The sequence below is a fragment of the Ranitomeya imitator genome, chromosome 4 (genome assembly GCF_032444005.1).
Source record: "Ranitomeya imitator isolate aRanImi1 chromosome 4, aRanImi1.pri, whole genome shotgun sequence".
NCBI classification, from domain to species: domain Eukaryota; kingdom Metazoa; phylum Chordata; class Amphibia; order Anura; family Dendrobatidae; genus Ranitomeya; species Ranitomeya imitator.
Genome location: NC_091285.1, coordinates 221,286,709 through 221,358,797, shown reverse-complemented (window position 1 = coordinate 221,358,797; position 72,089 = coordinate 221,286,709). Strand labels below are relative to the sequence as shown.

The 72,089-nt window shown below is 45.1% G+C and overlaps 1 protein-coding gene across 1 annotated transcript; it reads left to right on the top strand.

Annotated features, from left to right (window-relative positions):
- The first annotated feature begins 46,150 nt into the window (after nt 1-46,150).
- Nucleotides 46,151-49,440, top strand: LOC138674045 (uncharacterized). Its single transcript, XM_069762011.1, has 2 exons — nt 46,151-47,006; nt 49,311-49,440. Exons 1-2 carry the CDS (start codon nt 46,266-46,268, stop codon nt 49,323-49,325), a joined length of 756 nt encoding a protein of 251 aa, XP_069618112.1. The 5' UTR covers nt 46,151-46,265; the 3' UTR covers nt 49,326-49,440.
- The last annotated feature ends 22,649 nt before the right edge of the window (nt 49,441-72,089 follow it).

The window sequence follows — 72,089 nt, the reverse complement described above, 5'->3', positions numbered from 1 at the left end:
AAGGTTTGCACATGGCTTTCAGACACTTAGACACAAGTCTTAAAATGTCAATTTAAAGCCATAATGATGCTAGGTGGAGTTTTACCCTTATAAACCACTAGTATGGATTACCTAATAAAATCTATAGGAGCTCATGGCATATAACATCATTCAATGTAACCTGATCAACAACGACAACAACAATAGTATGTACAGCAATCGAGCATCTAAACATATGAAACAAAGATTGCACCTAGCACAACAATCATCTGAAAGCCTCACTGTACTACAATCAAACAATGTAGGTTGTCCTTTGAGGTCTTCAAAGACTAGCAAATAATGATATCGTGAAAGGAACTGTAAGTCAAACCTGAAGTTTCAGAGAATGGCACTTTATGTAAGACAAAAGTCAGGAGCCATCAAAGTACAATCACGTGCAACGTGAAACAACCTACAAATAAAATGTGTAACTTTAGCTTGTGTGCTTCATATCAAGCATACTGCTGACTGAGAACTCAAACACATAAAAGGATATTAGGAATTTGTCCAGAAAAATACTGTAAAACCTGCCTAGACCACTTTACAGTTTAGTCTATACACACGCATGTTTTGTCAGCAGATAATATTGCTTTCATGGGGATCCCCAGACATGCTAAGATGTATGGGCTTTGACAAAAATGAGATCATCCAATCTCCAGTCATAAAAAGCAATTGACCATATCAGATATTTGTAGTCTTATAGTTTTTGCAATTTATAAGTCGATGTTATCGATTTTATAAAATAGCTTTTATTTATTTTCTGTTATAAGAATAGCACCAACATATACCTATATTATATTTTTCCCTGTTCCCAAAAGCGCTCACGATCTAATTTCCTGTCTTAATCACTTCTGCATAGTCTAGATCAGTGTTCCCCAACTCTGATCCTCAAGAGCCACCAACAGGTCATATTTTCAGTATTTCCTTAGTATTGCACAGGTGATAATTGCATCACCTGTGCAATACTAAGGAAATCCAAAAAACATGACCTGTTGGTGGCTCTTGAGGACCGGAGTTGGGGAACACTGGTCTTGACTATAGAGCCAATGACCTATCATTTATGGTAATTTTATAGAAATTCTCTTTTGTCTTCTTTCTTAGGCCGCTTTCACACTTCCTTCTTTCTTTTTCCGTCACAATGCGTCATTTTGTGAAAAAAAAATCAGATCCAGCAAATGTTTCTGCTGGATCCATTTTTTTCTCATAGACTTGTATTAATGACGGATTGTGACGGATGGCCTACCGTTTCGTGTGCTGGATCCATCGTAAAATTGCTGTTCGTCAGGCGGAGAAACAGTTTTGTGTATGCCGGAAAATCGATCTGTCAAATGCCGGAATCCAGTGACGGATGCCGTCTTTTGAAACTGAGCATGCGCGGAAGAATTTCCCATCAGGGAAATTCTCTCTCGCTCTCTCTCTCTATTTACTCTTGACACTGGCTATGCAGCATCGATAGTAAAAAGATATAATGTTAAAAATAATAATAATAAAAAAAATCTTGATATTCTTATATTTTCCGTGGCCCCAGCAACCTTTCCGATGCTCGCGAGACCACTACATCATCACAGGTCATTGTCTCGCAGGGCTTTACTGGGAATGGGAGCTGCCAGCAGCATCGCGAGCATTGGGAAGGCTGCGGGGGGACCCCGGAAGGCTGCGGGGGACGCCGGAAGGTAAAAATATCAGTATTTTTTATTTTTTTAAATTATTTTTAGCATGGGTTGTGTTGTGTATGCGTTTTCGCGGCGAAGATGCATACGCAACGTGTGCATATAGCCTCGATGGATCTATCAAAAAAATGGACCCAGTGCATGCATTTTTTACAATCTGCATAGGATCTGTCTTTTCAACATTTTGATGGATTGTGACTGATTGTAAAACACGGAAGTGTGAAAGAGGTCTTAGAGAAGAAATGTGAAAACCTAGAGGTGTTCTGCATGTTTTTATAGCAAACTTTATTTTTTTAGTTACCTGGCACCAATATCAATAGACTGCTTTAAAGGGTGAACAACTGTGAAATAGCGTAATATGGAACAGCATAGAAGACACTGCTAGCACATATCACAAAGAAATGTATGGCAGTGCGTACTGGCCTACTCTTTGACTCTCTTTCAGCAGTTGCACACTACCATTACCTGAACTCCAGTATTGCTGTAAATTGTCAGTTACACTTTGCATTTTGTGACCAAAGAACACAAAAGCCATCCAACTATGTCAAGGTATACATAAATATGGATGGTTCCTATCACTTATGTTCTACCTCTCCATGTGCCAAAACAAGCCTCAACTGAATGGAGAGTGAAAGAAAACCAGGCGTAGCTAGTACTTAAAATTTATACTACAAAAATGATGAAAGAATAGGGCCTGCGCACCTTTAGTATTACAGTAATGTTCAGATGCACAAATACACTATACGCCGACACACTGTGATTAATGAATACATGAACTCCAGTATTGCTGTAAATGCTTAAAAATGCAAGGTACTTAGCGTTTTTTGATCAAAAGCTATCCAACCTTGTCAAAGTGTGTCTAAATACAGTTAGTCCCTATCAAATGCGACTTTTTTTGACAAATGAGGTAGGATATTACTGATAGGAACCATCCATATTTAGGTACACCTTGACATGGTTGGATGGCTTTTGCGCTCCTTGATCAAAAAACTCTAAGTACCTTTCGTTTTTAAGCATTTACAGCAATAATGGGGTTCATGTTTTCATTAATCGCAGTGTGCTGTATATGTTTGCATATATAATCATATATCAGGTCTCTTGGTATCCATGTTGTGTTACTATGTAATGTCTTTATTGTCTGTACAAGTCTCCTCTGTAATGTAAAGTGCTGTGGAGTATGTTGGCGCTACGGAAATAAAACTATTATTATTATTATATTGGCTTCAGAGTTTATTTGTGTACTATTACATTAATTTAATGTTAAAGGTATAAGGATCCTATATTTTTTAAGTTTCTTTTAATAGTATGATTTCAGCATGTGTCAGGTTAATAAATGCTTATTGATATATACAGCATGGAAGCCCTAAAGGAGTATATAACCAATACAGGGTGTATATAAGCCCTAGGGAAGTCAGTATGAGTTCATTTAGGTCACTAAATCTGGAGAGACTCAGTGCAGATCATATCAGTGTAAAATCCTGATTGCATAAAATATATACTTTGTGTTTAATAACCACATCCTTGCACACATTTTATGACAATGGTGTTTACTTTGGCGGCACAAATTGTATGGCACTAGACATTTAATTTCCCAGATTGTTCCTTAAATGAACTTTGTGACAATCCATTTAATTATTCACTAATTGTTGTCAGCAGGGTGGAAATATAACGTGCTTAACGTACATCTTTGGCCACAAGTAAATCATTTTCCTTGCTTTAGTGACACTTAAGCGTATGGCACAGTGTTATACATGGAATTCACAAATTACAGATAACAATCGAAATCTATGTAAAGAGAAAACTTAATCACACTGAATAAAACTTGAATCTAAGCATGAAATCTAATGCTAAATACAGTGTAAAGACATTGGAAACATGTAAATTTATTCAGTGAAATTCTAACAGTCTATACTGTAATGAAGCCATTTTTGTACAGTCAGTCACATAACATTCTCGATGGTACTGGCAGATGACAACATCTTGGATAAGTATATATCTCTTAAATTTTTAGCAGACAGAAAATATTTGCATGAAATAGCAGCAAGTAAAAGGCTATTTAACACTTTATACATCCCAAAATATATTTTTCATAATCACAACTTATCACTAATCCACAGGATAGGTTACATGAGTTGGATTGCTGTGGTTCCCATTGTCCCCTCTTGTGAAAGATGGAGTTTAATTGCCACTCCATTTAAAGGGGTTGTCTCAGACAACAGCATGTCATCAGTGTGTGTGCCACGCATTTTGCCTGTGCATTGCAAAAAACCCTGACTTGTCTGTGGGGTTTTCACATGAACACACAGTCCATGTGAAAAATGAAATGTGCGCATCATCATTGAATACAATGGGTGTAACACGTTCCACCCCAGTGTGTCTGGGATGCAGTTACTGACAGCGCTGCCATCCAATCTGGTACAAGGGCGTGCTGAAGCTATCAGTACTTTGATTGACAGCTCAACCATTCTATCTGGTTCTGGGGTGTGCTGAACTGTCAGTGTGTTGATTGATAGCTCAACTATCCAATCTGTGAGGCATCGGGTATCTCCAAGTGTACATTATTACATGTTTTTCTATGTAGCTGAACACTCCAGTCCCAAGTGCCGGCGGCAGTGATGGGTATTGATGAGAGAGACTCACGTGAGTTTCTCCATAACACTCACAAGTGTAACCCCAGCCTTACTCTCCTTTACTGAATGATCTTCTAAAGAGATTTATGGCCAAATGGTAGTGGCTTTTTAATAAATGAACATGCCTAAAGATGTGCCAAATTCCACCAATATTTTGGTGGAAAAACAGTCCTAAAGTAAGCCAATTGAGAGGAATAAAATTGAACTAGGCAGTTTAAAGATGCCATAAATTTATCATTCAGCAGTAGTGTTGAGCGATACCGTCCGATACTTGAAAGTATCGGTATCGGATAGTATCGGCCGATACCCGAAAAGTATCGGATATCGCCGATACCGATATCCGATACCAATACAAGTCAATGGGACACCAAGTATCGGAAGGTATCCTGATGGTTCCCAGGGTCTGAAGGAGAGGAAACTCTCCTTCAGGCCCTGAGATCCATATTAATGTGTAAAATAAAGAATTAAAATAAAAAATATTGATATATTCACCTCTCCGGCGGCCCCTGGACATCACCGCGGGTAACCGGCAGGCTTCTTTGTTTAAAATGAGCGCGCTTAGGACCTGAGGAATGACGTCGTGGCTTCTGATTGGTCGCGTGCCGCCCATGTGACCGCCACGCGACCAATCAGAAGCCGCGACGTCTTTCCTCAGGTCCTAAATTCCTAGAATGAGGAGTTTAGTGCCTGAGAATGACGTCGCAGCTTCTGATTGGTCGCGTGGCGGTCACATGGGCAGCACGCAACCAATCAGAAGCCACGACGTCATTTCTCAGGTCCTAAACGCGCTCATTTTAAACAAAGAAGCCTGCCGGTTACCCGCGGTGATGTCCAGGGGCCGCCGGAGAGGTGAATATATCAATATTTTTTATTTTAATTCTTTATTTTACACCTCACTATGGATCCGATACCGATACCCGATACCACAAAAGTATCGAATCTCGGTATCGGAATTCCGATGCCGCAAGTATCGGCTGATACCCGATACTTGCGGTATCGGAATGCTCAACACTATTCAGCAGTAAACACTTAGAAAAAATTGCCACATCTAGTCATATTCTAAGCTGTCTACTGTTGAGACAGAAATCTTCCCCCTTATAATGGACATATGACAACTGGGTCTCCAGGGGATTTAGGCTGGATCCTGTGATGTAAATTTACAAAACCACAGGTCAGTGGGGACACTGGACACCCATATTCAGAGCATTGGCACAGAAGGCTGCAAGGCACTGGATGGCAGACAAGCGAGACATAAAATGCCACAATTTCAGATCCAAAGTGGCAGATGAATAGGAAAATTGCAGATTTAAAGCAGCATATAGATGTACGTAGCAGAATCCACAGCAGATTATAGCTTAACTAGCTTTTGAAACTGTTCTACACCTGGGTGGTGATCATTTTTATTGATACATTTTCGGGCCAGTTTCTTTAACCCCTTCATGACCCAGCCTATTTTGACCTTAATGACCTGTCTGTTTTTTGCAATTCTGACCAGTGTCCCTTTATGAGGTAATAACTCAGGAACACTTCAACGGATCGTAACGGTTCTGAGATAGTTTTTTCGTGACATATTGCCCTTCATGTTAGAGGTAAACTTAGGTCAATAATTTTTGCGTTTATTTGTGAAAAAAATGGAAATTTGGCAAAAATGTTGAAAATTTAGCTATTTTCAAATTTTGAATTTTTATTCTGTTAAACCAGAGAGTTATGTAACACAAAATAGTTAATAAATAACATTACCCACATATCTACTTTACATCAGCATAATTTTGGAAACAACATTTTTTTTTGCTAGGAAGATATAAGGGCTAAAATTTGACCAGCGATTTTTCATTTTTACAACAAAATTTACAAAACCATTTTTTTTAGGGACCACCTCACATTTGAGAGGGGTCTGTATGGCTGAAAATACACAAAAGTGACAAGATTCTAAAAACTGCACCCCTCAAGGTACTGAAAACCACATTCAAGAAGTTTATTAACCCTTCAGGTACTTCACAGCAGCAGAAGCAACATGGAAGGAAAAAATGAACATTTAATTTTTTAGTCACAAAAATGATGTTTTAGCAACAATTTTTGAACAATTTGTCCTGAGTACGCCGATACCTCTTTTGTGGGGGGGAACCACTGTCTGGGCGCACAACAGTGCTCTGAAGGGAAGGAGCGCCATTTGACTTTTTCAATGAAAAATTGGCTCCAATCTTTAGCGGACACCATGTCGCGTTTGGAGAGACTGTCCTGAGGAAGTGGTGTGATCACCACGAAACGCGTAGAAATAAAGTCTAATCTCTATTACATCTATTTGGACTTCTCTGGTACATTATCCTGACAGGCGAGCAGCGCAGTCTGATGCCCCATTCTCTTCATCTAGCCAATGATCATCACATCCGGGCTTGCAGCAGCGGCCAATGCTAAGTGCAGTGGTTGTGTCTTACACAACCATAATAGGTGAGTGAATTTATATTATCTCTCACGAATATTCCCTTATCTTGGATAAGACCCTATGTGCGCTCTATATTCCTTCTAGCAACTCTTTAAACTATTAATTTCATTTTCGCACTTTATTCTTTAATTTTTTATCCCTTTCTGACATCTGATGTACTATCCAGTCCATGTGCCCTGGGCCCATCTGACTATGGACGGGATACTACGTCATAGCCGATCGGTCACGCACACGGGTGATGTGCCGCTGATCGGGGCCGGGTGCCAGCTGATTCTCACAGCTGACACCCGAAACTAACTGCCAGAGCGGTCACAGACCACTCCCAGCACTTTAAACCCGCAACACTGCTGACAGCCCCTCTGCCTTTGGATCGAAGAGCCCGTGGCAAGCCGTGGGGTCCTGATCGCTGCCATGGAGCCCCGATGTCATCATGATGACATCCGGGTCTCCAGAGCTGAGAGACTCGATGTCATGCGCAGTGCATGTCAGGAAGTCTCTAAGGTTAGTGTACAGAAGCTGCAGCACTGACAGCTTCTATAGCATGCAGATATACATGCTATGGAAGCAATCAGCCTCCACAAAATGTTTGTCCCATAGTGGGACAAAGTGCAAAACATAGAATGAAATTAAAAAAAATTAAAAAATAATTGTAAAAATATTTTTAAAAATAATAAAAAATAGTAATAAAAATCAATATTTTTTCTATCACTAAATAAATATTTAAATAAAAAAAAATCTTAACAATAAAAGTACACATATTTGGTATCCACACGTCCGTAATGACCCGCCCAATAAAGCTGGCCTACTATTTAACCCCTTTAGTGAACACCATAAAAAAACAAGGCAAAAAAAATGCTTTATCCTCATACCACTGAACAAAAAGGGGAATAACTGACTAAAAAGACGGATATAAATAATCATGGTACCGCTGAAAATGTTAGCTTTTCCCACAAAAAGCAAGCCCCGACACAGCTCTATAAGCTCAAAATAAAAATGTTATAGCTCTCAGAATAAAGCGACACAAAATAGTTATTTTTTATATAAAATAATTCTTATTGTATAAAAGTGCCAAAACATTAAAAAATTATATAAATGAGGTATCGCTGTAATTGTACTAACCCCAAGAATAAAACTGTTTTATCAATTTTACCACATGTAGAACAGTATAAACGCTCCCCCAAAATAAAAGAAATTCTTGATTGGGTGGTTTGTGTTCATTCTTGCTCCCAAAAAATCTGAATAAAAAGCGATCAAAACATGTGCTCGATGATGGTACTAATAAAAATGCTAATTCTTCGCGCAAAAAACAAGACCTCAAATGACTCTGTGGGCCAAAATATTATTATAAAAAATTATAGCTCTCAAAATACGGTGATGCAAAAACTGTTTTTAGTAATAAAAAGCGTCTATAGCGTGTGACAGCAGCCAAACAGAAAAACCCGCTATAAGGTCTCTTTCACATATCCTGATATTTCCTGTACCGGAGATGTCGGTGACCATGTGTGTAATACTTGTGGCACACGTATGGCATGCAAATACCGCATCAGTACCACATGGATGGGCGCCAGGGAAGAAGCGTTACAGTAAGCGCTGTTCCCCGGCACTGGGTGCTGGACACGGCTCTCATCATTCTCCTCTGCTCTGCCGGCGATCGGCACAAGCAGGGGAGAATGATGAGAGCCGTGTTCAGCAGCTAGCGCCGGGGAACAGCGTTGCTGTAATGCTTCTTCCCCAGCACCGATGCGTGTCACATGGATGACATCCATGTGTGTTATGCATATGCTGGATGTTTTGTGGCCCATGCTGACATTAAGAAATGGACATAGCGTGCTTTGCCCACGGACACACGGTCCATGGAAACACACTGACATGTGCACAGACCCATTCACTTGAATAGGCAAATAGCGCTCCATTACTCCCGAGTCTCTCTGCATGGCTGCCCAATGGTAATGTCAAAATGATCACTGCACATCTAGATGAATTCATTGAGAGGTATAATTCATAAAATGGGGTCACTAATGGGTGGCTCTGCTGTTTTGGCACCTCATGGGCTGTCCCAGTGGGTCATGGCACCTGTATACCATAACAGTAAAATCTGGTACTCCTTCCCTTCTGACCACTGCTATGTGCCCAAACAGTGGTTTATCCCCACATATGGGGTATCAGCGTACTCAGGAGAAATTGCACAATAACTCTTGGTGTCAAATTTCTTCTGGTACCCTTCGGAAAATAAAAATTAGGGGCAAAAAGTTAAATTTTGTTGAAAAAATATGATTTTTTATTTTTACTGCTCTACGTTATAAACTTCTGCGACGCACTTGGAGGTTCAAAGTGCTCACCATACATCTAGATAAGTTCCCTGGGGGTCTAGTTTCCAAAATCGGGTCACTTGTGGGGTGTCTCCACTGTTTAGGCACATCAGGGGCTCTCCAAATGCGACATGATGCCTGCAGACCATTCCATCAAAGTCTGCATTCCAAAACATCACTACTTCTCTTCCGAGCCCCAACATGTGCCCATACAGTAGTTTTCTCCCACATATAGGGTATCAACTTACTCAGGATAAATTGGACAACAACTTTTGGGGTCCAATTTCTCCTGTTACCCTTGGGAAAATAAAAAATTGGGGACTAATATATCATGTTTGTGGAGAATATGATTCTTTTATTTTCATGCCCGGACTTTAGTGAAACACCTGGGATTCAAAGTTCTCACCACACATCTAGATAAGTTCCCTGGGGAAGTGTAGTATCCAAAATGGGGTCACTTGTGATGTGTTTCCACTGATTAGGCACATCAGGGGCTCTCCAAACATCACATGGCGTCCGATCTCAATTCCAGCCAATTTTCCGTTGAAAAAATCAAATGGCACTCTTTCCCTTCCAAGCTCTGCCATGCGCCCAAACAGTGGTTTACCCCCACATACGGGGTATCAAAGTACTCAGGACAAATTGCACAATAACTTTTTGTGTCATGTTTCCCTTGGAAAAATGTAAATTGGGGGTGAAAAGATCATTTAAAAAAATATATATTTTTTTAATTTTACCGCTCTACGTTATAAGCTTTTGTGAAGCCATTGGGGGTTAAAAGTGCTCACCAAACATAATAATAATCTTTATTTTTATGTAGTGCTAACATATTCCGCAGCGCTTTACAGTTTTTTGCACACATTATCATCACTGTCCCCGATGGGGCTCACAATCTAGAATCCCTATCAGTATGTCTTTGGAATGTGGGAGGAAACCGGAGTACCCGGAGGAAACCCACGCAAACACGGAGAGAACATACAAACTCTTTGCAGATGTTGTCCTGGGTGGGATTAGAATCCAGGACCCCAGCGCTGCAAGGCTGCTGTGCTAACCACTGCGCCACCGTGCTGCCCCAAACATCTAAATAAGTTCCTTGGGGGTCTAGTTTCCGAAATGTTTAAGCACATCAGGGGCTCTCCTAACGCAATATGGCATTTGATCTCACTTCCAGACAATTTTGCATTGAAAAAGTCAAACGGCGCTCCTTCCCTTCCAAGCTCTGTTGTGTACGTAAACAGTGGTCCCCCCCCCCACATATGGGGTATCAGCGTACTCAGAACAAATTGCACAAACAATAACTTTTAGGGTCCAATTTCTCCTGTTACCCTTGAATAAATAAAACAAAAATGGATCTGAAGTAATTTTTTGTGAAAAAAGTTAAATATTCATTTTTTTAAACATTCCAAAAATTCCTGTGAAGCACCAGAAAGGTTACTAAACTTCTTGAATGTGGTTTTGCACACCTTGAGGGGTGCAGTTTTTAGAATGGTGTCACTTTTGGGTATATTCTATCATATAGACCCCTCAAAGTGACTTCAAATGGGATGTGTTCTCTAAACAAATGATGTTGTAAAAATGAAAAATCACTGGTCAACTTAACCCTTATAACTCCCTAACGAAAAAAAAAATTTGGTTCCAAAATTGTGCTGATATAAAGGAGACATATGGGAAATGTTACTTATTACATATTTTGTGTGACATATCTATGTGATTTAAGGGCATGAAAATTCAAAGTTGGAAAATTGCGAAATTTTCACATTTTTCTCCAAATTTCCATTTTTTTCACACATAATTGCAAGTCATATCAAAGAATTTTTTTCCACTATCATGAAGTACAGTATGTCACGAGAAAACATTGTCAGAGTCACCAGGATCCATTGAAGCATTCCAGAGTTATAATTTCATAAATGGACAGTGGTCAGAATTGTGAAAATGTATCTGGTTATTAACATGCAAACCACCCTTGGGGTAAAAGGGTCAATTTTTATTAATAAATGAAGAGCTTTTTATATATATAAAAAACTATTTTGATCGATGATTCATGTCTGTTTCTCTTATCTCTTTCATCTGACACACTAGCTCAACAGTTGGAGACAATTTGTGGGGATTTCCATCTTCGTCTTAATCTGTGCAGGTTCTTGTCCAGGACTACCATTTTTTTATTTCTTCATTTCGTTCTCTTTTTTTCTTCTATTTTCCTCATGACAAAGCTGTAAAATAGTAAAATATTGTTAATGGTGTTCAATTATCATGTGGATTTAAATGTGTATTTGGCTGGTTTCACATTTGCGTTTTTTGGCGCTGTGTTTTAGCACAAAGAAAGCAAGTGTTTTTTTCCTATATTTAACATTAAAAACGCATGCGTTTTTTTAATGCGTTTTGCTGCATTTGACGACACATGCGTCGTTTCTCTGCTTGCGTTTTGTTGCAGAAATGCAGCATGTAGTAATTTCTAGAGGCTTTTTTTGCCACAAAAAACGCATGCGTTTTTTTGCTGCAAAAAAACGTATTGCTGTCTATGTAAACGCATGCGTTTTTAAGCACATGCATTTGGTTGCGTTTTTAAACGCATGCATTTCCATAGAAAAAAACAAGTCTACACACTGATAAGCCACCCCCCACCATCAAGGTGATAAAGGGATCCAAACCCTAACCCTAATCCTAACCCTAACCCTAACCCCCCACCATCAAGGTGATAAAGGGATCCTAACCCTAACCCTAACCCTAGGGATCCAAACCCTAACCCTAACCCCCCTACATCAAGGTGGTAAAGGGATCCTAACCCTAACCCCCCACCATCAAGGTGATAAAGGGATCCTAACCCTAACCCCCCACCATCAAGGTGATAAAGGGATCCTAACCCTAACCCTAACCCTAACCCTAGGGATCCAAACCCTAACCCTAACCCCCCACCATCAAGGTGATAAAGGGATCCTAACCCTAACCCTAATCCTAACCCTAACCCCCCACCATCAAGGTGATAAAGGGATCCTAACCCTAACCCTATCCCTAACCCTATGGATCCAAACCCTAACCCTAACCCTAACCCTAGCTATTTCTAGTTGGTTTTCTAGTTGGTTTTGATGATTGGCAGCTGTCACACACTTCTCATCATGTGTTTCAAAAATGCAAATGCAGGAAAAAACGCATGTAAACGCGTCAAAATGCCGCATTTTTTTAGCGAAAACGCAGCGTTTGCACGTGTTTACATGCGTTTTTTCACCACCTGCGTTTGCGTTTTTAACGCTGTGTTTTTAAATGCAAATGTGAAACTAGCCTTATACTGTTTTTCTGCAAACATGTCATGTGCTGCAACACGTGGTGGCCCTCTGAACTCTGACACTGTTTGTCATGTGGCTCTATTGGCGCCAATATTCAAATTCTGATCTTTTTAAACAGCAACTCTCCTTTGTTTCCTGAATACATGTGGTAATTTCCTGAGGAACAAGTAATTATATACTTCAAAACGCGTAGAATAAACCATCCTTCATTTATTATGTCTGGATTGATGTCTTATTCTGCAGCGCAGTTAATATCCACAAGATTTCTTTCACTTTGGTTTTAAAAAAAAATATTTTCACACAACGCAAAAGAGACATCAGTTTCCACAGAGTAGAAACAGCATAATAGGCCTCTGACACAACTTCTACAACAGGAAACCCACCAGCTGGACATCCAACTTGGAGTCTCCACATTTCTAAAAATATTTGTCACACACAACTAAAGTGGCATCAATTGCCACAGAGTAGAAATATTATAATAGGCCTCTGACACACCTTCCACCACAGGCAACCCAAAAAGATGGAGACCCAACTTGGTGTCCCAAAATTTCAAAAAATAATTGTCACATACCATCCATAACTTGTTCATTTTAATGAAAGTTATGTGGTTTACTCTTTGAGGGGACTGCTGGATGTGCTTATATGTCAGGACAACACCTGCATTGCTGAAGACACGTTCTGAGAGAATGCTGGCTGCCAGGCATTACAAAACCTCCAAGTTGTGACAGGTGAGAACAGGCCACTCTTCTATTTATAAAGCTCAAAATGTAAAAGGCTCCAAACCACTTCTGATGGCATTGATATTGATCTCCAGATACTCCTGCACTATTCTCTCCAGTCGTTCACAAGGTGACAGACTTGTACTCTGTTTTGCCTGTGCACCTGCTGGTCTAAAAAGTGTCTAAAACGACTCACCGAAATTTCAGCATGTGAGCATCCCTTTCCAGGGAGGCGGGGAGGGCTTCTGGCTATATTTACTCTTGTACTGTGGACCTGACAGTGTGGCAACCCAGTCAGCACTATTTCTAACTCTAAGAATACACGCATCATGTTAAAGATGGTGCAGCAAGAAGGCGCTCTTGTGTCAGGCACTTCCATGAGGTCCAAGTCCATGCTATGTTGGTAGCGGGGAAACACTCAAGGTTGCTTCCTCTGTCCCCTCACCCCAACCACGTACAATAAAGTATCATTATCTCTTTATCTCCTGATTGTTGCCCGTGCATTACCTCAGTCATCTTAATTTGTTCTTTGGCACCTGCACCTTCACTAACAATTTATCTGGTACCATGAGTCCCCCTTAATCACTGTAAGCCACCCTCCCATGGCACCTGCCTATGCAACAACAGTTCGGAAATGTGAGATATTGTTATCCCTTCTTCCCTTCTGCATCCTCCTCTACTTCCAACTCTTGCTCTTGAACCATCACCTCTTTATACAGACTGCTGAAAGTGTGCTCCAGCATGTAGATGACCAAAATAGTGATGCTGATTATGGCATCATCAACGCTAACCAGTTTAGTAGCCATTTCAAAACTGTGCAGAAGGGTGCAAAGGTCCTTCTCCTGTGCCCATTCTGCAAGCGTGATTTGCACAATGTTCGGACGGCATTGGCCCAGGCTGTGCAAAAGGACATATGACCAAAGCTCATGTGCTTAACATCTTAGTAGCCATTTTAAAACTGTGCAGAAAGGTGCAGAGGACCTTCACTTGTGCCTACTCTGCAAGCATGATTTGCACCAAATTCGGCCTGCGTTGGCCAAGAATATGCAAAAGCACATACGACCAGGGCTCGTCGCTGCTGCCACAGCCGCTGCAACATATGTAGAGTGGAATCAAATGGTTAACAGGTAGGCCGAAGGATCTCTCTAGTGATGCAAGTCAATGACCTGCGGGGTATGATCATCGGAAGTGAGCACACAGCAACCATGCCTTCTGCAGCTTCGTATCCAGGCCGGGATAGTAGCAGAGAAATTGCTGTACCATCAGGTTGAGGACGAGAGCCATGCAAGACAAGTGCGTAAGGTTGCTTTGGGATAGGGTTGCCACCAGGTTCACATCGTTATCGCGCATGGACTTCCCTGGCTCCAGGTTTAGTGGAGACAGCCATTGCTCTACCTTGGCCTGGATACTTGCCCACAACTCTTGAGTTATCTGGCTGCAATCTCCAAAGCATCTTAATTTAAACACTGCCTGTTTGCAGTGAGCCTTAAGGTACCATCACATTTAGCGATGCTGCAGCGATCAAGACAACGATCCCGATCACTGCAGCGTCGCTGTCTGGTCGCTGGAGAGCTGTCACACAGACAGCTCTCCAGCGACCAACTATGCGAAGTCCCCCGGTAACCAGGGTAAACATCGGGTTACTAAGCGCAGGGCCGCGTTTAGTAACCCGATGTTTACCCTGGTTACCAGCGTAAATGTAAAAAAAACAAACACTACATACTTACATTCCGGTGTCTGTCCCCCGGCGCTGTGCTTCTCTGCACTGTGAGCGCCGGCCGGCCGGAAAGCAGAGCACAGCGGTGACGTCACCGCTGTGCTTTCTGGCTGGCGCTCACAGTCAGTGTAGAGAAGCACAGCGCCGGGGGACTTTTGGCAAAGTCGGGTTTCATGAAACCCGACCCGACCCCTGTGTGGGGTCGGCCATGAAGTCGGCGATCTTCTGAATCTGGTATCGGAATTCCGATCCCGAGTTCCGATATGTTTGCAATATCGGAAATCGGTATCGGAATCCATATTTAAGTGTAACATAAAGAATTAAAATAAAAAATATCGCTATACTCACCTTCTGACGCGCCCTGGTACTAACCGGCAGCCTTTCTTCCTTCGAATCAGCGCTTGCACGACCTTGCGGTGACGTCGCGGCTTGTGATTGGTCGTGCGACCGCCCATGTGACCGCTCGCGCGACCAATCACAAGCCGCAACGTCACCGCAAGGTCCTGGAAGCGCTGATTCTTAGGAAGAAAGGCTGCCGGAAAGAAGCAGGGCGCGTCCGAGGGTGACAGGACCTTGCGGTGACGTCGCGGCTTGTGATTGGTCGCGCGAGCGGTCACATGGGCGGTCGCGCGACCAATCACAAGCCGCGACGTCACCGCAAGGTCCTGCAAGCGCTGATTCGAAGGAAGGAAGGTTCCCGGTTAGTACCAGGGCGCGTCCGAGGGTGAGTATAGCGATATTTTTTATTTTAATTCTTTATTTTACACTTAAATATGGATCGCAGGGCCTGAAGGAGAGTTTCCTCTCCTTCAGACCCTGGGAACCATTGGAAACCCAATGCACTGCATTGGGTTTCGAGTTTCGGCCGACCCCGACCCCGACTTTTTTATAGGATCGGCCGATTTCACTCGACCCGACTTTTGAAAAAGTCGGGTTTCGTGAAACCCGACCCGATCCTATAAAAGTAAAAGTCGCTCAACCCTAGTCATCTCTACTTCCATAACCACTGACTGGCTCTCATTCACCCCGACTGTGATAGGTAAACAATTGTAGATTCTGTGGCCAGAGATTAGTGTGTGAACACGTAGAATGGTGACAGAGGAGTAAGAAGCAGCAGATGGGGTTGATTGGATGGTTGACGAGTACGCATTTTAGTGCAGTGAGATTCTGACACAATGGCATGTTGATCTGGCATGTGTGGTTCATGCATGCAGTTGTCAAATTATTGCAATTTTTGCCTCTACTGATTTTTTTTTTCAATTTGAAAGCAAATGTGTGTTAGGTCATCCTTTGCAATCACAAAAAACGCTCACGCTAGGCAACCCTTGCTGCCCCTGCAAACTGCACACTTGCGACTGTTGCTGGCAGAGTTGGGACTGAGGATGCATTGCTTGTTGTCTTTGTGTCACGTTGTGTCTATGTGGAAAGCTGCACCATAACCTCCTCATCTTTCTCCTTTTCCACCTCTTCTGCTGAGCTACTCAGCTGCATACATTTGGGTTCACACTAAGTGGGATCTCCAATCTCATCGTCATCCTCTCTTTTCTCACACTCCTCACCCTGAGAGTCACCTTCCTCCTTCCTCCTCTTCTAGCCTTGACACCACAGTACATTCCGCGTGCACCTCTAGTATCTGAGTCGCATCAGGATTACCTCCACCCTTGATCGTTAACATCTGGTAACGAGGGTCTGGATTCTGCATGGATACTACTTCGTCTGGCCTCAGATCCAACATGAAAAAATTTTGGGCATCGGTGCAGATGCTTTCCTCCTCTTGATTCTGTGATTCTTTGGACAAGACTTCTGATGCCCCTGAATTACAATGTGTGAACAGCTCTTCAGAAATCCCATCTGAGGTTCCCCACAGTCAGTTGGGCATTTAGTAATTTTTGTCACGGGGGAAGCAAGGGTGATTGGGGTGCCACCTCTGTGGATTGTAGTGTGTGTGATGTTAAGGTGGAGGAAGAGGATGAAAGGTCACTTGATGCAGTGCTTGCCATCCACTCAAGCACATGCTATTTCTGAGCCTCATCTACAATGCATACCACTGTGCGGCTGCCAAAGAAAGGTGTCAAGTATTCTAGCCAGTAAAAGATGTTGTAATTAGTCCTTGGATAGGACGAGATGGTGTTTGTTCAGTTGAGCGTTCACTCACATTAAAACCTAACCCACATACGCGTCAAACACCTCTTTTACCCTGTTGTTTCACAACCTTAAGGTACCTTCACACTAAGCGACGCTGCAGCGATACCGACAACGATGTCGATCGCTGCAGCGTCACTGTTTGGTCACTGGAGAGCTGTCACACAGACAGCTCTCCAGCGACCAACGATCCCGAAGTCCCCGGGTAACCAGGGTAAACATCGGGTTACTAAGCGCAGGGCCGCGCTTAGTAACCCGATGTTTACCATGGTTACCATCGTAAAAGTAAAAAAAACAAACACTACATACTTACCTTCAGCTGTCTGTCCCCGGTGTTCTGCTTCTCTGCACTCCTCCTGCACTGACTGTGAGCACAGCGGCCGGAAAGCACAGCGGTGACGTCACCGCTCTGCTTTCCGGCTGACCGGCGCTCACAGCCAGTGCAGGAAGCAGAGCGCCGGGAACAGACAGCAGAAGGTAAGTATGTAGTGTTTGTTTTATTTACTTTTACGATGGTAACCAGGGTAAACATCGGGTTACTAAGCGCGGCCCTGCGCTTAGTAACCCGATGTTTACCCTAGTTACCAGTGAAGACATCGCTGAATCGGCGTCACACACGCCGATTCAGCGATGTCTGCAGGGAGTCCAGCGACGAAATAAAGTTCTGGACTTTCTGCAGCGACCAACGACATCACAGCAGGGGCCTGATCGCTGCTGCGTGTCAAACACAACGATATCGCTAGCCAGGACGCTGCAACGTCACGGATCGCTAGCGATATCGTTGTGAAGTTGTTTAGTGTGAAGGTACCTTTAGGCCCACAGCTGTGTCACCTGTCACTAAATGAACAATCACTATTTACTTTTTCGATAGTGTGCCTTATTTTCTTAGATAGTGTGCCACACTGTTATTCCTAACGATTTTTAAGTAGAAAGATAGCCTCCTGATTTGCCACTAAAACACCGTTTTAGCACAAACGATTACGAGTAGTTAATTGAACCTCTCACAGTGATCAAAATAAAAAAATAGTAAAAAATAATCCCCCTTTGTAAACTCCTTAGAAAAAAATATAATATATATATACAGCTCTGACAAAAATTAAGAGACCACTGCACACTATTATAATAATCAGCTTCTCTACATGTCTAAAAGCCATTCCATTTCAGTGTCAGTTGAATTAAAACCAGAGTTCACCTCATTCTACTTAATGTGCTTCTGATTAGGTGATCACTTGTGATGAGCGAGCAATAAAATGCTCGGTTGCTCGTTGCTCGGGTTGAGCAAATTGGAATACTCGCGTACTCGGACAGAACAACGAGCCCAATCTAAGTCTATGGGAGACCCGAACATTTTTACCACAATTCCCCCTGGGGGTCCTTTTAAGGTCTATAAACGTCTGAAAGTGATGGAAACACTGCTAAAATGTCATGGAAAAATCATGGGGATCACCCCTGGAAGCATTTCTGACTCCTAGGTTACAGCTGTAGACAATTGTGTCAGAGATTCAAGCCATTTTTACAGGTGCACCAAAAAACATACAAAAACGAAACCAAAATGGATTTTGCTGGGAAATATGTTAAGATACAATCTTTTCAGGGTAATGACTTGTATATGATGCAAAATAATTAACCCCAGACCAAAATGTTCCTCCACCTTTTGGGCTATGTTCCCATGCAGCGTTTTTTATGCTTTTTTCAACTTTAACATTACTTTCAACCAATACAAATGCATTCACTGGGAAATGTCATTGTAAGGCTATGTTCACACGCTGCGGATTTTGCTGTGGATCCGCAGCGTTTCTGTAGCTCGGGTCCGCATCGGTTTCCCATGCGTTTACAGCACAATGTAAACCTATGGGAAACGCAATCCGCAGTGCACATGCTGTGGAAAAAAACGAGCGGAAATGCAGCGGTTTACATTCTGCAGCATGTCAATTGTTTGTGCGGAATCCGCAGCAGTTTTACACCTGTTCCATAATAGAAAACCGCAGGTGTAAAACCACAGTGGAATCTGCACAAAAACCGCGGTAAATCCGCCATAAATCTGCAGGAAAAGCCCAGTGTTTTTGCCCTGCGGATTTATCAAATCCGCTGTGGAAAAATCCACAGTGGACCATTTCTACGTGTGCACATACCCTAACATTTAACATCCCTAGCTGGTCATGGGATGTGTGACACATAAGCAGACACAGCTTCTTTCATTTATGAAGGAGGGAGATTCTTAAAGTCACAAAGCCTATTTTTAGAGGGGCATCAGGTGGCATTAATATTCTAAAAGGGCCATTATTAAACAGTGGGTCTCCTATGCTGTTATTGCCTATGCAGTGGCTGGGCTGCCAACAATTATGATGCACACCAATACCCCTTTCACGAGTGGTACAGGAGGGCTTCCTGAAAAAATGTTGCATTGAATGCAAGGCCTGCCCTGCTACCAAGTCATATGCACCTCAATAAGCCTTTGAATCCAGGTACTGGATGTGCACAGGAAAACCCACTTCACATTATTCATTTTGTACTCCCATACTGTTTTCTTCATCGACTGCAAGGCCTGCCTGCCCTGCTACCAAGTCATATGCACCCCAATAAGCCTTTGAAACCACATACTGGATAGCCACAGAAAAATCCACTTCACATTATTCATTTTGTACTCCCATACTGTTTTCTTATGTATTGAAAGCAAGGCCTGCCCTGCTACCAAGTCATATGCACCCCAAGAAGCCTTTGAAACCACATACTGGATGGCCACAGGAAAATCTACTTCACATTATTCATTTTGTACTCCCATACTGTTTTTTTATGTATTGACTGCAAGGCCTGCCCTGCTACCAAGTCATATGAACCCCAAGAAGCCTTTGAACCAAGGTAGTGGATGGCCACAGGAAAACCTACTTCACATTCTTCAGTTGGTCCTGTCATACTGTTTCTTTATGCATTGAACGCCAGGGCCGCCTTGACCCAAATTTTCACGCACCCCAATCCTCCCTTAGAAGAAACATAGAGGAGGACTTCATAAAAAAAACTGTCCCATTACAAAGGAGCGGGTGTCCTAGACTTGTAATGCCAATACACTAAGTGTATGGGCTGACAAACATTTTCTCCTTGGGGTGACACATCAACCTACTGTGTAAATAATTGTTGATAGGAGATCCTAAACACCCTTGCAAAACAATGTAGTGGCTGTTTCATCACGGAACACGGTCACCCTGGTGATCTAGGGGTGATGAAGGAAGAGACGTGAAGTATGGCCTGTGAAAAAGGTCTTCCCAGTTTAAAGGAGCGAGTCTCCTTGACTTCTAATGCCCATGCACTAAGTGTATGGGCTGACAAACATTTCCCCATGGGGGTAAATTTAAAAAAAAAAATAGTTTACAGGCATCATAACCACCCTTGCAAAAAACTAGAGTGGCTATAGCAGCACGGAACACATTAACCCTGGTGACTTAGTGGCGGTGGATGATGACGAGACGTGGAGGAAGGCCTCATTAAAAATAGGTCAATTTAAAGGAGCGGGTCTCCTAGACTTGTAATGCTTATACACTAAGTGCATAGGCTGAAAAACATTTTCCCCTGGGGGGGACACATCAACCTACAGTGTAAATAATTGTTGTTACTGACATCCTAAACACCCTTGCAAAAAAATATAGTGGCTGTTTCATCACGGAACATGGTCACCCTGGTGATCTAGGGGTGGTGAAGGAAGAGACGTGGAGTATGGCTCGTGAAAAAAGCCTTTCCAGTTTAAAACAGTGGCTCTCCTAGACTAGTAATGCCCATACACTAAATGTATGGACTAACAAACATTTCCCCATGGGGGGTAAAGTCTCTTAAAAAAATAGTTTACGGGCATCATAAACACCCTTGCAAAAAACTAGAGTGGCTGTAGCGCACAAAACACATTAACCCTGGTGATCTAGTGGCAGTGGATGATGAGACGTGGAGGAAGGTCTCATTAAGAATAGGCCCAATTTAAAGGAGTGGGTCTCCTAGACTTGTAATGCCCATACACTAAGTGCATAGGCTGAAAAACATTTTCCCCTGTGGGAGACACATCAACCTACCGTGTAAATAATTGTTGCTACGGACATCCTAACCACCCTTGCAAAACAATGTAGTGGCTGTTTCACCACTAAACATGGTCACCTGTTGTGAATTCTGTGGCTGAATTCACTCCTGTGGTCACAAGTGGTACTGCAGCTTCTGAGCTTCCTCCCTCAGGTGTTCTGGTGAGCTCGTTAACTGCTTCATTACTTAACTCCGCCTGATGCTGCTATCCTTGCTCCTTGTCAATGTTTCAGTGTTGGATCTGAGCTTCTCCTGATTGTTCCTGTGACCTGCTGCTCTGTATAGCTAAGTGCTTTTGTTTTTTTTGTTGCTTTTTTTCTGTCCAGCTTGTCTTTTGTTTTGCTGGAAGCTCTGAGACGCAAAGGGTGTACCGCCGTGCCGTTAGTTCGGCACGGTGGGTTTTTTTTGCCCCCTTTGCGTGGTTTTGCTTTAGGGTTTTTTGTAGACTGCAAAGTTCGCTTTACTGTCCTCGCTCTGTCCTAGAATATCGGGCCCCACTTTGCTGAATCTATTTCATCCCTACGTTTTGTCTTTTCATCTTACTCACAGTCATTATATGTGGGGGGCTGCCTTTTCCTTTGGGGAATTTCTCTGGGGCAAGTCAGGCCTATTTTTCTATCTTCAGGCTAGCTAGTTTCTTAGGCTGTGCCGAGTTGCCTAGGTAGTTGTTAGGCGCAATCCACAGCCGCTTTTAGTTGTGTTTAGGATAGGATCAGGTGTGCAGTCTACAGAGTTTCCACGTCTCAGAGCTCGTTCTTGTATTTTTGGGTATTTGTCAGATCACTGTGTGCGCTCTGATCGCTAAGCACACTGTGTTTCTGGATTGCCTTCATAACACCTGTCATTAGCAAACATAACAGTACAAGGAGCCAAACTAATGATTCTCAATAGAGGGAAAGAAAAAGTTCTGACATCATTTTTTTTTTTTTTTCTGCTCTGTGTTCACTTTTTTTTTTCCCCTAGACATTTGGGTGATTCTGGACACAGGTGTGGACATGGATATTCAGGGTCTGTGCTCTTCAATGGATAATCTCGTTATAAATGTACAAAACATTCAAGATACTATTGATCAGAAATCTATGTTAGAACCAAGAATTCCTATTCCTGATTTGTTTTTTGGAGATAGAACTAAGTTTCTAAGTTTCAAAAATAATTGTAAGCTATTTCTGGCCTTGAAACCTCATTCTTCTGGTAATCCTATTCAACAGGTTTTGATTGAATGGTCTGTGTTTCTACTGTGGTGATTCCACTCATGCTATTTCTGATTGTCCTAAGCGCACTAAGCGGTCCGCTAGGTCTGCCGTCATTGGTACTGTACAGTCCAAATTCCTTCTGTCCATTACCTTGATATGCTCTTTGTCGTCGTTTTCTGTCATGGCGTTTGTGGATTCGGGCGCTGCCCTGAATCTGATGGATTTGGATTATGCTAAACGTTGTGGGTTTTTCTTGGAGCCTTTGCGGTGTCCTATTCCATTGAGAGGAATTGATGCTACACCTTTGGCCAAGAATAAACCTCAATACTGGGCCCAGCTGACCATGTGCATGGCTCCTGCACATCAGGAAGTTATTCGCTTTCTGGTGTTGCATAATCTGCATGATGTGGTCGTGTTGGGGTTGCCATGGCTACAAACCCATAATCCAGTATTGGATTGGAATTCCATGTCGGTATCCAGCTGGGGTTGTCAGGGGATACATGGTGATGTTCCATTTTTGTCGATTTCGTCATCCACCCCTTCTGAGGTCCCAGAGTTCTTGTCTGATTATCAGGATGTATTTGAAGAGCCCAAGTCCGATGCTCTACCTCCGCATAGGGATTGTGATTGTGCTATCAATTTGATTCCTGGTAGTAAATTCCCTAAAGGTCGATTATTTAATTTATCCGTGCCCGAACACGCCGCTATGCGCAGTTATGTGAAGGAATCCCTGGAGAAGGGACATATTCGCCCATCGTCATCACCACTGGGAGCAGGGTTCTTCTTTGTAGCCAAGAAGGATGGTTCGCTGAGACCTTGTATTGATTACCGCCTTCTTAATAAGATCACTGTTAAATTTCAGTATCCCTTGCCATTGTTATCTGACTTGTTTGCTCGGATTAAGGGGGCTAGTTGGTTCACTAAGATAGATCTTCGTGGTGCGTATAATCTGGTGAGAATCAGGCAAGGAGATGAATGGAAAACTGCATTCAATACGCCCGAGGGTCATTTTGAGTATCTAGTGATGCCGTTCGGACTTGCCAATGCTCCATCTGTGTTTCAGTCTTTTATGCATGACATCTTCCGTGAGTATCTGGATAAATTCCTGATTGTTTACTTGGATGACATTTTGATCTTCTCAGATGATTGGGAGTCTCATGTGAAGCAGGTCAGAATGGTTTTTCAGGTCCTGCGTGCTAACTCTTTGTTTGTGAAGGGATCAAAGTGTCTCTTCGGTGTGCAGAAAGTTTCATTTTTGGGGTTCATCTTTACCCCTTCTACTATCGAGATGGATCCAGTTAAGGTCCAAGCCATCCAGGATTGGATTCAGCCGACATCTCTGAAAAGTCTGCAAAAGTTCCTGGGCTTTGCTAATTTTTATCGTCGCTTCATCTGTAATTTTTCTAGCATTGCCAAACCATTGACCGATTTGACCAAGAAGGGTGCTGATTTGGTTAATTGGTCTTCTGCTGCTGTGGAAGCTTTTCAGGAGTTGAAGCGTCGTTTTTGTTCTGCCCCTGTGTTGTGTCAGCCAGATGTTTCTCTTCCGTTCCAGGTCGAGGTTGATGCTTCTGAGATTGGAGCAGGGGCGGTTTTGTCACAGAGAGGTTCTGATTGCTCAGTGATGAAACCATGTGCTTTCTTTTCCAGGAAGTTTTCGCCCGCTGAGCGTAATTATGATGTGGGCAATCGAGAGTTGCTGGCCATGAAGTGGGCATTCGAGGAGTGGCGTCATTGGCTTGAAGGAGCTAAGCATCGCGTGGTGGTATTGACTGATCATAAGAACTTGACTTATCTCGAGTCTGCCAAGCGCTTGAATCCTAGACAGGCCCGTTGGTCGTTATTTTTTGCCCGCTTCGACTTTGTGATTTCGTACCTTCCGGGCTCTAAAAATGTGAAGGCGGATGCTCTGTCTAGGAGTTTTGTGCCCGACTCTCCGGGTTTATCTGAGCCAGCGGGTATCCTCAAGGAAGGAGTCATTGTGTCTGCCATCTCCCCTGATTTGCGGCGGGTGCTGCAAAAATTTCAGGCGAATAAACCTGATCGTTGTCCAGCAGAGAAACTGTTCGTCCCTGATAGGTGGACTAATAAACTTATCTCTGAACTTCATTGTTCGGTGTTGGCTGGTCATCGTGGGATCTTTGGTACCAGAGAGTTAGTGGCTAGATCCTTCTGGTGGCCATCTCTGTCACGGGATGTACGTACTTTTGTGCAGTCCTGTGGGATTTGTGCTAGGGCTAAGCCCTGCTGTTCTCGTGCCAGTGGGTTGCTTTTGCCCTTGCCGGTCCCAAAGAGGCCTTGGACACATATTTCGATGGATTTCATTTCTGACCTTCCCGTTTCTCAAAAGATGTCAGTCATTTGGGTGGTCTGTGATCGCTTTTCTAAAATGGTCCATCTGGTGCCCTTGGCTAAATTGCCTTCCTCCTCTGATTTGGTACCTTTGTTCTTTCAGCATGTGGTTCGGTTGCATGGCATTCCTGAGAATATTGTTTCTGACAGAGGTTCCCAGTTTGTTTCAAGGTTTTGGCGAGCCTTTTGTGGTAGGATGGGCATTGACCTATCCTTTTCCTCGGCTTTCCATCCTCAGACTAATGGCCAGACCGAACGAACCAATCAGACCTTGGAAACATATCTGAGATGTTTTGTTTCTGCAGACCAGGATGATTGGGTGTCCTTTTTGCCGTTGGCTGAGTTCGCCCTTAATAATCGGGCCAGCTCGGCTACCTTGGTTTCTCCATTTTTTTGCAATTCTGGGTTCCATCCTCGTTTCTCTTCAGGACAGGTTGAGTCTTCAGACTGTCCTGGTGTGGATTCTGTGGTGGATAGGTTGCAGCAGATCTGGACTCAGGTAGTGGACAATTTGATCTTGTCCCAGGAGAAAGCTCAACTTTTCGCTAATCGCAGACGCCGTGTGGGTCCCCGACTTCGTGTTGGGGATCTGGTTTGGTTATCTTCTCGTCATATTCCTATGAAGGTTTCCTCTCCTAAATTTAAACCTCGTTTTATTGGTCCGTATAGGATTTCTGAGGTTCTCAATCCTGTGTCTTTTCGTTTGACCCTCCCAGACTCCTTTTCCATACATAATGTATTCCATAGGTCGTTGTTGCGGAGATACGTGGCACCTATGGTTCCATCTGTTGAGCCTCCTGCCCCGGTTTTGGTGGAGGGGGAATTGGAGTATATTGTGGAGAAGATTTTGGATTCTCGTGTTTCTAGACGGAAACTCCAGTATCTGGTTAAATGGAAGGGTTATGCTCAGGAAGATAATTCCTGGGTTTTTGCCTCTGATGTTCATGCTTCCGATCTTGTTCGTGCCTTTCATGCGGCTCATCCTGGTCGGCCTGGGGGCTCTGGTGAGGGTTCGGTGACCCCTCCTCAAGGGGGGGGTACTGTTGTGAATTCTGTGGCTGAATTCACTCCTGTGGTCACAAGTGGTACTGCAGCTTCTGAGCTTCCTCCCTCAGGTGTTCTGGTGAGCTCGTTAACTGCTTCATTACTTAACTCCGCCTGATGCTGCTATCCTTGCTCCTTGTCAATGTTTCAGTGTTGGATCTGAGCTTCTCCTGATTGTTCCTGTGACCTGCTGCTCTGTATAGCTAAGTGCTTTTGTTTTTTTTGTTGCTTTTTTTCTGTCCAGCTTGTCTTTTGTTTTGCTGGAAGCTCTGAGACGCAAAGGGTGTACCGCCGTGCCGTTAGTTCGGCACGGTGGGTTTTTTTTGCCCCCTTTGCGTGGTTTTGCTTTAGGGTTTTTTGTAGACTGCAAAGTTCGCTTTACTGTCCTCGCTCTGTCCTAGAATATCGGGCCCCACTTTGCTGAATCTATTTCATCCCTACGTTTTGTCTTTTCATCTTACTCACAGTCATTATATGTGGGGGGCTGCCTTTTCCTTTTGGGAATTTCTCTGGGGCAAGTCAGGCCTATTTTTCTATCTTCAGGCTAGCTAGTTTCTTAGGCTGTGCCGAGTTGCCTAGGTAGTTGTTAGGCGCAATCCACAGCCGCTTTTAGTTGTGTTTAGGATAGGATCAGGTGTGCAGTCTACAGAGTTTCCACGTCTCAGAGCTCGTTCTTGTATTTTTGGGTATTTGTCAGATCACTGTGTGCGCTCTGATCGCTAAGCACACTGTGTTTCTGGATTGCCTTCATAACACCTGTCATTAGCAAACATAACAGTCACCCTGGTGATCTATGGGTGGTGAAGGAAGAGACGTGGAATATGGCCTGTGAGAAAGGTCTTCCCAGTTTAAAGGAGCGGGTCTCATAGGCTTGTAATGCCTATACACTAAGTGTATGGGCTGACTAACATTTCCCCATGGGGGGGTAGTTTTTTTTTAAAGGGACACTGTCACCTGAATTTGGAGGGAACAATCTTCAGCCATAGGGGCGGGGTTTTCGGGTGTTTGATTCACCCTTTCCTTACCCGCTGGCTGCATGCTGGCTGCAATATTGGATTGAAGTTCATTCTCTGTCCTCCGTACTACATGCCTGCAAGAGGCAAGATTGCGAATGAACTTCAATCCAATATTGCAGCCAGTATGCAGCCTTGTGCAGGCATGTACTACGGAGGACAGAGAATGAACTTCAATCCAATATTGCAGCCAGCATGCAGCCAGCGGGTAAGGAAAGGGTGAATCAAACATCCGAAAACCCCGCCCCTATGGCTGAAGATTGTTCCCTCCAAATTCAGGTGACAGTGTCCCTTTAATTTGTTTACGGGCATCATAAACACCCTTGCAAAAAATTAGAGTGGATATAGCAGCACAGAACATGTTAACACTGGAGATTTAGTGGCGGTGGATGATGAGATGTGGAGGAAGGCCTCATTAAAAAATAGGCTCAATTTAAAGTGGTGGGTCTCCTAGACTTGTAATGCCCATACACTAAGTGCATGGGCTGACAAACATTTCCCCATGGGTGGTACATTTTTTTATTTATTTTTATGGGAATCATACACACCCTTGCCAAAAAATTGACTGGCTGTAGCAGCATAGAACACATTTACCTTGGTGTTCTAGTAGTGGTGGATGATGAGGATGAGGACAAGGAAGAGGAGTACACCAAATAGCCAAAATCAGGAAGTGTATACCCATGTGTGGGTGTGAAAAGGTGCATGGGAATACACCTCCCAAAAAGACACTGTATTGGAGGTTATGTTTCGCTGTCATTTGGTGGTGTAGAGAAGTCTGGCTCAATGCAGCCCTTATTCATTTTTTATAAGAGTCAGCCTGTCTGCATTTTCCATTGACAGGCGAATGCGCTTATCTGTGATAATTCCACCAGTGGCACTAAAACCCGCTTTGAGAAAATGCTGGCAGCAGGGCAGGCCAGGACTTCCAAGGCACAGAAAGCCAGTTCATGCCACACGTCCAGCTTGGATACTCAATAATTAACAGGTACAGAGGAATCACAGAGGATGTTGGTTCGGTCAGCAAGGTACTCCCTCAGCATCTTAGAAAATATTCTATTCCTTGTAACATTACCCCGTGCCTCAGGGCCAGGGCGATGGGAGGGTCTGAGAACACTGTCCCAGAACTCTGCCAGTGTTCCTCTGCCTCTGCTGGATTGGAGTTGTATCTCTCTCGCCTGTACTCCTTGGTTGTCCAACGAACTGTTATGTCTGCCGCCAGCGTTTTGAGATGGGAATTTTTTTACTAATTCTGCAACAATAGCCCTCAGGTAATGCACCATTTTAGTACACCTGTCAGCCTCTGGAAGAAAACATTGAAAGATCTCCTTGTAGCATGGATCTAAAAGTGTCACTACCCAGTAATGACTGTCACCCAAAATATTTACAATACGATGGTCACGGGAACTGCAGCGCAACATAAAATCATCCATGCGTGCCAGACTGGTAACAGGCAAGCCTTCCATGTCCTCACCAACAGTAAGACTGACCAAGGTGTCCTCCTCCTCCTCTTCTTCCCTGTCCTCATGCCATCCATGCTGAACAGACGATATGACAGTTGTGCTTGTAATACCATCTACAGTGCATGAAAGTAGCTCCTGTTCTTCCTCCTCCTCTCTTCCTCATTGTCAAAAAATCCACGTTGGGATGACATGAGGCTGGGCTCTGTGTAATCACACAGTATGGTTCCTTGCTCCATGTCCTCCTGCTCTACCTGCAATGTATCCTCTTTCATTGTGAGCAGATAGCTTTTCAGAATGCAGAGAAGCAGGATGGTGATGCTAATTATGGCGTCATCATCACTGCTCACAATCTTGGTGAACCCCTCAAAGTTTTGGAGGATGTTACATATGTCTGACATCCATGTCCACTCCTGATGTCTTATGTGTTGAGTCTGACCTGAATAACGATGGCCTTGTTGTTGCTGGTATTCAATAACTGCCCTCTTCTGCTCACAAATCCTTTCCAACATCTGCAGCGTAGAGTTCCAACTAGGGTTGAGCGAAACGGATCGTTCATTTTCAAAAGTCGCCGACTTTTGGCAAAGTCGGGTTTCATGAAACCCGACCCGATCCCTGTGTGGGGTCGGCCATGCGGTACGCGACTTTCGCGCCAAAGTCGCATTTCAATGACGCGAAAAGGGCCATTTCTCAGCCAATGAAGGTGGATGCAGAGTGTGGGCAGCGTGATGACATAGGTCCTGGTCCCCACCATCTTTGAGAAGGGCATTGCAGTGATTGGCTTGCTGTCTGCGGCGTCACAGGGGCTATAAAGGGGTGTTCCCGCCGACCGCCATCTTACTGCTGCTGATCTGAGCATAGGGAGAGGTTGCTGCCGCTTCGTCAGAAGCAGGGATAGCGTTAGGCAGGGTCCATTAACCCCCAAACCGCTTGTGCTGTAGCGATTTCCACTGTCCAACACCACCTTTTGTTTGCAGGAACAGTGGAAGCTACTTTTTTTTTCCTCAGCGCTGTAGCTCATTGGGCTGCCCTAGAAGGATCCCTGATAGCTGCATTGCTGTGTGTACGCTGCTGTGCAAACCAACTGCTTTTTTCAAAGCACAAATCCTGTTGTTCCTTCCTTTCTGCACAGCTATTTTGTTTGTTTGTCCACACTTTTGATGTAATTTGTGCAGCAGTCCACCCCTTGTTATTGCTGCCTGCCATACCTGGCTGAGATTACTGCAGGGAGATAGTAATTGTAGGACAGTCCCTGTTTTTTTTTTTTTTTAATTCTCCCAGAAAAAAAATAAATAGTGGGATATTAATCTTGGCATTTGTGCTTGAGTGCTAGTCGTGTGTGCCATCTCTCTACAATTGTGGGGCACAGAAAGCCTAGTGTCTATAATCCTTTTTTTTTAATCCTCCCTAATAAAAAAAAATAGTGGGCAATTAAGATTGGCATTTCTGCTAGAGTGCCAGTCCTGTGTGTGCCATCTGTCTCCAATTTTGGGGCACAGAAAGCCTAGTGTGTAATACTGGCCCTGATTTCTTGGAAATTCTCCCTAACCAAAAAAAGGAGTGGGAGATTAAGATTGGCATTTCTGCTAGAGTGCCAGTCCTGTGTGTGCCATCTGTCTCCAATTTTGGGGCACAGAAAGCATAGTGTCTGTTTTTTTATTTTGGTTTTTAAATTCTCCCTGAAAAAAAAAAAATAGTGGGAGATTAATATTGGCCTTTGTTCTTCTGTGCCAGTCCTGTGTGCCATCTCTCTGAAATTGTGGGCCACAGAAAGCCTAGTGTCTGTTTTTTTATTTTGGTTTTTAAATTCTCCCTGAAAAAAATAAATAGTGGGAGATTAATATTGGCCTTTGTGCTTCTGTGCCAGTCCTGTCTATGCCATCTCTCTCAAATTGTGGGCCACAGAAAGCCTATTTTTATTTTTTTATTTTGGTATTTAAATTCTCCCTGAAAAAAAAAAAAATAGTGGGAGATTAATATTGGCCTTTGTGCTTCTGTGCCAGTCCTGTCTGTGCCATATCTCTCAAATTGTGGGCCACAGAAAGCCTAGTGTTTTTTTTTTATTTTGGTATTAAAATTCTCCCTGAAAAAAAATGAATAGTGGGAGATTAATATTGGCCTTTGTGCTTCTGTGCCTGTCCTGTCTGTGCCATCTCTCTCAAATTGTGGGCCATAGAAAGCCTAATGTCTGTTTTTTTTCTGGTATTTAAATTCTCCCTGAAAAAAAAAATAGTGGGAGATTAATATTGGCCTTTGTGCCTCTGTGCCAGTCCTGTCTGTGCCATCTCTCTCAAATTGTGGGCCACAGAAAGCCTATTTTTTTTATTTTGGTATTTAAATTCTCCCTGAAAAAAAATAAATAGTGGGAGATTAATATTGGTCTTTGTGCTTCTGTGCCAGTCCTGTTTGTGCCATCTCTCTCAAATTGTGGGCCACAGAAAGCCTAGTGTCTTTTTTTTTTATTTTGGCATTAAAATTCTCTCTGAAAAAAAAAAAAATAGTGGGAGATTAATATTGGCCTTTGTGCTTCTGTGCCAGTCCTGTCTGTGCCATCTCTCTCAAATTGTGGGCCACAGAAAGCCTAGTGTCTTTTTTTTTATTTTGGTATTAAAATTCTCCCTGAAAAAAAAAATAAATAGTGGGAGATTAATATTGGCCTTTGTGCTTCTGTGCCAGTCCTGTCTGTGCCATCTCTCTCAAATTGTGGGCCACAGAAAGCCTAGTGTCTGTTTTTTTATTTTGGTATTTAAATTCTCCCTGAAAAAAAAAAAAATAGTGGGAGATTAATATTGGCCTTTGTGCTTCTGCGCCAGTCCTGTCTGTGCCATCTCTCTCAAATTGTGGGCCACAGAAAGCCTATTTTTATTTTTTTATTTTGGTATTTAAATTCGCCCTGAAAAAAAAAAAATAGTGGGAGATTAATATTGGCCTTTGTGCTTCTGTGCCAGTCCTGTCTGTGCCATCTCTCTCAAATTGTGGGCCACAGAAAGCCTAGTGTTTTTTTTATTTTGGTATTAAAATTCTCCCTGAAAAAAAAATGAATAGTGGGAGATTAATATTGGCCTTTGTGCTTCTGTGCCAGTCCTCTATGTGCCATCTCTCTCAAATTGTGGGCCATAGAAAGCCTAGTGTCTGTTTTTTTTCTGGTATTTAAATTCTCCCTGAAAAAAAAAAATAGTGGGAGATTAATATTGGCCTTTGTGCCTCTGTGCCAGTCCTGTCTGTGCCATCTCTCTCAAATTGTGGGCCACAGAAAGCCTATTTTTTTTTTATTTTGGTATTAAAATTCTCCCTGAAAAAAAAAAAAGTGGGAGATTAATTTTGGCCTTTGTGCTTCTGTGCCAGTCCTGTCTGTGCCATCTCTCTCAAATTGTGGGCCACAGAAAGCCTAGTGTCTGTTTTTTTATTTTGGTTTTTAAATTCTCCCTGGAAAAAAAAATTAGTGGGAGATTAATATTGGCCTTTGTGCTTCTGTGCCAGTCCTGTGTGCCATCTCTCTGAAATTGTGGGCCACAGAAAGCCTATTGTCTGTTCTTTTATTTTGGTATTTAAATTCTCCCTGAAAAAAAATAAATAGTGAGAGATTAATATTGGCCTTTGTGCTCCTGTGCCGGTCCTGTCTGTGCCATCTCTCTCAAATTGTGGGCCACAGAAAGCCTAGTGTCTGTTTCTTTATTTTGGTATTAAAATTCTCCCTGAAAAAACAATAAATAGTGGGAGATTAATATTGGCCTTTGTGCTCCTGTGTCGGTCCTGTCTGTGCCATCTCTCTCAAATTGTGGGCCACAGAAAGCCTATTTTTATTTTTTTATTTTGGTATTTAAATTCTCCCTGAAAAAAAAATAAATAGTGGGAGATTAATATTGGCCTTTGTGCTTCTGTGCCAGTCCTGTCTGTGCCATCTCTCTCAAATTGTGGGCCACAGAAAGCCTAGTGTTTTTTTTTATTTTGGTATTAAAATTCTCCCTGAAAAAAAATGAATAGTGGGGGATTAATATTGGCCTTTGTGCTTCTGTGCCTGTCCTGTCTGTGCCATCTCTCTCAAATTGTGGGCCATAGAAAGCCTAGTGTCTGTTTTTTTTCTGGTATTTAAATTCTCCCTGAAAAAAAAATAGTGGGAGATTAATATTGGCCTTTGTGCCTCTGTGCCAGTCCTGTCTGTGCCATCTCTCTCAAATTGTGGGCCACAGAAAGCCTTTTTTTTTTTATTTTGGTATTAACATTCTCCCTGAAAAAAAAATAAATAGTGGGAGATTAATATTGGTCTTTGTGCTTCTGTGCCAGTCCTGTCTGTGCCATCTCTCTCAAATTGTGGGCCACAGAAAGCCTAGTGTTTTTTTTTATTTTGGTATTAAAATTCTCTCTGAAAAAAAAATAAATAGTGGGAGATTAATATTGGCCTTTGTGCTTCTGTGCCAGTCCTGTCTGTGCCATCTCTCTCAAATTGTGGTGTTGTGAATTCTGTGGCAGAGCTCCCTCCTGTGGTCACAAGTGGTACTTCGGCTGGTTCTCTCTGTGAGCTTCCGTTGGTGGAGGAAAGTGGTACTGCGGCTTCTGAGTTTCCTTCCTCAGGTGATGTGGTGAAGTCGTTGGGTGCTGCTCTATTTAACTCCACCTAGTGCTTTGATCCTGGCCTCCAGTCAATGTTCTAGTATTGGACCTGTTTCCTCCTGGATCGTTCCTGTGGCCTGCTGCTCTGCATAGCTAAGTTCCTCTTTGCTATTTGTTTGCTGTTTTTTTCTGTCCAGCTTGTCAATTTGTATTTTAATGCTTGCTGTTAGCTCTGGGACGCAGAGGGTGTACCTCTGTGCCGTTAGTTCGGTACGGAGGGTCTTTTTGCCCCCTTTGCGTGGTGTTTGTAGGGTTTTGTGTTGACCGCAAAGTTATCTTTCCTATCCTCGCTCTGTTCAGAAAGTTGGGCCTCACTTTGCTAAATCTATTTCATCTCTACGTTTGTCTTTTCATCTTAACTCACAGTCATTATATGTGGGGGCTGCCTTTTCCTTTGGGGTATTTCTCTGAGGCAAGGTAGGCTTATTTTCTATCTTCAGGCTAGCTAGTTTCTCAGGCCGTGCCGAGTTGCATAGGGAGTGTTAGGCGCAATCCACGGCTGCCTTTAGTGTGGTTTGAGAGGATTAGGGATTGCGGTCAACAGAGTTCCCACGTCTCAGAGCTCGTTCTTGTTTTTTGGGTTATTGCCAGGTCACTGTATGTGCGCTGACCTCTATGTCCATTGTGGTACTGAATTACCTTTCACAACAGTACTGGAGGCCTAAAGTACTACTGATTCCCAATAAACGGAAAAAAGAAGTTCTGAGACCATTTTTTTTTCTTTTCACTGTGTTTTGCCTTTTTTTCCCCCTAGACATTTGAGTGGTTCAGGACACAGGTGTAGCAATGGACATTAAAGGTCTGTCTTCATGTGTGGATCAGCTCACGGCAAGAGTACAAAGTATTCAAGACTTTGTGGTTCAGAATTCTATGTTAGAACCGAGAATTCCTACTCCTGATTTGTTTTTTGGAGATAGAACTAAATTTCTGAGTTTCAAAAATAATTGTAAACTATTTCTGGCTTTGAAACCTCGCTCCTCTGGTGACCCAGTTCAACAAGTTAGGATTGTTATTTCTTTTTTGCGTGGCGACCCTCAGGACTGGGCATTTTCTCTTGCGTCAGGAGATCCTGCATTAAGTAATATCGATGCATTTTTCCTGGCGCTCGGATTGCTGTACGATGAGCCTAATTCTGTGGATCAGGCAGAGAAGAATTTGCTGGCTCTGTGTCAGGGTCAGGATGAAATAGAGGTATATTGTCAGAAATTTAGAAAGTGGACCGTACTCACTCAGTGGAATGAAGGTGCGCTCGCAGCTATTTTCAGAAAAGGTCTCTCTGAAGCCCTTAAGGATGTCATGGTGGGATTTCCTATGCCTGCTGGTCTGAATGAGTCTATGTCTTTGGCCATTCAGATCGGTCGACGCTTGCGCGAGCGTAAATCTGTGCACCATTTGGCGGTATTACCTGAGCTTAAACCTGAGCCTATGCAGTGCGATAGGACTTTGACCAGAGTTGAACGGCAAGAACACAGACGTCTCAATGGGCTGTGTTTCTACTGTGGTGATTCCACTCATGCTATCTCTGATTGTCCTAAGCGCACTAAGCGGTTCGCTAGGTCTGCCACCATTGGTACGGTACAGTCAAAATTTCTTTTGTCTGTTACCTTGATCTGCTCTTTGTCATCGTATTCTGTCATGGCATTTGTGGACTCAGGCGCTGCTCTGAATTTGATGGACTTGGAGTATGCTAGGCGTTGTGGGTTTTTCTTGGAGCCCTTGCAGTGTCCTATTCCATTGAGAGGAATTGATGCTACGCCTTTGGCCAAGAATAAGCCTCAGTACTGGACCCAGCTGACCATGTGCATGGCTCCTGCACATCAGGAGGTTATTCGCTTTCTGGTGTTGCATAATCTGCATGATGTGGTCGTGTTGGGGTTGCCATGGCTACAAGTCCATAATCCAGTATTAGATTGGAAATCCATGTCTGTGTCCAGCTGGGGTTGTCAGGGGGTACATGGTGATGTCCCATTTCTGACTATTTCTTCATCCACCCCTTCTGAGGTTCCTGAGTTCTTGTCTGATTACCGGGATTTATTTGATGAGCCCAAGTCCGATACCCTACCTCCGCATAGGGATTGTGATTGTGCTATCGATTTGATTTCTGGTAGTAAATTCCCAAAAGGTCGACTGTTTAATTTATCTGTGCCTGAGCACGCCGCTATGCGGAGTTATGTGAAGGAGTCTTTGGAGAAGGGGCATATTCGCCCGTCATCGTCGCCATTAGGAGCAGGGTTCTTTTTCGTAGCCAAGAAGGATGGTTCACTGAGACCTTGTATAGATTACCGCCTTCTAAATAAGATCACGGTTAAATTTCAGTACCCCTTGCCATGGTTATCTGATTTGTTTGCTCGGATTAAGGGGGCTAGTTGGTTCACCAAGATAGATCTTCGTGGTGCGTATAATTTTGTGCGTATTTTAGCGAGGCGATGAGTGGAAAACTGCATTTAATACGCCCGAGGGCCATTTTGAGTATCTAGTAATGCCATTCAGACTTGCCAATGCTCCATCAGTGTTTCAGTCCTTTATGCATGACATCTTCCGAGAGTACCTGGATAAATTCCTGATTGTGTACTTAGATGACATTTTGATCTTCTCGGATGATTGGGAGTCTCATGTGAAGCAGGTCAGAACGGTGTTTCAGGTCCTGCGTGCTAATTCTTTGTTTGTGAAGGGATCAAAGTGTCTCTTTGGTGTTCAGAAGGTTTCATTTTTGGGGTTCATCTTTTCCCCTTCTACTATTGAGATGGACCCTGTTAAGGTCCAAGCCATCCATAATTGGACTCAGCCGACATCTCTGAAAAGTCTGCAAAAGTTCCTGGGCTTTGCTAATTTTTATCGTCGCTTCATCTGCAATTTTTCTAGTATTGCTAAACCATTGACCGATTTGACCAAGAAAGGTGCTGATTTGGTCAATTGGTCTTCTGCTGCAGTGGAAGCTTTTCAAGAGTTGAAGCGTCGTTTTTCTTCTGCCGCTGTGTTGTGTCAACCAGATGTTTCACTTTTGTTCCAGGTCGAGTTTGATGCTTCTGAGATTGGAGCAGGGGCTGTTTTGTCGCAGAGAAGTTTTGATAGCTCGGTGATGAAACCATGCGCCTTCTTTTCCAGGAAGTTTTCACCTGCTGAGCGAAATTATGATGTGGGCAATCGAGAGTTGCTGGCCATGAAGTGGGCATTCGAGGAGTGGCGTCATTGGCTTGAAGGAGCTAAGCATCGCGTGGTGGTCTTGACTGATCATAAGAACTTGACTTATCTCGAGTCCGCCAAGCGATTAAATCCTAGACAAGCTCGTTGGTCGTTGTTTTTTGCCCGTTTTGACTTTGTGATTTCATACCTTCCAGGCTCTAAAAATGTGAAGGCGGATGCGCTGTCTAGGAGTTTTGTGCCCGACTCTCCGGGTGTATCTGATCCGGCGGGTATCCTCAAAGAGGGAGTAATTGTGTCTGCCATCTCCCCTGATTTGCGGCGGGTGCTGCAAAAATTTCAGGCTAATAAACCTGATCGTTGCCCAGCGGAGAAACTGTTTGTCCCTGATAGGTGGACGAATAAAGTTATCTCTGAGGTTCATTGTTCGGTGTTGGCTGGTCATCCTGGAATCTTTGGTACCAGAGAGTTAGTGGCTAGATCCTTTTGGTGGCCATCTCTGTCGCGGGATGTGCGTACTTTTGTGCAGTCCTGTGGGATTTGTGCTCGGGCTAAGCCATGTTGTTCTCGTGCCAGTGGGTTGCTTTTGCCCTTTCCGGTCCCGAAGAGGCCTTGGACACATATCTCTATGGATTTTATTTCAGATCTTCCCGTCTCTCAAAAGATGTCAGTCATTTGGGTGGTCTGTGATCGCTTCTCTAAGATGGTCCATTTGGTACCCTTGTCTAAATTGCCTTCCTCCTCTGATTTGGTGCCATTGTTTTTCCAGCATGTGGTTCGTTTACATGGCATTCCAGAGAATATTGTTTCTGACAGGTTCCCAGTTTGTTTCGAGGTTTTGGCGAGCCTTTTGTGGTAGGATGGGCATTGACTTGTCTTTTTCCTCGGCTTTCCATCCTCAGACTAATGGCCAGACCGAACGAACCAATCAGACCTTGGAAGCATATCTGAGATGCTTTGTTTCTGCTGATCAGGATGACTGGGTGTCCTTTTTGCCTTTGGCTGAGTTCGCCCTTAATAATCGGGCCAGCTCGGCTACCTTGGTTTCACCGTTTTTTTGCAACTCTGGGTTCCATCCTCGTTTCTCTTCAGGGCAGGTTGAGTCTTCGGACTGTCCTGGTGTGGATACTGTGGTGGACAGGTTGCAGCAGATTTGGACTCATGTAGTGGACAATTTGACTTTGTCCCAGGAGAAGGCTCAACGTTTCGCTAATCGCAGACGCTGTGTGGGTCCCTGACTTCGGGTTGGGGACTTGGTTTGGTTATCTTCTCGTCATATTCCCATGAAGGTTTCCTCTCCTAAGTTTAAACCTTGTTTTATTGGTCCGTATAGGATTTCTGAGGTTCTTAATCCTGTGCCTTTTCATCTGACCCTTCCAGATTCTTTTTCCATACATAACGTATTCCATAGGTCATTGTTGCGGAGATACGTGGCACCTATGGTTCCATCTGTTGATCCTCCTGCCCCGGTTTTGGTGGAGGGGGAGTTGGAGTATATTGTGGAGAAGATTTTGGATTCTCGTGTTTCAAGGCGGAAACTCCAGTATCTGGTTAAGTGGAAGGGTTATGCTCAGGAAGATAATTCCTGGTTCTTTGCCTCTGATGTCCATGCTCCCGATCTTGTTCGTGCCTTTCATATGGCTCATCCTGGTCGTCCTGGGAGCTCTGGTGAGGGTTCGGTGACCCCTCCTCAAGGGGGGGTACTGTTGTGAATTCTGTGGCAGAGCTCCCTCCTGTGGTCACAAGTGGTACTTCGGCTGGTTCTCTCTGTGAGCTTCCGTTGGTGGAGGAAAGTGGTACTGCGGCTTCTGAGTTTCCTTCCTCAGGTGATGTGGTGAAGTCGTTGGGTGCTGCTCTATTTAACTCCACCTAGTGCTTTGATCCTGGCCTCCATTCAATGTTCTAGTATTGGACCTGTTTCCTCCTGGATCGTTCCTGTGGCCTGCTGCTCTGCATAGCTAAGTTCCTCTTTGCTATTTGTTTGCTGTTTTTTTCTGTCCAGCTTGTCAATTTGTTTTTTACTGCTTGCTGGAAGCTCTGGGACGCAGAGGGTGTACCTCCTTGCCGTTAGTTCGGTACGGAGGGTCTTTTTGCCCCCTTTGCGTGGTGTTTGTAGGGTTTTGTGTTGACCGCAAAGTTATCTTTCCTATCCTCGCTCTGTTCAGAAAGTTGGGCCTCACTTTGCTAAATCTATTTCATCTCTACGTTTGTCTTTTCATCTTAACTCACAGTCATTATATGTGGGGGCTGCCTTTTCCTTTGGGGTATTTCTCTGAGGCAAGGTAGGCTTATTTTCTATCTTCAGGCTAGCTAGTTTCTCAGGCCGTGCCGAGTTGCATAGGGAGCGTTAGGCGCAATCCACGGCTGCCTTTAGTGTGGTTTGAGAGGATTAGGGATTGCGGTCAACAGAGTTCCCACGTCTCAGAGCTCGTTCTTGTTTTTTGGGTTATTGCCAGGTCACTGTATGTGCGCTGACCTCTATGTCCATTGTGGTACTGAATTACCTTTCACAACATTGTGGGCCACAGAAAGCCTATTTTTATTTTTTTATTTTGGTATTTAAATTCTCCCTGAAAAAAAAAAAATAGTGGGAGATTAATATTGGCCTTTGTGCTTCTGTGCCAGTCCTGTCTGTGCCATCTCTCTCAAATTGTGGGCCACAGAAAGCCTAGTGTTTTTTTTTTATTTTGGTATTAAAATTCTCCCTGAAAAAATATGATTAGTGGGAGATTAATATTGGCCTTTGTGCTTCTGTGCCAGTCCTGTCTGTGCCATCTCTCTCAAATTGTGGGCCATAGAAAGCCTAGTGTCTGTTTTTTTTTCTGGTATTTAAATTCTCCCTGAAAACAAAAATAGTGGGAGATTAAAATTGGCCTTTGTGCCTCTGTGCCTGTCCTGTCTGTGCCATCTCTCTCAAATTGTGAGCCACAGAAAGCCTATTTTTTTTTTATTTTGGTATTTAAATTCTCCCTAAAAAAAAAAAAAATAGTGGGAGATTGATATTGGTCTTTGTGCTTCTGTGCCAGTCCTGTCTGTGCCATCTCTCTCAAATTGTGGGCCACAGAAAGCCTAGTGTCTTTTTTTTTATTTTGGTATTGAAATTCTCTCTGAAAAAAAAATAAATAGTGGGAGATTAATATTGGCCTTTGTGCTTCTGTGCCAGTCCTGTCTGTGCCATCTCTCTCAAATTGTGGGCCACAGAAAGCCTAGTGTCTTTTTTTTTATTTTGGTATTAAAATTCTCCCTGAGAAAAAAATAAATAGTGGGAGATTAATATTGGCCTTTGTGCTTCTGTGCCAGTCCTGTCTGTGCCATCTCTCTCAAATTGTGGGCCACAGAAAGCCTAGTGTCTGTTTTTTTATTTTGGTTTTTAAATTCTCCCTGAAAAAAAAAAATTACTGGGAGATTAATATTGGCATTTTGGCTTCTGTGCCAGTCCTGTGTGCCATCTCTCTGAAATTGTGGGCCACAGAAAGCCTATTGTCTGTTTTTTTTTATTTTGGTATTTAAATTCTCCCTGAAAAAAAAAAAATAGTGGGAGATTCATATTGGCCTTTGTGCTTCTGTGCCAGTCCTGTCTGTGCCATCTCTCTCAAATTGTGGGCCACAGAAAGCCTAGGGTCTGTTTTTTTATTTTGGTATTAAAATTCTCCCTGAAAAAAAAATAAATAGTGGGAGATTAATATTGGCCTTTGTGCTTCTGTGCCAGTCCTGTCTGTGCCATCTCTCTCAAATTGTGGGCCACAGAAAGCCTAGTGTCTGTTTTTTAATTTTTATTTTTAAATTCTCCCTGAAAAAAAAAAAAAATAGTGGGAGATTAATATTGGCCTTTGTGCTTCTGTGCCAGTCCTGTCTGTGCCATTTCTCTCAAATTGTGGGCCACATAAAGCCTAGTGTCTGTTTTTATATTTTGGTTTTTAAATTCCCCCTGAAAAAAAAAATAGTAAGAGATTAATATTGGCCTTTGTGCTTCTGTGCCAGTCCTGTGTGCCATCTCTCTGAAATTGTGGGCCACAGAAAGCCTATTGTCTGTTTTTTTTAATTTTGGTATTTAAATTCTCCCTGAAAAAAATAAATAAATAGTGGGAGATCAATATTGGCCTTTGTGCTTCTGTGCCAGTCCTGTCTGTGCCATCTCTCTCAAATTGTGGGCCACAGAAAGCCTAGTGTCTTTTTTTATTTTAGTTTTTAAATTCTCCCTGAAGAAACAATAAATAGTGGGAGATTAATATTGGCCTTTGTGCTTCTGTGCAAGTCCTGTCTGTGCCATCTCTCTCAAATTGTGGGCCACATAATGCCTAGTGTCTGTTTTTTGGTTATTTTGGTTTTAATATTCTTCCTGAAAAAAAAAATAGTGGGAGATTAATATTGGCATTTGTGCTTGAGTGACAGTCCTGCGTGTGTGGCATCTCTCTCATTTTGTGCCACAGAAAACCGAGTGTGTAACACTGTGCCTGATTTTCCTTGCAGTCTCACCCACCTATAAAGGGATATCTATATCCTACAGAAGTTTTAGTTCATCTTGTCAGTTGTTTAACAGTAACAAATACCGTTACTTTGGTTGCGTTTTTAAAACAATGAGGAAGTCTGGTGGAAGAGGTCGTGGCCGTGGGCGTTCATTGCCAGCTGGTAATGATGGTAGTGGTGGTGGAGCATCAGGTGGGCGTGGGAAAAACAATATAGCACCTAAGTCTCGAGCTGTGGAGCCAGGTTCGTCGTCTGGCTACACAAGGCCTCGAACGCTCCCTTTTCTGGGAGTAGGAAAACCGCTTTTAAAGCCGGAGCAGCAAGAGCAAGTTTTGGCTTTCCCTGCTATAGCAAATAAGTAAAAATACCCAGCACTCAACTTTGTATGGTGAGTAGGAAAAATAGGTGGTTTATTATATCCCAAAAAAAGACGTTTCGGTCATACACAGGACCTTCGTCAGTAACTGAAATTTACATACAACAAAAACAATTCATGTAATAGGGAAATATCAACATAAATACTAAAAAACAAATAAAGTATATACAAAACATACACATGGACAACCGTACATGTACATGGCAATAATTGTCAGCTATGGTGCGTATATAGAAATATAGAGTAATCTATACAGAGTGGCACAGTGGGTGAGAAATAGGGGAAATGGAAAGGAAAGGGTTACGTACCAAGCACTGGGATACAGGATAAGCTTAAATGGCTATAAGCACTGTCTCTAAAATGGGAAGGAAAGGATTGCAAATGTTGTGAAATCCGAAAATGCACTAGTATAGTGAAAAAGAGGGGAAAAAGGGGGGTTTATCAGAGCCTACCGATAGCGTTCTGGAAACAGCGCTAATATGTAGATTCGAGGAATGGATCCTGGTGCAGCCTAGGGTGGAGAGGGGCACATATATAGACCACAGTATGTAGAGAGACCAAAGATAGTAGAATAATAGGGACCCAAATAATTTACCTATGCGAGCTGCCAATACCGCGGCATCCACCGCTGTGTCCGTGGGGTAAATGGGGAAAGAGGGGCCTATTTAAACACCTGTGGGCGGGAAAATCAGCTGTATAATCTATGGTGTAGCACGTCCTGGCCACAAGGAGGGGCGGAAGTGACGCGCTGTGGTAAACAGTGCAAAAAAGCACTGTGTATGATAGAAGGTAGCGCCCGCCGAAACCGGATGTTGCGTACCGGAAGTGGGGCACCGACGAGCAGGATCCCATCGCCATATTGCAGGAGGCAGGGTACACCGTGGGAGAGCGCCGCTAAATCGGATATGATGCGCCGGAAGTGGGGCGCCGAACGGCAGAAGAGATATGGCATCGCCATATTGAAGGAGGCAAATATAGATAAATATGTTAATAGTGGGCTAACACTATTTAAGAGTGCATAGGGGTGCCGGACGGCGGAAAAACGCTGTGTGAGCATATCGGTAGAACAAGTGGATATACAGATATTCTAATAGTTAGCATAGGGACCTAGTTTGCAAAAGAAGAGGGTGGGATATCAAATGTATGATATAGGTATGATTGATAAACTTGGAAAGTACGTATACCTAGGAAAAAAGATAACAAAAGAGCAACAATGTACTTCATAATGCATGCATCAATAAAGTGACCAGCTGAAAAAGAAAGAAAAGAGAGCAATGGTGGTGGACGTAGTAAATCCAGAGCACAGAGATAGTAGGTGGATAGGATGGTGCTCGTGATCCGTGGTGCCAACAAATCAATACAGACGACTCTAGAGAGACAAAGAAAAATCAATTAGTGACCAGGCATGACAACAGATATCATACAAACACCGTGAGTTCATAGTCACGATTAAGGCCTTTGGGGGCCAATGTCTCCAAAGTATGGATCCAAAATGCCTCTTTCCTATGAAGTGAGGCAATTCTATCACCGCCCCGCCGAGGAGGTGGTGCACTGTCAATAACCTGGTATCGCAATTGGGAGACTGAATGGGCAAATGTATGAAAGTGGTGTGGTATTGGTAATAATAAGTTCTTGCATCGAATCGTCGATTTATGTTTTGAAATCCTGTCTCTTACTGGCTGTGTGGTCTCACCCACATATAACAACCCACAAGGGCATTTAATTAAATATACCACATAGGAGGACTCACACGTGAAGAAATTATTGATCCTAAAGGTCTTACCTGATCTGGGATGTTGAAAAGTGTTGCCTTTAAGTACATTGTGACACTGTGCACAATGGAGACATGGGAATGTGCCGTTCCTTGGGCGTGATAGGAACAATTGTCTACGTTGATCCGCCGATCCGATGTCGGCTTTGACTAAACTATCCCTCAAATTGGGTGGCCTCTTGAAACATGGTAGGAAAGGTGACCTAAATTCAGGTATATCCGGGTGGGCTGTTGACAGGAGATGCCAGTGTCGTCTGATGGCCTTATGTAGGATGTAGGAGAAGGGGTGGTATGAATGTACAAAGGGTACACGTTTACCCTGATCTCTGGTAGGGGGCCTGGGTGGAGGGTCCCTAGATCGTGCTAAGACCCTAGGTGGATAGCCCCTCTCTAAAAAAATTTTTGTCATGTTTTGGAGTCGTTTGTCACATAGGTTTTTGTCCGGTACTATGCGCTTCACCCGTTGAAATTGTGAGATGGGTATGGAGCGTTTAGTGGATGGAGGATGAAAGCTCTGAAAATGTAGCAAACTGTTTCTGTCCGTTGGTTTAGTAAAAAGATCTGTGGTCAAAAGACCATCTTGGTCTTTGAGCACCATAGTATCCAGAAAGTTAATGGAATGGAAATCATGACTAATCGTGAATTTAATGCCTGGCCAAGCCCCGTTGAGGAATTGAAAGAACTCATGCAAGGACTCCAATGTGCCACCCCAAATGCAGAAAATGTCAACTATGAAGCGTTTCCACAGGGAAACATATTGAAACAAAGGGTGTCTGTAGATGACAGATGATTCAAACTCCGCCATATACAAATTAGCATACGGGGGTGCCACATTAGAGCCCATTGCGGTACCTCGCTTCTGTAGATAAAATGTATCCTGAAAGAGGAAAAAGTTGTTATACAGAACAATAGTTAATAATTCCACACATAGATTAACCTGGTTGGTGGTGAGACCTGCATTGGTAAGAGAATGGTGTACTGCGTTAATTCCATGGAGATGGGGAATTGATGTATACAAATCCTTGACGTCTAGTGTTACCAAAATGGTGTCTGTGGATACCCTCTGTAGCTCCCTAATACACTTTAGAAAGTCTCCTGTATCGAGTATAAAGGATGAAGATGTCTGAGTAATGGGAGTCAAGATTTTCTCCAGATATATTGAAAGGGGAGAGAGGATAGAGTCAGTGGAGGCGACAATCGGTCTGCCTGGTGGATTAGACAGGTCCTTGTGGATTTTTGGCAGCGTATAGAACACTGGTGTGATTGGATTACTTTTACGGAGGAAATCACTAGTCTTGGTATCTATGATTCCTAGATCGGCATACTTGGAAATTACAACGTCTATTTTACCCCTGATCCCAGAGGTGGGGTCCCTACCAAGTTTATCATAGATAGAGGTGTCATTCAATTGGCGTTGAATTTCTGTGATGTATTGGATCTTGTCCATTACCACTAGTGCACCCCCCTTGTCAGCAGGTTTTATTACTAAGGTGGGATCCTTTTGTAACGTGCTCAATGCCTGTTGTTCAGTGGAAGTGAGGTTAGGTGGATAGTGTAACCTACCCTTTTCAATATCACTACGTAAGGTGTGAAATGAGTCTTGGATAAAGCCTATGAAGGTTTCAACCGCATGGGACCCATGAGGCGGACGGAAAGAGCTTTTATTCCGTAACCCCAAAGATAAGATAGACATGGGGTTAGTACATGTAACCGGAGGAGCCATAGGTGCGGTGGAAAAGTGGGCTTTAAGTCTTAGAAGTCTAAAGAAACGTAATAAATCCATTTCTAGGTCGAATGTCTTACAATGGTAGGAAGGACAAAATGACAGGCCCTTCTGTAACACCCTGAGTTCGGCCACACCCAAAGACCTAGAGGAGATGTTTACTACCAGCGATTCGGTACCTTCGATCTGGTGATCCGCTGATCCGTGGTGTCCCTTCTTTGATTGGCTCCGTCGGGTCTTCTTCTTGGGAAACGGCGTTGTTGTCCTAAAAAAGGAGCTGAAGTGGAGGGGTTGATGCTCCTTTCTGGTTCTGAGCCGGAAGTCGAATAATCAGTGGAGGATCTATGGTTCCGTGGAGGCTGACGTCGAGAAGATGAAGAGCGGTCTTGCCACCGATAAACTTGGTTGGTCTCGTAGTCTATGGTATCACGAGAAAATTTGCTCCGTTTCCGGTTCTCTGTATCCCTTTTGTGTAAATCAACCCGCTCCTGGATCTGAGCCCTTAAAGAGCTCAATTCCTCAGCTGTGCCAGTGGTGGCAAGTTGGGTCTCGATGCTCTTGATTTTGGCTGCGTTGGAATCGATGGCTTTATGCAGATGCTCTAGGGTGAGTGTTATCAAATCAAACGAACATTTGTTAAGGATTTGTTCAAATCTCAGGCAGAAATCAGGACAGTCACTAAATAAAGTAGGACGCAGCGGTACACGAAGTCCCCGCGGGATCCTTTTAACACGATAATATTCAGATAGTGTTGCACAGTGCAGTTCTATGTTTACTTGGTGCCTAAGTGCTCGTTCAAGGTCACGTCCACGGGTTTCCCTTGGTATACGTACTTTCCAAGTTTATCAATCATACCTATATCATACATTTGATATCCCACCCTCTTCTTTTGCAAACTAGGTCCCTATGCTAACTATTAGAATATCTGTATATCCACTTGTTCTACCGATATGCTCACACAGCGTTTTTCCGCCGTCCGGCACCCCTATGCACTCTTAAATAGTGTTAGCCCACTATTAACATATTTATCTATATTTGCCTCCTTCAATATGGCGATGCCATATCTCTTCTGCCGTTCGGCGCCCCACTTCCGGCGCATCATATCCGATTTAGCGGCGCTCTCCCACGGTGTACCCTGCCTCCTGCAATATGGCGATGGGATCCTGCTCGTCGGTGCCCCACTTCCGGTACGCAACATCCGGTTTCGGCGGGCGCTACCTTCTATCATACACAGTGCTTTTTTGCACTGTTTACCACAGCGCGTCACTTCCGCCCCTCCTTGTGGCCAGGACGTGCTACACCATAGATTATACAGCTGATTTTCCCGCCCACAGGTGTTTAAATAGGCCCCTCTTTCCCCATTTACCCCACGGACACAGCGGTGGATGCCGCGGTATTGGCAGCTCGCATAGGTAAATTATTTGGGTCCCTATTATTCTACTATCTTTGGTCTCTCTACATACTGTGGTCTATATATGTGCCCCTCTCCACCCTAGGCTGCACCAGGATCCATTCCTCGAATCTACATATTAGCGCTGTTTCCAGAACGCTATCGGTAGGCTCTGATAAACCCCCCTTTTTCCCCTCTTTTTCACTATACTAGTGCATTTTCGGATTTCACAACATTTGCAATCCTCTCCTTCCCATTTTAGAGACAGTGCTTATAGCCATTTAAGCTTATCCTGTATCCCAGTGCTTGGTACGTAACCCTTTCCTTTCCATTTCCCCTATTTCTCACCCACTGTGCCACTCTGTATAGATTACTCTATATTTCTATATACGCACCATAGCTGACAATTATTGCCATGTACATGTACGGTTGTCCATGTGTATGTTTTGTATATACTTTATTTGTTTTTTAGTATTTATGTTGATATTTCCCTATTACATGAATTGTTTTTGTTGTATGTAAATTTCAGTTACTGACGAAGGTCCTGTGTATGACCGAAACGTCTTTTTTTGGGATATAATAAACCACCTATTTTTCCTACTCACCATACAAAGTTGAAGTGCTGGGTATTTTTACTTATTTGCTATATCACGGTTTGGGAACCTACCCATGCACCTTTATAGGTTGTGCACACGTTGATTTACTACTAGTGCTTCCCCATACGTGTGGCACACCTTATATGGCTATGACCTCCACCACATTCTCCTATAACAATGATGAGAGTTCCTCTATACTGGCACAATCTACTCTATCCAGTGACTTTCTAAAGATCCCTCCAAGGGAAACCCGTGGACGTGACCTTGAACGAGCACTTAGGCACCAAGTAAACATAGAACTGCACTGTGCAACACTATCTGAATATTATCGTGTTAAAAGGATCCCGCGGGGACTTCGTGTACCGCTGCGTCCTACTTTATTTAGTGACTGTCCTGATTTCTGCCTGAGATTTGAACAAATCCTTAACAAATGTTCGTTTGATTTGATAACACTCACCCTAGAGCATCTGCATAAAGCCATCGATTCCAACGCAGCCAAAATCAAGAGCATCGAGACCCAACTTGCCACCACTGGCACAGCTGAGGAATTGAGCTCTTTAAGGGCTCAGATCCAGGAGCGGGTTGATTTACACAAAAGGGATACAGAGAACCGGAAACGGAGCAAATTTTCTCGTGATACCATAGACTACGAGACCAACCAAGTTTATCGGTGGCAAGACCGCTCTTCATCTTCTCGACGTCAGCCTCCACGGAACCATAGATCCTCCACTGATTATTCGACTTCCGGCTCAGAACCAGAAAGGAGCATCAACCCCTCCACTTCAGCTCCTTTTTTAGGACAACAACGCCGTTTCCCAAGAAGAAGACCCGACGGAGCCAATCAAAGAAGGGACACCACGGATCAGCGGATCACCAGATCGAAGGTACCGAATCGCTGGTAGTAAACATCTCCTCTAGGTCTTTGGGTGTGGCCGAACTCAGGGTGTTACAGAAGGGCCTGTCGTTTTGTCCTTCCTACCATTGTAAGACATTCGACCTAGAAATGGATTTATTACGTTTCTTTAGACTTCTAAGACTTAAAGCCCACTTTTCCACCGCACCTATGGCTCCTCCGGTTACATGTACTAACCCCATGTCTATCTTATCTTTGGGGTTATGGAATAAAAGCTCTTTCCGTCCGCCTCATGGGTCCCATGCGGTTGAAACCTTCATAGGCTTTATCCAAGACTCATTTCACACCTTACGTAGTGATATTGAAAAGGGTAGGTTACACTATCCACCTAACCTCACTTCCACTGAACAACAGGCATTGAGCACGTTACAAAAGGATCCCACCTTAGTAATAAAACCTGCTGACAAGGGGGGTGCACTAGTGGTAATGGACAAGATCCAATACATCACAGAAATTCAACGCCAATTGAATGACACCTCTATCTATGATAAACTTGGTAGGGACCCCACCTCTGGGATCAGGGGTAAAATAGACGTTGTAATTTCCAAGTATGCTGATCTAGGAATCATAGATACCAAGACTAGTGATTTCCTCCGTAAAAGTAATCCAATCACACCAGTGTTCTATACGCTGCCAAAAATCCACAAGGACCTGTCTAATCCACCAGGCAGACCGATTGTCGCCTCCACTGACTCTATCCTCTCTCCCCTTTCAATATATCTGGAGAAAATCTTGACTCCCATTACTCAGACATCTTCATCCTTTATACTCGATACAGGAGACTTTCTAAAGTGTATTAGGGAGCTACAGAGGGTATCCACAGACACCATTTTGGTAACACTAGACGTCAAGGATTTGTATACATCAATTCCCCATCTCCATGGAATTAACGCAGTACACCATTCTCTTACCAATGCAGGTCTCACCACCAACCAGGTTAATCTATGTGTGGAATTATTAACTATTGTTCTGTATAACAACTTTTTCCTCTTTCAGGATACATTTTATCTACAGAAGCGAGGTACCGCAATGGGCTCTAATGTGGCACCCCCGTATGCTAATTTGTATATGGCGGAGTTTGAATCATCTGTCATCTACAGACACCCTTTGTTTCAATATGTTTCCCTGTGGAAACGCTTCATAGATGACATTTTCTGCATTTGGGGTGGCACATTGGAGTCCTTGCATGAGTTCTTTCAATTCCTCAACGGGGCTTGGCCAGGCATTAAATTCACGATTAGTCATGATTTCCATTCCATTAACTTTCTGGATACTATGGTGCTCAAAGACCAAGATGGTCTTTTGACCACAGATCTTTTTACTAAACCAACGGACAGAAACAGTTTGCTACATTTTCAGAGCTTTCATCCTCCATCCACTAAACGCTCCATACCCATCTCACAATTTCAACGGGTGAAGCGCATAGTACCGGACAAAAACCTATGTGACAAACGACTCCAAAACATGACAAAAAATTTTTTAGAGAGGGGCTATCCACCTAGGGTCTTAGCACGATCTAGGGACCCTCCACCCAGGCCCCCTACCAGAGATCAGGGTAAACGTGTACCCTTTGTACATTCATACCACCCCTTCTCCTACATCCTACATAAGGCCATCAGACGACACTGGCATCTCCTGTCAACAGCCCACCCGGATATACCTGAATTTAGGTCACCTTTTCTACCATGTTTCAAGAGGCCACCCAATTTGAGGGATAGTTTAGTCAAAGCCGACATCGGATCGGCGGATCAACGTAGACAATTGTTCCTATCACGCCCAAGGAACGGCACATTCCCATGTCTCCATTGTGCACAGTGTCACAATGTACTTAAAGGCAACACTTTTCAACATCCCAGATCAGTTAAGACCTTTAGGATCAATAATTTCTTCACGTGTGAGTCCTCCTATGTGGTATATTTAATTAAATGCCCTTGTGGGTTGTTATATGTGGGTGAGACCACACAGCCAGTAAGAGACAGGATTTCAAAACATAAATCGACGATTCGATGCAAGAACTTATTATTACCAATACCACACCACTTTCATACATTTGGCCATTCAGTCTCCCAATTGCGATACCAGGTTATTGACAGTGCACCACCTCCTCGGCGGGGCGGTGATAGAATTGCCTCACTTCATAGGAAAGAGGCATTTTGGATCCATACTTTGGAGACATTGGCCCCCAAAGGCCTTAATCGTGACTATGAACTCACGGCGTTTGTATGATATCTGTTGTCATGCCTGGTCACTAATTGATTTTTCTTTGTCTCTCTAGAGTCGTCTGTATTGATTTGTTGGCACCACGGATCACGAGCACCATCCTATCCACCTACTATCTCTGTGCTCTGGATTTACTACGTCCACCACCATTGCTCTCTTTTCTTTCTTTTTCAGCTGGTCACTTTATTGATGCATGCATTATGAAGTACATTGTTGCTCTTTTGTTATCTTTTTTCCTAGGTATACGTACTTTCCAAGTTTATCAATCATACCTATATCATACATTTGATATCCCACCCTCTTCTTTTGCAAACTAGGTCCCTATGCTAACTATTAGAATATCTGTATATCCACTTGTTCTACCGATATGCTCACACAGCGTTTTTCCGCCGTCCGGCACCCCTATGCACTCTTAAATAGTGTTAGCCCACTATTAACATATTTATCTTTATTTGCCTCCTTCAATATGGCGATGCCATATCTCTTCTGCCGTTCGGCGCCCCACTTCCGGCGCATCATATCCGATTTAGCGGCGCTCTCCCACGGTGTACCCTGCCTCCTGCAATATGGCGATGGGATCCTGCTCGTCGGTGCCCCACTTCCGGTACGCAACATCCGGTTTCGGCGGGCGCTACCTTCTATCATACACAGTGCTTTTTTGCACTGTTTACCACAGCGCGTCACTTCCGCCCCTCCTTGTGGCCAGGACGTGCTACACCATAGATTATACAGCTGATTTTCCCGCCCACAGGTGTTTAAATAGGCCCCTCTTTCCCCATTTACCCCACGGACACAGGGGTGGATGCTGCGGTATTGGCAGCTCGCATAGGTAAATTATTTGGGTCCCTATTATTCTACTATCTTTGGTCTCTCTACATACTGTGGTCTATATATGTGCCCCTCTCCACCCTAGGCTGCACCAGGATCCATTCCTCGAATCTACATATTAGCGCTGTTTCCAGAACGCTATCGGTAGGCTCTGATAAACCCCCCTTTTTCCCCTCTTTTTTACTATACTAGTGCATTTTCGGATTTCACAACATTTGCAATCCTCTCCTTCCCATTTTAGAGACAGTGCTTATAGCCATTTAAGCTTATCCTGTATCCCAGTGCTTGGTACGTAACCCTTTCCTTTCCATTTCCCCTATTTCTCACCCACTGTGCCACTCTGTATAGATTACTCTATATTTCTATATACGCACCATAGCTGACAATTATTGCCATGTACATGTACGGTTGTCCATGTGTATGTTTTGTATATACTTTATTTGTTTTTTAGTATTTATGTTGATATTTCCCTATTACATGAATTGTTTTTGTTGTATGTAAATTTCAGTTACTGACGAAGGTCCTGTGTATGACCGAAACGTCTTTTTTTGGGATATAATAAACCACCTATTTTTCCTACTCACCATACAAAGTTGAGTGCTGGGTATTTTTACTTATTTGCTATATCACGGTTTGGGAACCTACCCATGCACCTTTATAGGTTGTGCACACGTTGATTTACTACTTGGCTTTCCCTGCTGACTCAGCCTCTAGCTCTTTTGCCTCCTCTTCTGAAACTGGTAAATGTAAAAGCAGCGCGTTGTTAGTGGATGTTCACGTTCAGGGACAAGTCGCTTCCTTGTCCTCTTCAGCCAAAACAACAACAGAGAAGGATGCGTCAGGTGACACAACGGGTTACTCCATGGAGCTCTTTACACATACCGTTCCTGGGTTATAAAGTGAAACAGTTAACAGGCCATGCCCATTACAAGTTGAATCGGACATGGAGTGCACAGAAGCACAACCACAGCCAGATTACTATGCTGTTCCTTTGACTCAGACCACAACATTGCCCTCGCAGTGTACTGATCCAGAATCAGACCCTGATGAGACTATGGTGCCCCGTCACGAATGCTATACCACCGGCTTACACGGACGAAGTTGCACACGAGCTAGAAGAGGTGGTTATAGATGACCAAGTTGTTGACCCCGATTGGCAGCCATTGGGGGAACAGGGTGCAGGCGGCAGTATTTCTGAAGCGGAGGAGGAGGGGTCGCAGCAGGCATCAACATCGCAACAGGTTCCATCTGCCAGGCCCGTATCGGGCCCAAAACGCGTGGCTAAGCCAAAACCTGTTGGAGGACAGCGTGTCCATCCGGTTAAAGCTCAGTCTGCAATGCCTGAAAAGGTATCCGATGGTAGAAAGAATGCAGTCTGGCATTTTTTTAAACAACATCCAATTGATCAGCGCAAAGTCATCTGTCAAAAATGTTCAACTACCTTAAGCAGAGGTCAGAATCTGAAAAGTCTAAATACAAGTTGCATGCATAGACATTTAACCACCAGGCATTTGCAAGCCTGGACTAACTACCAAACGTCCCTTAAGGTTGTAGCACCCTCGGCCAATGAAGCTAGTCAGCAATGCTACATCCCTTCCGTCACTGTAAGGCCACCATTTTCCGCACCACCTGCAGTATCTGTGCAGGTTTCGTTGCCAGGCCAAAGCAGTCAGGGTCAGGGAATCACCAGTTTCGTAGTTGGAAACACTGCATGTAGGGCACCGTCAAGAATACCGTCTCCAACCGTCTCTCAGTCTGCCATGTCCACCGCACCCCCGCTAGTTCCACGATCTCCAGCTCTCCAGTCCAGCTCACCCTACATGAGACTCTCGTTAGAAAAAGGAAGTACTTAGCCTCGCATCCGCGTACACAGGGTTTGAACGCCCACATAGCTAGACTAATCTCGTTAGAGATGATGCCCTACCGGTTAGTTGAATGCGAAGCTTTCAAAGCCCTGATGGATTACGCTGTACCACGCTACGAGCTACCCAGTCAACACTTCTTTTCCAGAAAAGCCATCCCAGCCCTCCACCAGCATGTTAAAGAGCTCATCGTCCATGCACTCAGGCAATCTGTGAGTACAAAGGTGCACCTGACAACAGATGCATGGACCAGTAGGCATGGCCAGGGACGTTACGTGTCCATCAGGGCACACTGGGTGAATGTGGTGGATGCAGGGTCCACAGGGGACAGCAATTTTGGGATAGTTCTGCCTAGCCCACGGTCTAGGAAACAGTTGGCTGTAGCCTTTCGCACCCCCTCCTCCTCCTTGTCCTCCTGCAGAAGCGAGAGCTCGTCCATAGAACGCAGTCGCACAACCACTGCATCCGCAGCTGCCACTGTTCCACACCAGGTTGTTATGACCTGGTGGTGAGGACAATAATGGACCTGATACAAGCTCTGAGACGTGGAAACTCTGCTGACCGCAATCCCTAATCCTATCACACACACTAGAAATAGCCGTGGATTGCTCCTAACGCTCCCTATGCAACTCGTCACAGCCTAAGGAACTAGCTAGCCCTAGAGATAGAATAATAAAGCCTACCTTGCCTCAGAGAAATTCCCCAAAGGAACAGGCAGCCCCCCACATATAATGACTGTGAGTTAAGATGAATATTACAAACACAGAGATGAAAGTGAGGCCCAACTTACTGAACAGACAGAGGATAGGAAAGGTAACTTTGCGGTCAGCACAAAAAACTACAAAAAGACCACGCAGAGGGCGCAAAAAGACCCTCCGCACCGACTCACGGTGCGGAGGTGCTCCCTCTGCGTCCCAGAGGTTCCAGCAAGCAAGACAAAAATCAAAATAGCAAGCAGGACAGAAAAAATAGCAAACAGAGAAAAACAAGCAGGAACTTAGCTTCTGCTGGGAAGACAGGTCACAAGAACGATCCAGGAGTGAACTAGACCAATACTGGAACATTGACAGGTGGCATGGAGCAATGATCTAGGTGGAGTTAAATAGAGCAGCCAGCAAACGAATTAACCTCGTCACCTGTGGAAGGAACCTCAGAAGCCGCAGCCCCACTCACAACCACCAGAGGAAGCCCATGGACAGAACCAGCTGAAGTACCATTCATGACCACAGGAGGGAGCTTAACAACAGAATTCACAACAGTACCCCCCCTTGAGGAGGGGTCACCGAACCCTCACCAGAGCCCCCAGGATGACCAGGATGAGCCAAATGAAAGGCACGAACCAGATCGGCAGCATGAACATCAGAGGCAAAGACCCAGGAATTATCTTCCTGACCATAACCCTTCCACTTGACCAGGTACTGGAGTTTCCGTCTCGAAATACGAGAATCCAAAATCTTCTCCACCACATACTCCAACTCCCCCTCAACCAACACCGGGGCAGGAGGATCAACGGACTGAACCACAGGCGCCACGTATCTCCGCAACAACGACCTATGGAATACATTATGGATGGCAAAAGAAGCTGGAAGGGTCAAACGAAATGACACAGGATTGAGAACCTCAGAAATCTTATACGGACCAATGAAACAAGGCTTAAACTTAGGAGAGGAAACCTTCATAGGAACATAACGAGACGACAACCAAACCAAATCCCCAACACGAAGTTGGGGACCCACACAGCGCCGGTGGTTAGCGAAACGTTGAGCCTTCTCCTGGGACAATGTCAAATTGTCCACCACATGAGTCCAAATCTGCTGCAACCTATACACCACAGTATCTACACCAGGACAGTCCGAAGACTCAACCTGCCCTGAAGAGAAACGAGGATGGAAACCAGAATTGCAGAAAAACGGCGAAACCAAAGTAGCCGAGCTGGCCCGATTATTAAGGGCGAACTCAGCCAAAGGCAAAAAGGACACCCAATCATCCTGATCAGCAGAAACAAAGCATCTCAGATATGTTTCCAAAGTCTGATTAGTATGTTCGGTTTGGCCATTTGTCTGAGGATGGAAAGCGGAGGAAAAAGACAAATCAATGCCCATCCTTGCACAAAAGGATCGCCAAAACCTCGAAACAAACTGGGAACCTCTGTCCGAAACGATGTTCTCCGGAATGCCATGTAAACGAACCACATGCTGGAAAAACAACGGCACCAAATCAGAGGAGGAAGGCAATTTAGACAAGGGTACCAAATGGACCATCTTAGAGAAGCGATCACAAACCACCCAAATGACCGACATCTTTTGAGAGACAGGGAGATCCAAAATAAAATCCATAGAAATATGCGTCCAGGGCCTCTTCGGGACCGGCAAGGGCAAAAGCAACCCACTGGCATGAGAACAGCAGGGCTTAGCCCGAGCACAAGTCCCACAGGACTGCACAAAAGAACGCACATCCCGCGACAAAGACGGCCACCAAAAGGATCTAGCCACCAAATCTCTGGTACCAAAGATTCCAGGATGACCAGCCAACACCGAACAATGAACCTCAGAGATAACTCTACTAGTCCATTTATCAGGGACAAACAGTCTCTCCGCTGGGCAACGGTCAGGTCTATAAGCCTGAAATTTTTGCAGCACCCGCTGCAAATCAGGGGAGATGGCAGACAAAATTACCCCCTCTTTGAGAATACCCGCCGGCTCAGGAACACCTGGAGAGTCGGGCACAAAACTCTTTGACAGGGCATCAGCCTTCACATTCTTAGAGCCCGGAAGGTACGAAACCACAAAATCAAAATGGGAGAAAAATAGCGACCAACGAGCCTATCTAGGATTCAACCGTTTGGCAGAATCGAGATAAGTCAAATTCTTGTGATCCGTCAAGACCACCACGCGATGCTTGGCTCCTTCAAGCCAATGACGCCACTCCTCGAATGCCCACTTCATGGCCAACAACTCTCGATTGCCAACATCATAATTGCGCTCAGCAGGCGAAAACTTTCTAGAAAAGAAGGCACATGGTTTCATCACCGAGCCATCAGAACTCCTTTGTGACAAAACAGCTCCTGCTCCAATCTCAGAAGCATCAACCTCGACCTGAAACGGGAGCGAAACATCTGGCTGGCACAACACAGGGGCATAAGAAAAACGACGCTTCAACTCCTGAAAAGCTTCCACAGCCGCAGAAGACCAATTGACCACATCAGCACCCTTCTTGGTCAAATCAGTCAACGGTTTAGCAACACTAGAAAAATTGCTGATGAAGCGACGATAAAAATTAGCAAAGCCCAGGAACTTTTGCAGGCTCTTCACAGATGTTGGCTGAGTCCAATCATAAATGGCCTGGACCTTAACAGGGTCCATCTCGATAGTAGAAGGGGAAAAAATGAAACCCAAAAATGAAACCTTCTGAACTCCAAAGAGACACTTTGACCCCTTCACAAACAAAGAATTCGCACGAAGGACCTGGAACACCATTCTGACTTGCTTCACGTGAGACTCCCAATCATCCGAGAAGACCAAAATATCATCCAAATACACAATCAGGAATTTATCCAGGTACTCTCAGAAGATGTCATGCATAAAGGACTGAAATACTGATGGAGCATTGGAAAGCCCGAATGGCATAACCAGGTACTCAAAATGGCCCTCGGGCGTATTAAATGCTGTTTTCCATTCATCGCCCTGTTTAATACGCACAAGATTATACGCACCACGAAGATCTATCTTGGTGAACCAACTAGCCCCCTTAATCCGAGCAAATAAATCAGACAGCAGCGGCAAAGGGTACTGAAATTTGACTGTGATCTTATTAAGAAGGCGGTAATCAATACAAGGTCTCAAAGAACCATCCTTCTTGGCCACAAAAAAGAACCCTGCTCCCAATGGTGACGACGACGGGCGAATATGACCCTTCTCCAATGATTCCTTTATATAACTCCGCATAGCGGCGTGTTCTGGCACAGATAAATTGAACAGTCGGCCCTTAGGAAACTTACTACCAGAAATCAAATTGATAGCACAATCGCAATCCCTATGAGGAGGTAGGGCACTGGATTTGGGCTCATCAAATACATCCCGGTAATCCGACAAAAACTCCGGGACTTCAGAAGGGGAGGATGACGAAATAGACAAAAATGGGACATCACCATGTACCCCCTGACAACCCCAGGTGGACAGAGACATAGATTTCCAATCCAATACTGGATTATGGACCTGTAGCCATGGCAACCCCAAAACGACCACATCATGCAGATTATGCAACACCAAAAAGCGAATATCCTCCTGATGTGCAGGAGCCATGCACATGGTCAATTGGGTCCAGTACTGAGGCTTATTCTTGGCCAAAGGCGTAGCATCAATTCCTCTCAATGGAATAGGATACTGCAAGGGCTCCAAGAAAAAACCACAGCGCCTAGCAAACTCCAAGTCCATCAAATTCAGGGCAGCGCCTGATACCACAAATGCCATAACAGAATAGGATGACAAAGAGCAAATCAGAGTAACGGACAAAAGAAATTTCGACTGTACCGTACCAATGGTGGCAGACCTAGCGAAACGCTTAGTGCGCTTAGGACAATCGGAGAGAGCATGAGCGGAATCACCACAGTAAAAACACAGCCCATTCAGCTCTGGTCAAAGTCCTATCACATTGTATAGGCTCAGGTCTATGCTCAGATAATACCGCCAAATGGTGCACAGCTTTACGCTCACGCAAGCGTCGATCGATCTGAATGGCCAAAGACATAGACTCATTCAGACCAGCAGGCATGGGAAATCCCACCATGACATCCTTAAGGGCTTCAGAGAGACCCTTTCTGAAAATTGCTGCCAGGGCACATTCATTCCACTGAGTGAGTACAGACCACTTCCTAAACTTCTGACAATATATCTCTACCTCATCCTGACCCTGACACAGAGCCAGCAAGATTTTCTCTGCCTGATCCACTGAATTTGGTTCATCATAAAGCAATCCAAGCGCCAGAAAAAATGCATCAACATCATGCAATGCCGGATCTCCTGGCGCAAGGGAAAATGCCCAGTCTTGAAGGTCGCCACGTAACAAAGAAATAAGGATTTTCACTTGTTGAACAGGGTCACCTGAGGAGCGAGGTTTCAAAGCAAGAAACAATTTACAATTATTTTTGAAATTCAGAAACTTAGATCTATCCCCAAAAAACAAATCAGGAATTGGAATCCTAGGCTCTAACATCGGATTCTGAACCACAAAATCTTGAATGTTTTGTACCCTTGCAGTGAGATTATCCATACAAGAGAACAGACCTTAAATGTATAACAATACAATGAATAATAATAATAATAATAATAATGTCCATATCTACACCTGTATCCTGAACCACCCAGAGGTAAAGGGGAAAAGAGAGACAAAACACACTGCAAAGAAAAAAAAATGGTCTCAGAACTTCTCTTATCCCTCTATTGAGATGCATTAGTACTTTTGGCCACCTGTACTGTTATTACCTGGTGGTGAGGACAATAATGGACCTGGTGGTTAAGAGCACACGGAATGACATGATAGTTACTAATAATACAGACAAGCTCTGAGACGTGGGAACTCTGCTGACCGCAATCCCTAATCCTATCACACACACTAGAAATAGCCGTGGATTGCTCCTAACGCTCCCTATGCAACTTGTCACAGCCTAAGGAACTAGCTAGCCCTAGAGATAGAAAAATAAAGCTAATCCTTGCCTCAGAGAAATTCCCCAAAGGAACAGGCAGCCCCCCACATATAATGACATTGAGTTAAGATGAATATTACAAACACAGAGATGAAATAGATTTAGCAAAGTGAGGCCCGACTTACTGAACAGACAGAGGATAGGAAAGGTAACTTTGCGGTCAGCACAAAAAACTACAAAAAGACCACGCAGAGGGCGCAAAAAGACCCTCCGCACCGACTCACGGTGCGGAGGCGCTCCCTCTGCGTCCCAGAGCTTCCAGCAAGCAAGACAAAAATCAAAATAGCAAGCAGGACAGAAAAAATAGCAAACAGAGAAAAACAAGCAGGAACTTAGCTTCTGCTGGGAAGACAGGTCACAAGAACGATCCAGGAGTGAACTAGACCAATACTGGAACATTGACAGGTGGCATGGAGCAATGATCTAGGTGGAGTTAAATAGAGCAGCCAGCAAACGAATTAACCTCGTCACCTGTGGAAGGAACCTCAGAAGCCGCAGCCCCACTCACAACCACCAGAGGAAGCCCATGGACAGAACCAGGCGAAGTACCATTCATGACCACAGGAGGGAGCTTAACAACAGAATTCACAACACCAGGTGTCCCATTATGGGGCAGCTACTGGCAAGCGTCAGCAGGCTGTGTTGGCTATGAAGTGTTTGGGTGACAACAGACACACCGCGGAAGTTCTGTCCGAGTTCTTGCAGAAAGAAACGCAGTTGTGGTTGGGCACTGTAGGTCTTGAGGCAGGCAAGGTAGTGAGTGATAACGGAAGGAATTTCATGGCTGCCATCTCCCTTTCCCAACTGAAAAACATTCCTTGCCTGGCTCACACCTTAAACCTGGTGGTGCAGTGCTTCCTGAAAAGTTATCCGGGGTTATCCGACCTGCTCCTCAAAGTGCGCGGACTTTGCTCGCATATCCGCCGTTCGCCCGTACACTCCAGCCGTATGCAGACCTATCAGCGGTCTTTGAACCTTCCCCAGCATCACCTAATCATCGACGTTGCAACAAGGTGGAACTCAACACTGCACATGCTTCAGAGACTGTGCGAACAGAGGCATGCTGTTATGTTTTTGTGGGAGGATACACATACACGGGCACAGGGGTGGATTAAGGGTAGCCAGGGCCCTGGGCTGTTCAGACACTGTGGGCCCCCCCCCGGTCATGTGACGGGGGTCATGTGACGGGGGTCATGTGACGGGGGTCATGTGACGGGGGTCATGATATACCCGAACCAGATTATTCCAGAAAAATGGCCGGGCCCTACTCTACTGTAACCTATTAAATATTTGTTAGAATCTGCAATACAATTTAGGTATATTTTGACCAATAATATCACATACAAGGAACAAATACCACCACGCCATGACCAGACCACAAATTACAACCACAGTGATCGAATAATATCACATACAAGGAACAAATACCACCGCACCATGTCAAGTCCACATATTACCACCACTTGGTGACCAAATATCACATACAAGGGACAAATACCACAACACCATTTCCAGACCACATATTACCACCACATAGTGACTGAATACTACAATACTGATCAGTAAAAAACAACAACACAATACTATCACCATAAGTGCCAGTATTCACAGGAGATCTGTACTTAGTATGCAGTGTCTGTGTAGAGGTAATACAGAGATCACTGGTGGTATTATACAAAGGAGCTCTATATAGTATACAGTGTATAGTGTCAGTGTATAGGTAACACTGACTCACCAGTGACGTCTCTAGGTGAAGTCCTTCATCTTTCAGCCAGCACAGACCGCCATCATTTCTTCCAGCCAGGACTCATTTCTGCAGGAAATAACACAGTTATCTCGAGCTCCGCTTGCAGAACACATTACTTAATTTTTCACAACTTCTACATTACACCACATGAAGAAAAAAAGGCGATATAGTGTCACTCTGCACAGTAACAGGACCGCCCCCCCATTTAAAACAGTATACTCAAAAAATAAAATAAATACATCACTGCAGTAATAATATCCCTTAATTAGCCCCTATGGTAATAATATTCCACATCCTGGCCCCGTGTGTCTCAATCCTGGCTCCAGCCATATGTTCTCGCATCCTGCCCTCATGAGTATCCATTCTACCCCATATGATCTCCACATCCTGCCCCATATGTCTCCAACGTATCCATCCTGCCCCATGATCCAATCCTGCCCCATGTCTTTAATTCTGCCCCGTGTCTCCAATCATGCCCCGTGTCTACATTCTGCCCATGCCTCCAGTCCTGCCCCCATTGTGTCCAGCAATCTGCCCCAGTATGTCCAGCATATTGCCCCAGTGTCCAGCAATCTGCCCCAGTGTCTCCAGCATATTGCCCCCAGTGTGTCCAGCATTGCCCCTAGACAGTGTGTCCAGCAATCTGCCCCAGTGTGTCCAGCAATCTGCCCCAGTGTGTCCAGCATATTACCCCCAGTGTGTCCAGCATATTGCCCCCAGACAGTGTGTCCAGCAATCTGCCCCAGTGCGTCCAGCATTGCCCCCAGACAGTGTGTCCAGAATATTACCACCAGTATGTCCAGCAATCTGCCCCAGTATGTCCAGCATTTCCCCCAGTATGTCCAGCATTTCCCCCAGTGTCTCCAGCATTGCCCCAGTGTCTTCCAGCAATCTGCCCCAGTGTCCTCCAGCATTGCCCCAGTGTCCTCCAGCATTGCCCCAGTGTCCTCCAGCAATCTGCCCCAGTATCCTCCAGCAATCTGCCCCAGTGTCCTCCAGCCATCTGCCCTAGTGTCCTCCATCCATCTGCCCCAGTGTCCTCCAGCCATCTGCCCCAGTGTCCTCCAGCCATCTGCCCCAGTGTCCTCCAGCCATCTGCCCCAGTGTCCTCCAGCATTGCCCCAGTGTCCTCCAGCAATCTGCCCCAGTGTCCTCCAGCAATCTGCCCCAGTGTCCTCCAGCCATCTGCCCCAGTGTCCTCCAGCCATCTGCCCCAGTGTCCTCCAGCAATCTGCCCCAGTGTCCTCCAGCAATCTGCCCCAGTGTCCTTCAGCAATCTGCCCCAGTGTCCTCCAGCAATCTGCCCCAGTGTCCTCCAGCATTGCCCGTGTCCTCCAGCATTGCCCCAGTGTCCTCCAGCAATCTGCCCCAGTGTCCTCCAGCAATCTGCCCCAGTGTCCTCCAGCATTGCCCCAGTGTCCTCCAGCATTGCCCGTGTCATCCAGCATTGCCCCAGAGTCCTCCAGCAATCTGCCCCAGTGTCATCCAGCATTGCCCGTGTCCTCCAGCATTGCCCCAGTGTCCTCCAGCAATCTGCCCCAGTGTCCTCCAGCATTGCCCCAGTGTCCTCCAGCATTGCCCCAGTGTCCTCCAGCATTGCCCCAGTGTCCTCCAGCATTGCCCGTGTCCTCCAGCATTGCCCGTGTCCTCCAGCATTGCCCCAGTGTCCTCCAGCAATCTGCCCCAGTGTCCTCCAGCATTGCCCCAGTGTCCTCCAGCATTGCCCCAGTGTCCTCCAGCATTGCCCCAGTGTCCTCCAGCAATCTGCCCCAGTGTCCTCCAGCATTGCCCCAGTGTCCTCCAGCATTGCCCCAGTGTCCTCCAGCAATCTGCCCCAGTGTCCTCCAGCATTGCCCCAGTGTTCTCCAGCATTGCCCCAGTGTCCTCCAGCAATCTGCCCCAGTGTCCTCCAGCAATCTGCCCCAGTGTCCTCCAGCAATCTGCCCCAGTGTCCTCCAGCAATCTGCCCCAGTGTCCTCCAGCATTGCCCCAGTGTCCTCCAGCAATCTGCCCCAGTGTCCTCCAGCAATCTGCCCCAGTGTCCTCCAGCAATCTGCCCCAGTGTCCTCCAGCAATCTGCCCCAGTGTCCTCCAGCATTGCCCTCAGTGTGTCCACCGTTATAAAAAAAAAAACAGTCTCCTCACCTGTCCTCGCTCCAGCGACGAGCTCCCTCCAACAGAGCACACTCGCCGGCGACTGACAATGACGTCAGACGCCGGCGACGTGTGCGCCTGCGGCCGACATCAGCCGCCAGCCTCCAATTGGCTGGCGGCTGTTGTTAACTATTGACGTGCGGGCGCGCGCCCGCACATCAATAGGAATTGGAAACCGCCGCAGCGCCGGAAGGGGCCCGGTGAGCAGATGAGAAGGGGCCCGATGCGGGCCCCCTCTCTCTGCCCACCGGTTACGGCAGGGGCACATAAATGCCGGCGGCGGCGGCCGCCGGCAGCGGCATTCACAGATGATCATCAGAGGGTCAATCTGTGCGGTAGCCCAGGGCCCCCCCAGACCACTGGGCCCTGGGCTACCGCCCATATTGACCCTCTGATAATCCGCACCTGCACGGGCAGGCAGGAGGATGGCAGACATGGAGTTGTCAGGTGTGCAGTGGTCGAAGGAACAAGACATGTGTCAAGTCCTTCAGTGTTTTGAGGAATGCACACGGCTGGTTAGTGCAGACAACGCCATAATAAGCATGAGCATCCCCTAATGCGTCTGCTGATGCAAAGTTTGACGCACACAAAGGAGCAGGCGTCTGCAGCAGAGGAAGAGGAAAGCCTTGATGACAGTCAGCCATTGTCTGGTCAGGGCAGTGTACAGGATGAGGTAGCGGGCGAACAGGAGGAGGAGGAGGACGAGGAGGATGATGGGGATGAGTATTTTTTTAATGAGGAAGCTTCTCCGGGGCCAATAGCTACTGGTGGCGTTGCAAGGCCGGGTTCAGGTTTTTTTAGGGAGACAAGTGACGTAAATTTGCCTGAAACTGCCCCTCAACCCAGCACGACCGCAGATTTGACAACTGGAACTTTGGCCCACATGGCGGATTATGCCTTACGTATCCTCAAAAGGGACACACGCATTACTAAAATGATGACTGTGATGACGATTACTGGTTGGCCTGCCTCCTTGATCCTCGCTATAAAGGCAAATTGCAAAATATTATGCCACATGAGAACCTGGAACAAATATTAGCAACCAAACAATCAACTCTTATTGACCATTTGATTCAGGCATTCCCAGCACACAGCGACGGTGAGCGTTATCACACGAGCTGCAGGGAGCAGCAGGCCAGAGGTGTTAGAGGTGCACAAATCAGAAGTGGCGTTGGACAGAGGGGTTTTCTGACCAGGTTGTGGAGTGATTTTCCTATGACCGCAGACAGGACAGGTACTGCAGCATCAATTCAAAGTGACAGGAGACAACATTTGTCCAGTATGGTTACTAACTATTTTTCATCCCTTATCGACGTTCTCCCTCAACCGTCATTCCCATTTGATTACTGGGCATCCAAATTAGACACGTGGCCAGAATTGGCAGAATATGCATTGCAGGAGCTTGCTTGCCCTGCAGCTAGTGTCCTATCAGAAAGAGTATTCAGTGCTGCAGGTTCAATATTAACCGAAAAAAGGACTCGTCTGGCTACCCAAAATGTTGATGATCTAACCTTCATTAAAATGAACCACAACTGGATTTCGAATTCTTTTGCCCCACCTTTCCCGGCTGGCACCTAGCCTTCCTATGAAAAGGTCTTGCTTGTGGACTGCTCTGGCTGACTTTTCCAATCTCGTAATTTGCAGCAGCTGTTTGTCCAGCATATGACATGTTTGCACCTCCCAAAATGGGCAAACTCCCCCCACGGGCCGTGGTCTCGCCACTTGGCGCAAGCACCCGTCAGAGTGCCGTTTGTCTGAAGAGGTGGGTGTGCACGCTTTTGGGTGACGGCACTGCCACTTGTTCCCTCATAGTACAATAAAGTGTCTCTGGCGGTGGTGGTGCGCACCCAACGTCAGACACACCGTTGTAACATGAGGGGCCCTGGGCCTGTACCGCCGGCCATAAGAGAGTTCCCCCCCAGCGCAAACAGTGCTTTACCACTTGCAAAATTATCTCTCACAGCTCCACCAATGTTTAGTCTATGCGCTGACATCCTTCAATGCTTGGCACTGACAATACCAATGTGTTGACATGTATGATGCTACTTAAAATAGTCAGGGTCAGTGTTCTATATTTACACCAGTAAATACTTTGCGCCAAATTACTAGGTCTGAAACTCAGCAGAGGAGCCCACCCCTGTACCTAAGTATGCCACCCTTTTGTCTTTTGGTTTTGTTGTATTGCGAGACATTAAGGGTATGTGCACACGTCAGGATTTTTAGTGTTTTTTTTGCGGAATTTTGCCATAAAAACGCTATAAATCCGGGAAAAAAAACGCTAACATTATGCATCCTATCTTTTAGAATGCATTCCGCATTTTTTGTGCAGATGTTAGCGTTTTTTTCCGCAAAAAAAACGCATACCGCAAAAAATCCGGACATTCTCTATCTTTTTCCGGATTTTTTGCGGATTTCCTATCTAAAAGGACATTCCAGAAAAAAAAAACGCAAAAAATCCACGCAAAAAACGCGCAAATTCAGCGAGAAATCCGCGCGAAAAAAGAACGCGGATTTCTGGCAGAATTCTCAGGATTTTGTCAGGAAAAAATCCTGACGTGTGCACATACCCTAACATCTATTTATTTTTGGTGAGTACTAACTGTCAGACACTCATTACAACCGGCCTCCGCTGACAACACCAATGTTGCCTGTGTACCCCTGCAAGATAATTCCAAGTGTCTACAGCCTACTTTTGTTATGTTAGGCCTACTAAGCCTGTTTGCGGTCCATTATAGAAATTGTCCTCCACTGACCAGACCACTGCTGCCCGTGTACCCCTGGAACCTATTTTAAAGTGCCTACAGCCTACTTTTGTTATGTTAGGCCTACTAAGCCTGTCTGCGGTCCCTCCTTCCAATAGTCCTCCACTGACCACACCACTGCTGCCCGTGTACCCCTGGAACCTTTTTTAAAGTGCCTACAGCCTACTTTTGTTATGTTAGGCCTACTAAGCCTGTCTGCGGTCCCTCCTTCCAATAGTCCTCCACTGATCAGACCACTGCTGCCCGTGTACCCCTGGAACCTATTTTAAAGTGCCTACAGCCTACTTTTGTTATGTTAGGCCTACTAAGCCTGTCTGCGGTCCCTCCTTCCAATAGTCCTCCACTGACCACACCACTGCTGCCCGTGTACCGCTGGAACCTATTTTTAATTGCATAGAGCATCCTTTTTATAATTGTAGGCGTACTAAGTCTGTCTGCGGTCCAAAATTGAAATTGTCCTCCACTGACCAGAGCAATGCTGCCTGTGTACCCTTGTAACCTTTTTTAAACTGCATTGAGCCAAATTTTTGGTTTAAGGCCTACTACCTGTGTCTGTCTGCGCCACTCAATACAGCTGTCCTCCTCTGAAAAAAGCTGAGTGTCAATAGTCTGGTTTTCAGCCTATAGGAATTTGAAAACTGCATTGGGGCTACTACTTCGGTAGGGCCTACTAACGGTGTCTGCCGCTCCAAGGTGTTCTCCAGGTTTCCTCTCCATAGCTTCGATCTTCTAGCTCTCGTTTAGTAGTTGTTGAAACAGCACTGCATTAGGCCTACAAGTTGGGTCTGGGTTGTAGAGACGGTGTATTCCGCTCCAAGGTGTTCTCCAGGTTGCCTCTCCATAGCTTCGATCTTCTAGCTCTCGTTTAGTAGTTGTTGAAACAACACTGCATTAGGCCTACAAGTTGGGTCTGGGCCGTAGAGACGGTGTCTTCCGCTCCAAGGTGTTCTCCAGGTTGCCTCTCCATAGCTTCGATCTTCTAGCTCTCGTTTAGTAGTTGTTGAAACAACACTGCATTAGGCCTACAAGTTGGCTCTGGGTCGTAGAGATGGTGTCTTCCGCTCCAAGGTGTTCTCCAGGTTGCCTCTCCATAGCTTCGATCTTCTAGCTCTCGTTTAGTAGTTGTTGAAACAACACTGCATTAGGCCTACAAGTTGGCTCTGGGTCGTAGAGACAGTGTCTTCCGCTCGAAGGTGTTCTCCAGGTTGCCTCTCCATAGCTTCGATCTTCTAGCTCTCGTTTAGTAGTTGTTGAAAACAACACTGCATTAGGCCTACAAGTTGGGTCTGGGTTGTAGAGACGGTGTCTTCCGCTCCAAGGTGTTCTCCAGGTTGCCTCTCCATTGCTTCAATCTTCATGCTCGTCTTAAGTAGTTGTTGAAACAACACTACATTAGGCCTACAAGTTGGGTCTGGGTCATAGAGACGGTGTCTGCCGCTTCAAGGTGTTCTCCAGGTTGCCACATAATCGAAGCTGCATAGAGCCTATTTTGTTATTTTATGCCTACTAAGTCTTTCTGAGGTCCCTCCTTCCAATTGTCCTCCACTGAGCACACCAATGCAGACTGTGTACCCATGTAACCTTTTTCAAACCTGCGTCGAGCCAACTTTGTGGTGTAAGGCCTACTTGTAGTGTCTGGCTGCGCCACTCAATACAGCTGTCCTCTTTACAAAAAATGACCTACAATTATCTGGTTTTCAGCCTATCGGAATTTTAAAACTACAGTGGGCCTACTAGTTGGGTTGGGGCCTTCTATCGGTGTCTGCCGCTCCTTGTTGTTCTCCTCCAGTGAACAAAGCTGTGCCGCCTGTTTACTACTGTTGCCAATTTTGAACTGCATTTAGACTACTTACTGATTTGGGCCTACTCTCTGTGTCAGCCTCTCATTCCAGTTGTCCTCCACTGAACAAAGCAATGCCCCCTGGTTAGTCCTGTTACCAATTTTGAACTGCATTTAGCCCACTTTATTCTTTGGGCCCATATCTGTTTCCCCCTCATCCTGCCCATTGCCCAGCCAGTGATAGATGAGTCTGCTGGTACATTGACCCATAACGTAACATTCCCCGTGCACGCTACACTGCAATATTGTGACCCTGCTGAAAGTCAGGTTCCCCTTCCCGCATACCATACCACCTTACACGAGGACAAAGAGGAAGGTGCAGATGAAGGTGCAAGTTCCTTCATCAGGTGGGGGGAGGAATACTCGTTGGTGACGTCACTGGCACAGGGCCCCTCATAGTATGCAAAAGTGTCGCTGCCGGTGGGAGGCGCCCCCGCCGTGCAAACACACCGCCATACTTTGAGGGGCCCTGTGCCAGTGCCAATGCCAACGAGTGGGCCCCCCCTGCTTGCTCAGGATCACAGCACTTGCAAAGTTGAAATACTTACCTCTCCCTGCTCCACTGCCGTGACGTGGTCCAGATTTCCTGGGCCCACTAATTACTTGAACCAGCCCTACCCCCCACAACTTTAGCCAAATGACCCCCAATTTCCAATGCCTTCCAATTATTATAAGGTAAATTACGCTTGACAAGCTTCATTAAGAAGAATGGATGGTTTTGACATTAAAATGGGCACTCTAGGTGTTTTCCTGGCCCCCACTCACTGCCGACTATGCTGCCCCATTGACTTGCATTGGGTTTCGTGTTTCGGTCGATCCCGACTTTTCGCGATAATCGGCCGATTCCACTCGACTCGACTTTAAAAAAGTCAAGGTCGCTCAACCCTAGTTCCAACGCGTGGGGCCATCACACACCAGTCGGTGAGCCGGAAGTTGTAACCGCTGCTAAAGCATGGCAAGGGCGGCTGAAGCTGTAGCTGACTTTTCAAAATGGGCACACAGTGGTGTACTGTCACAAGCAGATCTTGCAGCTCCAGGTAGCTTTTTAGAAACTGTTGAATAACGAGGTAAAGCACATGGGCAAGGCATGGTACGTGTGTCAGTTTGCCTCGCCTCAGAGCCGCCTCCATGTTCCTGCCATTGTCAAATACAACCAAGCCTGGCTGGAGGTTCAGAGCTGTCCACAACTCTTTAACATTGTGTGGTTTGTCACCTAAGCATATTAGCTTTAGCACAGCCTGTTGCCACTTAGATTTGGCAGTGCTGCAGTGCTTCCAGCTTAGGACTGATGTGATCGTTTCAGAGATGGAGGCTGAAGAGGAGGAGGAGGAGGAAGTGCAGGAGCTGTTGACTTTGTGGGCAACCCTGATTGACATACGGCCTGCAATCCTTGGTGTCAGGAGGGCGTGTTCCATCCCATGGTCTGACGGGGTCTCAGCTTCCACTATGTTAACCCAGTGTGCCGTCAGCGAGATGTACCATCCTTGGCCACAAGCACTTGTCCACGTGTCCATGGTTAGGTGTACTTTCCCAGTAACTGCATTGTTGATGGCACAGATAATGTTGTGGGACACATGGTTGTGTAATGGCGGGACAGCACAGCGGGAGAAATAGTGGCAGCTGGGGACAAAGTACCTTGGACGGCCGCCACCATAAGGTTGTGGAAAGAATCCATCTCTACGAGCCTAAAAGGCAACATTTCCAGCGCCAGCAAACGAGAAATGTGTGAATTTAGTAATGTGGCCTGTGGGGTGTTGGCTGCGTATTTCCGCTTGCATTCCAATGATTGTGGTATGGACAACTGAAGGCTGCGCTGGGACAAGGATGTGGACGTGCTTGATGATAGAGCTATTTGAGTGTGGGCAAATGCGGCTGCAGGGCAGGAGGCATCTTCACATGCACCATGGACAGGGGATTAGCTTGCACGCACAACAGTGGAAGAAGCAGTTGTGTCACCCACAGACACTGTTCCTGGAGCCTGGGGTTGGGCCCACAAAGTCGGAGGCTTTGCTGCCATGTGCCTGATCATGCTGGTGGTGGTAAGGCTGGGAGTTTTGCTGCCACTGCTGATGCTGGCATGACAGGTGTTACAAATGGCCTGTTTGGGGTATCGGCAAAGTCTTTAAAAAAAAAACAGACATGTGAAGACCTAACAGTTGGACTGGCAACTTCCGCCATGTTGGTGTTAGGGGAAAAGGTTGCCCGCATTCTGTCTGCAGCCACCACATTGCTTCTTCCTGCCTGAAGAGGCGCTACTCCTCCCTCCCCCTGTGTGCTGCTGTCCTCACTCTGCATGTCCTCCTGCCAAGTTGGGTCAGTTACTATATCATCCACCATCTCATCTTCCACTTCTGCACCCTGGTCTTCCACCTGACTTTCTGGCAATTGTGTCTCATCATCGTCCACGTCTTGTGACCATGGCTGCTCAAATATTTCGCCATCACTGCATGGAATCTCATCTTGCCCTGCTTCAAGTGGACCGGGTGAGAGGCCTGAATCTATAAATGGAAAAGAGAACAGCTCTTTGGAGTGTCCGAGTGTGGGATCAATTGTCTCAGGGCACTCAGCATGGTGGTAGGAAGGAGGATCAGGGTAAGTAATATACGGTCTAGATTCACAGCTACTCAGACTTGACCTTGTGGAAGAAAGGGTCCTGGTGGTGACGGCCAAGTAACTGGAAGTATTATCCGGTATCCAACCAACAACCTTTTCACACTGCTCTGGCTTCAATAGTGCTGTCTTACTGCGGTCCCCTAGGACTTCGGACACTAAGGTCCAGCGAGAAGATGTGGTTGTTTTTGTGGCCCAATTTCACCTTGCCCACGGCCTCGGCATGTACCATCACCATCACATCCATGGACTAGAATATTTTACACGTTCACTACAAATGGCTGAATTGGGAGCGAACTATCTGGACTGTAGTTAAAAATATTTTTTTGGTCAGCAAGTTGGTGTCAATATGTGGCACCCCAGGAGTTCGGGTACCACAGTGGTGCTGCCTTCCTCTTGGGGAGGGTAATGCCATGCCTGGAGACAGGAGGGATCCCTTTGGCAGATAATCTTACGCACAACACATTCTGAATCCAGGCCAGAAGGGGGAGCTCTAAACCCGGTTTTAGGGGAGCTTCCCTCTATTTTTATCCTGGTCTGGAGGAGAAGTCAGACTGTCTGGTGCAGACAAAAGACAGAGAAAGAGCAGAGGAGTGTTCAGGAGCTAGAGGAGGGCTGTGACTGGGTCCCTCAGAGCAGAGCACAGAGGCCAGGCAGCGGGATCCCGAGGTTGTGGGCAACTGCAAGTCCCACAGCAGAACTGGAGGGCAGAGAGCTGAAAGCAACCTGCCCCATTAAACCTGAGGTACAGCGGCATTCCAAAACCCAGAGTCACCATATAAAGAGACCCCAGAGCAGGGCCGGCTCCAGGTTTTTGAGGGCCCCGGGCAAAAGAGTCTCTGTGGGCCCCCCCCTTTAACACATACACATTCATGATGCACAGATACAGCAGAGAAATATAGGTATAGCACAATGCCAGATTTCACTTGAGTAATGACTATTGCAAATTTTACAATACCATACAGAAGAGGGGCTTTATATAAGTCAACCCCTTATATGTCAATTTTTGTGACCTACTCCCTCTTCCTCAGTTACCAGTAGGCATTTTATTGTTAGCTAAACTTGCTGCAAATAAAAAACTGCATACATTGAATATGACAATTTTTCAATGGAAAACTTTTTAAAGTAAACATTAGAAAGTGTTAACGTAGAACATTTGTAACAGTGCATATAGCAAAGCCACGTAGTATATAGCACAGTCACGCAGTATATATCACAGCTGTGTAGTATATAGCACAGCCCACTTAGTATATAACACAGACCACATTGGATATAACACAGTCATATAGTATATAGCACAGCCACGTAGCATATAAGACAGCCCACATAATATATAACACAGCCCACGTAGCATATAGCACAGCTATGTAGTATATAGCACAGCCATGAGGCATATAACACAACCCACATAGTATATAACACAGCCACATAGTATATAACACAGCCCTTGTAGTATATAACACAGCCCACATAGCATATAGCACAGCTACGTAGCATATAGCACAGCCACGTAGCATATAACACAGCCCACATAGTATAAAACACAGCCACATAGCATATAACACAGCCATGTAGTATATAGCACAGCCACGTAGGGTATAACAGTCCACATGGCATATAACACAGCCCACGTAGCATATAACACAGCCCACATAGTATATAGCACAGCCACGTAGCATATAACAGAGCCATGTAGTATATAACACAGCCACATAGTATATAACACAACCATGTAGTATATAGCACAGCCACGTAGCATATAACACTGCCCACATAGTATACAACACAGCCCACATAACATATAGCACAGCCACGTAGTATATAACACAGCTACGTAGTATATAACACAGACCACATAGTATATAACAACCCATGTAGTATTTAGCACAGCCATGTAGTATATAGCACTGGCACACAGTATATAGCACAGCCACATAGTATATAACACAGCCCAAGTAGCATATAACAGCCCACGTAATATATAGCACAGCTGGGCCCACCTAGTATATTGCACAGCCCACGTAGCATAAAACACAGCCCACACAGTATATAGCACAGCTGAGCCCACGTAGTATATAGCACAGCCCACGTAGCATATAACACAGCCACGTAGTGTATAGCAGTGTGGGCACCATAACCCTGTAAAAAAAAGAATTAAAATAAACATAGTTATATACTCATCTTCTGGCAGCCCCCGGATCCAGCCCAGGCCTTAGCGATACTCCCGGCAGCTCCCATTCCCAGTAATGTCTTGCGAGACGATGACCTGTGATGACTTAGAGGTATCACGAGACCGCTACGTCATCGGGTCATTTTGCAAGGCATTACTGGGAACGCTAGCTGCCGGCAGCATGGCGAGCATCGGGAAGGCTGCGTGGGACGCCGGAAGGTGAGTATAGCATGATTTTTTATTTTTTTATTACTTTTAACATTATATCTTTTTACTCTTGATGCTGCATAGGCAGCATCAATAGTAAAATGTTGGTCACACAGATGTCAAAATGGGCCCCCCATCTCGCTAGGGCCTCGGTGCGCCGGGTGCTGATGCCAGCCCTGCCCCAGAGAAAATTTTAAGCTGCTACCATACAGGTACTTTCCCAGGACAGGAGAGAACTAGGACCTTGTTAGTACAACAGGCATCAAGGGACTAATAGTCAGTGTAAAGTGGAAGGCTCCCAACCTGACCTTCCAAGGGGGTTTCCACCGGTCTTCAGGCTGCCTGGACTCCATCCACACCTGTTGCCAGTATCCTGGACTGTGGCCTGCTACCATCAGTAAACCAGGTAAAGACTACAACCCTGTGTCCTCTGTTTATTTCCCTGCAACCCACCATCCTTGCCTACTCCACTGGGAGCCCTGGGGGCCCCGCTTCACCTGTGGGAAGCATCACCATCTATGTTGCAGTAACATCACCTCAGAGGACCCCTTTAAGCAGCGTCGGTCCCCTCCATGGGTGGCGTCACAAATACAAACATTATTACAAAGCCATTTAAAAGACTTTTCCCTTTTAATTGAGTGCCCAGGGCCACATACTGGGTCGCAGCCACCGGACATCCCCTTTAAGTGCGACCGGACCCAGTACCGAGTATCCCCATTGTCCTGGTGGGCGACTAATTTTTGGTTTTACAGGATGGACCAACCCATTGAAATGGGTCCTGTGTGCAATGGACTGTAATGAACTGTGTAAAATTGTTTAATGGTCACCATTATTGCACCACGCGGTGGATAGAGAGCAAGGAGGATGTTCTGCCATGGGTGGAGTTCAAGAAACGGCACAAAAGCTGGATCCACCCCTAACAGAGACTGGAATGCCAACCAAACATGTCCGTC

Bases quoted from the DNA above. Each gene is read 5' to 3' on its own strand.
- LOC138674045 (XM_069762011.1), top strand. From the start codon at position 46,266: ATGGCTATGACCTCCACCACATTCTCCTATAACAATGATGAGAGTTCC.